The following is a 72,089-nucleotide window of genomic DNA, read 5'->3' as shown; positions in this document are numbered from 1 at the left end:
ACTCCTCTCATGCTCAGGATACTGAGTAACTCCACATTGTCTGGGTCACAGATAGTTGAGTGCTTTATTCCTCTATGGCACAGAGCTACCTGTGCACCAAGGTTTTTTGTGTTGCTGTTCTGTGTATTGATGTCTGAAATATAAATTAGATTCAGTCATTATCTCTTGATTTAACTTAAAGGACTATACCCTTTCTTGTGCCACAAATAGCATGGTTCAGAAAGCTTAAAGTACATATGGACATACCTCTCAACTCTCCAGATTTTTGCCTCATGTTTTTGGTTTTCTGACAAATCACTGAGGATTGAAGTCACTAAATAATGGCATACATTTGAGTTTCAGACTTCATATCCTTCAGAAAATGCATGCCAATACAAATATTGTTATTCTAACAAATTTCTAAGTTTCTAAGAGCAATATTTAAAATCTGGCCATATTTTTGGGCCTTTGTCCCCCCCCCATTATTTTATGCTTTGTCCAGATTTCTTGCTCTAAGTGGTTGAGAGGTATGCATATGGACCAGTTTAGCTGAGATGTATTACGAATGAGTAGGCACTATGTTCTGCTTATTGCATTTACTACATCTTCATTTTTCAGATGACCATGTGTAATGTACTTGCTACCATGTATCTTTATCTTGACTCTTGGCATTATTAGTACCCTTTATTATCATCAGTAACATATCAGAGCCACAGCACAGTTGCACATGCTTAAACATAACACTCATGCTGTGTTAATACTATAGGATTTGATCAAGGAACACCTACTTTAAATGATCAGCAGTCCTTTTTGTGACTAGAAAAGAAATAAGGCATGAACTGTAGCATGCAAACCTCTGATGAAAATACATAGGGACTTGGAAAATTCACCCGGTGCATTAAACAGAAACATAACACTTATTTACATTTGAGTTTCCATTAGTAGATTCTTTCAGAAATTTGAAACCATAGTTTACATTTCCTGTGCCATTTTTAGTCAGGTTATTTACTATATAATTATAAAAGTAAGCTGTGTTGAATTAACACTGACAAGCTAAGTGCTGAAGATTTATTCAACTTTTCATCCTAGTAGGAACACTATCCGTGCTTTAAATAGGGCCTAATAATCAGCAAAAATATCATAAAGGTTTACAATAAAACACTGATATTAATGGCAATAATAGTGTAATTAAAAATATCCTTGATGTATTATGAATTAAACAGACCTGACAAAATAAAGTTAAGTCGAGTATATTATAGTCAGTATATTATAAAGACATTTTTAAATAGTGTTGAAACATTTTTACACAGATTTCAGTATTCAAAATTGCTGAGATGGAAGAAAATGCAAGACTTTATTATGTGCTACAAGCAGACAGCATCTGATGTCCAGATTTACTTGTTAATTCATATGTAAATATTAATTATTTTTAGTACTGACATAGTAAATGATTTCTGGAGTAAAATACACTAAAATCTCTACAATAAATATGTTGCTGTTGCAGACATTATGTAACTATTGTTGTACACAGTATTCTGTAGTATACAGTACTTGTTCCCCCCCAAACTTAACCACAGCCCACTGCCCTCTCCTGTCTATTGGAAACTGCTGTGTTTCAAATAGTAGGATTGCACCAACACATTGCTTCTGTCTAAAGCATTAGAGCTTTGGTAACATTGTAATAAAGCACTGTGGTTGCAGGCTGAGGGACGGGTTACATTGTATGGAAAGGCCCCTGTATCACTTATCAGGACAGGAAACAGGGTACTACTAGGTAATTCACTACAAGCTAGGCATCTATGAATAAGGTGCAACTGTTGCTAACATAAACTAGTTACATTCGGTACCTTACTAATGGTTCAGTTTAACTGAACTGTCCTGATGTTACACTTTAATGTAACAAGGTAATCACATTGGTTATGTCCATCATAAGTTTTATTACAAGAAGGTCACTGGAATTTCTTAATTTGTCAACCACATAAGAAAATGGCAATATGTTCATATTTTCCAAAATAATGACTTGCCAGGAAATTAGTAACTTTAAATCCTGCATTTCACTAACTTCATGCTTGTAGAATTTGCTGGTTGATTTAACAGTAAGGCACAAATAGGTGTCCAATTTGAACCTCAAAAGAACTCCGAGAAGAACTCATTACAATTGAGTTTGATTTTTCACCTTTTATGATAGTGGGTATAGTGGGTATTAAAGTTTTGTAATAATCTTGAAACATAAATATTAACATAGGTGGGGATTCACAAATGTCCTACAGCACAGAAGACTAAATCTCTAACCTGTTAATGAGTTGCTTCATTTACCCAGGCTACATGGATTCATTTCTTCTGCCACCATTTTCCTACAGTGTGACTCTGAGCCAGTCACTTAACCAGACCATGCTCCTAGGTCACCCCTGAAATGGAACAGTGGTGTCTAGTGCGCTTACCTGGTCAACAAATATGTTTTAAAAAAGAACTGCTTTAAGGCAGTCCAGGTCACTCTGTGTGACTGCTGCAGTTATTTGAGCATTTTTACACTGTAATAGGCGTGATAAGCAGTTCATAAAAGTCAAAGCACTGACAGTGTTATACTGTGCACATCAGTGTAACAATATTACATAGATCTGCACAGCAGAAGCAAATGTATATTCTACAGTACCAAAATACTCCCTAGCCTGATTCACAGAGTGAGGTGCTACTAAAAAAAACACTGTCTTGTTGTACATGATGCTTTTCAGTTCCACATAAAGGCTATGAACATGGCCTGGCCACTCTTTAGTTACATGCTGACTGTTGGTAGACACTTATGTAGGCAAGGGTCCTGAGGGACTCTGGATATTGCTTTTGTGCCTGACTTCTTGTCCTAGTCAATGTTGCTGTCCAGAATTAACTGCATGCAGCCAGGTTACACCTGGTATAAACTGTCATGGCAACCCAGTGGTATGCAAATTACATGCCCGATGAGGCATATCTTTGAACAGCAGCTGGAGTGCCAAGTCACATGAGCTATTCCTTGGCACTTCAGCACTGTCATTCCCAGGGGTCTGTGTTTCAGAACAGGTGTTCCTTCACACAGATGCCTCTGAAGTACTGATTTTTTTTAACTTAAATATGCATTTTGCCCTAAAGCATTACAAGCTCATAGCATATTTTCAGAGCACTGCATAGACTTTAGCTCTGCTGAAGCACAATCCTCTTAAATCTCACCCATAGACTAATCCCTAAGGCAAATGCATTGCAGAATGTAAGCTTAGTTAGCTGACAAATAAACTGGCATTGCCCATTTGTCATTGCAGTGAATTAATATGTCTCACTGTAGTCAAGGTGCTTAATCACCATTTGTGACTGAAACAGAATCATTTTAAATCTGCTATATATTATGAGTATCTACAAAGCTGCACTCTCACTGGATGTCAGTAGATTAATGTTTCTATATCAAAACAACTGTAGCAGCTGTTATATTTTATTTTAACTTCCTCATTCTCCACTTAACACAGCACTTTTCCTCAAACTTTCAACTACACCCTCTTCTACCCACCATGAGTAAACCTAAAACTCCTTTCCAGCAATCCTGGTCATTTACCTTCACTAGAAGGAATCACTAACTCCTCAGGAAATAAGTCTTGTGGCATAATTCTTAAGAACCAGAGAGTGAGAACTCAAGGGGAGCAGTGGACAGGGTGGCAGGAGTGAACATGCAAGTAGCAGGAGCCAGCATGAAATGGCAGGAGACAGCATGCAGTAGCAGGAGCCAGAATTTAGTGGTAACAGCCAGCATGTAGTAGCAGGAGCCAGTGTTTAGTGGCAGGAGCCAGCATGCTATAGCAGGAGCCAACATGCAGTGGCAGAGGCCAGCATGTAGTGGCAGGAGCCCCCATGCTGTAGCAGGAGTCAGCATATAGTGGCAGAAACCAGCATGTAGTGGCAGAAACCAGCATGCAGTGGCAGGAGCCAATATGCAGTAGCAGGGACCAGTTTGCAATGCCAAGAGCCAGCATGCAGTGGCAGCTTGTCAACATTTCTACCCCTAGAACAGCAACATGCAACAATATCAACATACTTGGTAAATGTAATCACCGGTGCAGGACAAGATGTACTGTCACTCCTCCTAAATCATATGCTAACCTGTGAAATTCCTCTTCTCCACCAAAGGTGACACAAACAGTAATCCCTTACTCCTGAGGTAACAAGATTGGCCATTGTCTACTGCATCTTCTCCCCTCTCAGACAGCTATACCAGTGGTATAAGCCTAGTCCCATACTCAGGCCAGTAGGGGCATGGACAGACACCTTGCTGGCTACTGTAGCAGCAATTTTAATGAAGCCCTTTCAGTATGTTATATATTTAGTTTTGTTTGCATGCGCTAAATGACACTGTATAGCAAACACAGAAAGGCAGACAAAAACAAACAAGAAATACAGAAATCAAAATGATAGAAAGTATATGTTTACACACACACACACACACACACATATATATATATATATATATATATATATATATGTTGTGTCTTTCGGCTTTTCCCGGTTAGGGGTCGCCACAGAGGAACTATGGTCCACTAATGATTGGTAGTTGATTTTTACGTGCCGAGTTACCAGTCCTGGTGCACAACCTTCAACGAAGGTACGCCCATTCACGCATGTCTCCACGCAGAAGACGCTCTAGCTGAGAATCGAACCGGACAGCGTCTTACTGTGAGGCGACAACACTACCGCAGCATCACTACCACGGTTTTATATATATATATATATATATATATATATATATATATATATATATATATATATATATATATATATATATATATATATATATATATATATATATATATATATATATATATATATATATATATATATATATATCACTATACATGTATATGTAGATATAAGATAAGCTACATTAATTATTCAACAATTTTTTTCTGTTTACCTCTGTTTCAAAGATAGTGTTTATTATGGATTTTTGGCCACCAAAGTATGAAGTTAAACTTGTACTGTCAGAATACACTTTTGCCAAGAAAATGAGAACAAAGCCCTGCTCTACAGCCTGTGGTACAGTTATTTATATGTCACAGCAGAGTGTTGATGTCCGTATGATGAAGAGGGCATATTGTAGGCAGATGATTTTCAACTGTCAGTCAAAAAATAGGTGCAATAAATGCTGTCAGTGCTCAAAATGGGTTTATGAGTAAGATGTTTGTGTTTGTTCTGGAACAGGCCTTCATCGGCCAGCAGTGCATGCACCTACAATAAAATAATGGATGACACTCCTTATCTGTCAGACATGTATGTGTTTATGTATATTATTGTCTTTCAGAGTAATATGTATGGCACATAACATATTAAAATACGTTCAACTCTTAATCCCACAGCATCCACTTGCAAACTGTTTACCTATGGATGAGTCACTTAACCAAACAAAAGTCCCAGATACCCTTAAAACAAGCAACTGGATGTTGTCTAAGTAAGGACAAATACATTTAAAAAGGTAAAATATCTTTTGCAGTGTTGTCATACCACTAAACATAAGCATGTTCAGAGTAAGATGATATCTAGTTCTGTTTTTCCTGGTGTTTAGAGACTGGGAGTAGAAAAGAATGAATGCCCATTATAGTGATGTCTGACAGCACCACAACATTCAGCGTATGATAACAATTTGTGTGAAACAACACCTTAACAGTCAGCGTATGATAACTATTTGTGTGAAACAACACCTCAACAGTCAGAGTATAATAACTGTGTGAAACAACACCTCAACAGTCAGCGTATGATAACTATTTGTGTGAAACAACACCTCAACAGTCAGCGTATGATAACTATTTGTGTGAAACAACACCTCAGCAGTCAGCGCATGATAACTATTTGTGTGAAACAACACCTCAACAGTCAGCGTATGATAACTACTTGTGTGAAACAACACCTCAGCAGTCAGCGTATGATAACTATTTGTGTGAAACAACACCTCAACAGTCAGCGTATGATAACTATTTGTGTGAAACAACACCTCAACAGTCAGCGTATGATAACTATTTGTGTGAAACAACACCTCAACAGTCAGCGTATGATAACTATTTGTGTGAAACAACACCTCAACAGTCAGCGTATGATAACTATTTGTGTGAAACAACACCTCAACAGTCAACGTATGATAACTATTTGTGTGAAACAGCACCTCAACAGTCAGCATATAACTATTTGTGTGAAACACCTCAACAGTCAGCGTATGATAACTATTTGTGTGAAACAACACCTCAACAGTCAGCGTATGATAACTATTTGTGTGAAACAACACCTCAACAGTCAGCGTATGATAACTATTTGTGTGAAACAGCACCTCAACAGTCAGCATATAACTATTTGTGTGAAACAACACCTCAACAGTCAGCGTATGATAACTATTTGTGTGAAACAGCACCTCAACAGTCAGCATATAACTATTTGTGTGAAACAACACCTCAACAGTCAGCGTATGATAACTATTTGTGTGAAACAACACCTCAACAGTCAGCGTATGATAACTATTTGTGTGAAATGCAGGCATTAAAAATGAAAATGACACTGGCAGCAATCAGGCATAATGACATAATGTATCGAAAAAGGCATCTAAAATATTCCTCCTCTGTACACACATGTGAAACTCACTTCTACTTACCATCTTTATCCTTCACCCTTTAAGCTCCCCCATTGATAAGATTAGTGATACAATCTAAATAAATGAGAAGCTACTGCCCCAGCACCAACTGTGATGACCTATATTTGTTCTATGCATGCCTAAAGTCATTACTGCCCCAGCACCAGCTGTGATGGCCTATATTTGTCCTATGCATGCCTAAAGTTTTTACTGCCCCAGCACCAGCTGTAATGACCTATGTTTGTCCTATGCATGCCTAAAGTCCTTACTGCCCCAGCACCAGCTGTAATGACCTATATTTATTCTATGCATGCCTAAAGTCATTACTGCCCCAGCACCAACTGTAATGACCTATATTTATTCTATGCATGCCTAAAGTCATTACTGCCCCAGCACCAACTGTAATGACCTATGTTTGTCCTATGCATGCCTAATATCATTACTGCCCCAGCACCAGCTGTAATGACCTATATTTATTCTATGCATGCCTAAAGTCATTACTGCCCCAGCACCAGCTATGATGGCCTATATTTGTTCTATGCATGCCTAAAGTCATTACTGCCCCAGCACCAGCTGTAATGACCTATATTTATTCTATGCATGCCTAAAGTCATTACTGCCCCAGCACCAACTGTAATGACCTATGTTTGTCCTATGCATGCCTAATATCATTACTGCCCCAGCACCAGCTGTAATGACCTATATTTATTCTATGCATGCCTAAAGTCATTACTGCCCCAGCACCAACTGTGATGACCTATATTTGTTCTATGCATGCCTAAAGTCATTACTGCCCCAGCACCAACTGTGATGACCTATATTTGTTCTATGCATGCCTAAAGTCATTACTGCCCCAGCACCAGCTGTGATGGCCTATATTTGTCCTATGCATGCCTAAAGTTTTTACTGCCCCAGCACCAGCTGTAATGACCTATGTTTGTCCTATGCATGCCTAATATCATTACTGCCCCAGCACCAGCTGTAATGACCTATATTTATTCTATGCATGCCTAAAGTCATTACTGCCCCAGCACCAGCTATGATGGCCTATATTTGTTCTATGCATGCCTAAAGTCATTACTGCCCCAGCACCAGCTGTAATGACCTATATTTATTCTATGCATGCCTAAAGTCATTACTGCCCCAGCACCAACTGTAATGACCTATGTTTGTCCTATGCATGCCTAATATCATTACTGCCCCAGCACCAGCTGTAATGACCTATATTTATTCTACACATGCCTAAAGTCATTACTGACCCAGCACCAACTGTAATGACCTATGTTTGTCCTATACATGCCTAAATCATTACTGCCCCAGCACCAACTGTAATGACCTATGTTTGTCCTATGCATGCCTAAAGTCATTACTGCCCCAGCACAAATTATAATGACATCTATTTATTCTCAAGTCATTACTGCCCCAGCACAAACTATAATGACATCTATTTATTCTCAAGTCATTACTGCCCCAGCACCAACTGTAATGACCTATATTCATTCTATGCATGCCTAAAGTCATTTACTGCCCCAGCACCAACTATACTGGTATAGATTAATTTTATGCATGCCTAAAGTCATTACTACTCCAGCATCAACTGTAATAATCTACATTTGCCTATACATGCCTAAAGTCATTGGTTTTCAACTCCAAACTTCTACGGATGTCTGTTCTGTCAGTCTGTCACCTGCTCTGTGAAAAAAATACCTCCTCATGTCATTAACTTGGTCCCACCTACCTCCAAAACAATGTTACCTCTGTGCTTTCCTGTCTTTCATAGCAATATAAACAGATTGGGTGAGGTGGGAATACTGCCCCCTTATTCATACACTGAAGCATAGATAAACCACGATGGGCAGAAAGAATTAAAACAGATGCTCTTAACATTTACATTAATTCATGATCTACTTTCTATTTTAAATGAGTATGCCTTCGCGGGAAACGGTTCCTTCTTACTGTTAACTAATATATGATACAAAATGTTTAGGAGGCCTAACATGACGGATCTGGTAAGCGTACAAATACTAAACAGTTAGCAGACTTCAGTATTAAATGACTTGTGCACAGGCTTTAACAAAATCAGTGCAGTGCATGGTAAGAGTAGAATTTGCAGACCACATGTTGCACCTTACATGCTTGATATGTAAAACCACTGCATCTCACAGGTAAAAATAATAGAAATAGGCTACACTTCTTTATGCAGAACTGCATGCAGTCCTAACTTTGTAGGTTAGATAAGCAAGGGATCTGATGATCTCTGATCTCGTACAACGTATGTTTTTTTTTTTTTGCTGTGACACCTGTCAGTAAAAATTACATTAATCAATCCTGAACCCATCATGACCAATTCACATAGTGTTGATTTCAGTTAACTGTACCAAGAATCACAGCATGACTGTCTAAGGAGCAGAGCCTTCCTCCACACAAACCCACATCATTCACTCAAATATCATTGCAACTCAAAGAAAAGTATAGTTTTCAGTGTCTTCAGTTTGCATCGAAAAAATAGTTTTTATCAGAAACTGCATTCTTTCCAACTTAGGCTTACACAAATTCAGCTTCACAAAATTAGCTTTTGGCAGTCCTGTCATATCTCCTTAGTAACATTTTTTTATCATTTTCAGCACAGCATTGTTAAAGTAGTAAATGGCATGGTGCACAAATTTAAGGCTTGTAGTTACGTCAAAGCATTCAGCTCCATTATCAAGCAATGTGCACTGAGCCTTAATTACTCAGTAAACTTCTAAGCCCCACCAAAGTTTCCCTTACCATAATTTTACTTAATTTAGTGTTATTAATTCATTTCTTGATCGGGTTAGACACATTAGGCATAAATGTGTCTTTTCAAGTCAGCCAAGAGCTCTGTTCGGGTTAAGTAATTTCATGTCGCACAGTATGCAGGCAGAGGCTAAGGGAATCAAATAGAGGACTACTGGACTAGAGAATGAAGAACATAAGAAGTTCATAGCCTTAAGCCTGTTTGATATACCATCACAGTTAAAATGAACAACAGTGTCAGAATATCTATTCTTTCAAACTGACACTCTTAGTCCTTTATTTCCACTGACCTTTGAGAGCAGGGTGATTGCATTTAAGAATTCAACCACCTTTATTCTGATTTTAATCAAATATTTCAAATCTTTAAAATAACACTTATCATGCACACACATACCTCTCAACCTGGAAGCATCAAAAATCAGGACAAGGCCCATGAAAAATAGGTACAAATCTGTACACTGATTAACATAAAATTTGCAAACATAATTATGTGAAAAAACAAAATGAGGCCCCTCCAAAGAATGAAAGCTCCTGCGGCGTGGTAAAAAATAGAGATGTGCATAAAAACAAAAAGCATCCACAGGAACTAACACGGCAACTGTCCTTTCTGTAGCAGACTGTATAACAAATATCCAAGGAAATGTATATAACAAATGCTGAGTAATCAACTCCGTGGAAAATATAGTTGATTGATTTTATTCGATACAATAAATAACGGGTAAGCGCTTTCACCATACAGGATTCATCAGACCATGAAATCATACAAAAAACAGCATTTAAATAGTGATACAGATTTTCTAATTGCTTGTATAAAATTCTGATGTCATTTCCTACATACATTCATGGAAAAGCACTCACAACAAAATATCATAATCATCAGTTCAAACTGTCTATAATTAATTAAAATCTGGTATAATAATAATAAAATATACACATACAAAACATCTCAAATGTGCATATAGATTCATGTCATATGCAAAAAAACATTAAAAATGTAATTAAAAATGTGTATACCATATAAATAGCAAAAAAGCTTAAAACTAACTTAATGCATATGTTTTGTTTATTAACCTCTAAATAATGTTGTACACATAAATGTATAAAACTAAGATGGAAAGTAGCAATAAAGATGAACTATAATTCAGGTATTCAATATGCCTTTGACAATTCGTAGATATATCATGATGAACAAAATTCTTTAGGGGTAAGCGAATGGCTCTTCACTTTGTAACCTTCAATCGTCTTTTCCGAAGTATTGGTCTTAGGGGCACTTTGTCATTGAGCCCTGGTGATTTATCTGCTCTACACCTAATGATCCATCTTAGTTCACATTCCTCTGTATAATTTTTAAGGTCACCACCACTTATGTTCGGATTTATGACTTGTATTGCTGAAAATTTAAAAACATGTGCTGAACCTGCTGCAGTGTTATGTTTGGCAAGCGCATTAAAGTCATAACCTATATGTATGTGATAGACATGTTCTCTAATTCTCTCTCTACCAACTTTCAAATGCAAACTGAAGAACAGACAACCAAAATATGCAGCCATTCCAATATTCCATTATCTGTCTATTTCGCCCCATTTACCATAAACACTAATGTGTGCATACTGCTTTACTAATACAATGATTATTTGGATTTTATTTTTACATTTTACAGCCCAATGCACAAACACCAATAGACATCTGCTTAACAAAGCAACACTCACAATGAAAACAGACTTGGCATTAAAACTTCTCTGCCCTTGAAACAGCATTGAAACCCACACCACATTCAAAGAAAATGCATCTGGCCAGTGGTGGATAAAGATTACCTTTGGACTGTTTTCAAATCACTGGCCCCTTGTACACAAAACAAGAAACATACATGTTTTCTTTGATACACCTTCCCGACTTTATTAAATTATATTCCTTGTATAATACAGCACACTTGTTAAAAAGAGCGCATTTTACATTTATTATTTGAACATTTTTCCAGTAGGCTGTAGGCAATGAAACAAAATGCATGAACCAATAATGACAAAACTGCCCAATTCTGAACATTTCCATCATAAAAGTCTACTTCCACAGTGTCCACCAGCATCCCCGACAGAGCGGTCCATAGCGAATCCCAAAAGTCTGCCAGTTCATCACACTTCCAAAAATTATGTTCCCAGCTATCTCTTTCTTGCCTGTCATACCTCCAACATTTGCTAATCCACCTGAGGAAAAATTGGAGTCTACTTGGGATTTAAAAATACCTATGTAAACACTTCCAGGCAAAGATGATAAATCTTCTAGACTTTGTTGTATATTTGGGATATATACATATATCCCTCCATTGTCTCTCTGTGAATTGCTTATCCAGTCTCTCTCCCCAATCTTTTCTAAGCTCCTCTGATTCTTATAATTATCATACAATATTTTATATGCTTTACTAATTATTCATTTTTTAACTGCAGCTTCTGTTCTAGATTGTATTAAAAACTCTACCAGTGCTGGTCTTTCATCTAGGAGCCCCCTATTTCTTTCTCTTTGCCTTTAGTCTGATGAGCTATTTCTTGTTGTCTGGAGGTGCAAGGTTTGATTCCCTCAACCTTCATCGCCTAACTGTGTGACTCTGAATAAGGCACTTAACCAAACACCACTCCTAGTCTGACTGTGAAAAAAGGTCTATCAGATCACTGCTCTGCCTGGAAAATAAATAAATAAACAAATGAAATGAGCACATTGCTTCATTTTTCTTCCCAAAGGCATGACTAATGCTGTTATTCTGTAGCTAGTGACTGGGAATGTGCAGAACATAAATTAGTCATGTATTCTTAAATAATAATGTGTTACAAGTAAACAGTCATGATTACTTACCATTCCCAATGACATAACTATAAAAAATAAAGCATATGCATAATATGGTTGCTGCATAGTTGTCACAGAGACAGACTTAAGGTCTTTGTCACAGTTTCAAATTGTGAGCAACTGCACTTACAAAACCATCAACTGATATCTACTTCTGTTATCCATTACCTATTTACAGTACATTGTTCCTCATGTTTAACAAGCCTGCTCTTTTTAAGAGATGGTGGAATGCCATCTAGAAGTTTGTTCTGAAGTTCATCAACCCTGTTTTATTCTCTGACAAGAACACCCATGACAGTAAGCAAATCAACCATTCTTTCCCTAAAAGGCAATGCACTCTCTCATGCCATCCTATGAAGGAGGCAAAACACATAATAAGTCCACTTACATTCCAAAAATGTACTGGAAATATAAAGGGAAGCATTGTTTTAATTGCACCTCTTGTATTGGCCTTTTGAGGTTTACCAAACAGGTAATGCCTTGGATGAAAACTGTCCTGCAAAATCTTTACATATAGACAATACCACTTCAACTTGAAGAAATGCTAAAAAGCAAGAATCTTTCACATGTACATTTGGAAATAAGTATTGGAACCATAAAGCAAAGACAGTCCCAGACACACAAGTTTCTGCCAAATGTTTTGGGCAAAATGGAAGTAACACCCTTTGTTTTCTAGAAAACTTATATTTTTCTAGATACTTTTTATAGCAGCTGGCTCGAAGTTGCATAAAATGAATTTGATGTCTGGGCTGAGTGAATACTTGTTAAAAAGATCACACACACACACACACACACACACACACACACACACACACACACACACACACACACACACACACACACACTTTCAGAAATATTTTCCTTACTTCTCTGTTTCAGCATTTGAACAGCCAGACAAGCGAGCGTTCTCTGTTTCAGCATGAACGAGCCTTCTAAAATACATCCACAATCCGTTCTTGTTGTTTAAATAAATCCACAAAGCAAATCTTTCTGTTCTCCATACATCCACAATCAGTTCTCAACAAGAAGTTGAACAAGCCTCCACAATCCATTCTCGCTGTTCTAAATAAATCCACAAAGCAAATCCTGCCGTTCTCGCCATTCCCACTCGCAAAGCATTTGAAACCAGAGCTGGAAATACGTGTGTGAGCTCAGTTCCGACAGGGTGATAGCCCTGACAGAGCTGACATTATCTCGCATCGATGATGTCAGCACAAAAAGTGAAAAAAATAAATAAATAAAAAACAAAGGAAAAAAATGAAGGGGTGCCACTTGGGAATCGTGGCACCCCATTATTTGGACCCCAAAACTCGGTAAAAACCGAGTAATTTGGGACAGTTGGGAGGTATGGCAGAAGATGATCTCATTCATTATGGTAGATTGTACAACTGCCATGCTAGTCTTTTACTACACTGATTCACTGCTGATACAGCTTTTGGCACATGTAGTGGAGTTGTCTTTAATGACACCCTTTAATTATGAGATATCACGTACTGTGGTTTACACATGAAAGCCTGCAATTAAGAAATCTTTCTGTCTGAGATAGCAGTAACCATTCCTTGACAGGTACTTTAAATCTATTATATCTGTTCATACCATTTTACCTTTCTTATTTAGCATTTTTTTCACTACCTATTTCTTCATAAAACACAGAACTTGTCAGAGATGCCACATTTGCATGACTTGAATTAGCACAAATGCTCTTTTGGAAAGTAACATTTATACTACGACTAAAACTTGACACTTAAATCTATCAATGTTTTGAAAGGAATATAAAGTATAAGCAGATGTTCCTAGAAAGATGAGAAGGAAGTAAGGAAAAGTTATTTCTTTAACTAGCTGAACTAAAACTGAAAGTGCTGTGTTCTTCAAGTACTGGGATAAAGCCCTAACCATCACATAGACAGCCCTGGTTTAAATAGAAAGCTGGAAGTGGGGCAAACATCTGATGAGGAATAGGGTGAATAGCCACAGTGGATAACTGTCCATCTTTGGGGGGCATGGTAGCTGGCTACGCCCTCTACAGGGAAGGCCTGGAAGTGTAGCACTCTATGTGCAAAAGGTCCTAACAGTGTGAACCTAACCAATGACTGCTTACAATCTAGCTGAGCACCACCTGTGTGAAGAATCATACACCTGTCCTAGGTTTGCGATTGTGGACACTGTACAGTGCTTGCTGGGCAAACAGAGAGAGAGGATTGTTGAGGTAGCCAAATCCTAACAGCCGACAAAGATGTCCCTGCACTGAAACTACCTAGACTTCCCTGCCTGGTAAATTGCACATGACATCTTCATTGTGGAACTGTTCTACCCTAGGTCAACCCTTTTCTGAGGGGAGGGAGTGGTGCAAGTTGGAGCTGTAGGACAAACAAAAGTAAGGGTCACTAGGCACAACTTATGGTTAGCGTCACACAGTATCCATCACAGTATAAAAGCAGTGAGAAACTTACTTCATATTGATATATATATATATATATATATATATATATATATATATATATATATATATATATATTAGTGATATAAATGCAAGGCATCTTAGTGCAGAAAAACTGAATCATGTATACAGTCATTCATTCATTTTACAAAACCACCAACTCAAAGGGAAACCACATCATCAATACTCCAATGAGCAGAAAAATAAATAAATTTTGAGGTGCAAGCTGTAAATTGCTGTTGGGTGTATCTTAAAAAACTTGTTTAAACAAAAAATTAATATATATGGGCCCTTTACTACAATCTTACTTATGAAAGATTTTGCTACATTCTTATACAATAGTTTTCTTTATTTCATAATGCTATATAATCATAAGGTGTATGAATGTGTGAAATTTCCCATGTATTCAATATATTAATTTACAATTACACAAACAAACAAAAGGCACGATGCAAACAGACTAAGGTTTTTGTTTACTTAGTTAATTTACAACTATTTTTAAAGTTTCCAAAACCTTCTGAATGCTTTTAAAATCACAGATTCAAAACATTTTGTTGTTTGGAAAAAAAAACTCAGGTTGTCTATTTTAAAAACTATGCCTAAAAGTATTTGTATTGCTGCATTATTATATCTTTAGGAATTTCAAATGCTTAATGTTATTTTTTTCTTTAAAAAAAACAATAAAATCTAATTAAAGATTATACATTTTTCATCACGACAAGGGCATATTTGACAGATGATCTTCAACTGTCAGTCAAAAAACAGCTGCAATACAAAATGTTAATACTCCTGATGGAGCTTGAAATTTGCTGAAGGTGAGTACTTTGTTCTACAAAAGGACTCCATAGGCCGGCAATGCAGACTTCTATAATAAAATCACGGCTAACACCCCCTTATCTGTCATACATTTGTGTTTATTTATATTATGGTCTTCTACAGTAAAAAGCACAGCACATAATCTATTACAAGCTTTCATCTCTCTGTCTTATGCCAGATGCCCACAGCATGCATTTCAAAACTGTGCAACTTGCAACAAGTCACATAACTAGACAAAAACACACAGATACCCTTCAAAATAGGTACTGGATGCTGTCAAATCAAAAGCAAATACATTTGTAAAAGGAAAATAACTTCTACATTGGTAAATGATACCACCGAGAACATGTTTGCTGGTAGTAAAATGCTAAGCACCCCCATTTTCCTGGTTGCTTCAGACTATTGAGTAGGAAATAATAACTGCAACTATTATGGTGATGTCCTGACAATACCCCCTCCACAAAAAGAACATTAAACAGTTAATTATAAAATGCAGTAACTAAAAATGAAGAGGGCATTTGGAAGTGATGCTGTATTGAAACAGAGCATCTAAAATATTTCTCCTGTCCATATGCATTATTCCATTTACCATTTCCTCTGTCTATCATATTTTAAGCCCTCTCCACACGGTATCACAGTTCATATCTGCAAATAAGATTGATGATATTAGCCATGGATTCTAACTAAACAACAAACTATCATCCCCTGATCCATATTTGTTTTCTTAAATTCATATTCCTAAAACTCCCCATCAGGTGAATGCCTACATTTTATCTGTGATCTGCACCAGGACATCAAAAGCACAGCATGTGCCCCAGGATGGACAGGCACACACACACAAACACACACAAACACGCACTAATGCTCATGTGCACACACACACACACACACACACACACACACACACACACACACACACACACACACACACACACACACACACACACAGGCTCATCCTTCTCATTCTTTTTACTGCCCTGCTGGTTTCCCCAGCATCCACACCACTAACCAAACCATAAGTTGTTGAGACCCCAATCAAGCCCATACACCCAATTATAAAACAATACAGCAGTACTTCTGACATGTTATAATCATTTTATTTAATTAAAATGTAGGAGTATATGTTTTTGGAATAATACTACTTGTGTTGCAAACAAAACTGTCTCATCCTACAACTAATCAAGTTAAATTAGTTACACCTTCTACTTTGTTTTTTCTACCTGTCTACCTGTACACTTCTTCATTTTTGACATAGAACTGACTTGAAATCATTCTCATGCTTTTATACCTCTATCAGCTGCTACTGGCTTCTTCTATATCAAATTATATGAACAACAGCAGTCTGTTTGTTCATTTTATTCCTCTAACACATTTTTGAAAGAGTCCCTGTGACTGTCAATGTTTTTCCCCTTATGTAATTCATACAAGCATGACAGGAAGCGATATCCATACCTTGTGAACACTGAGTGCTGAGAGAGGTTACTGCTCCCCTTGGACCTTGTACTGGATTAACAGGATTATCAGCAAATGATCAAATAACCAAGAACTGTATAACAGAACCAAATCTAAGCAAACAATACACAAGATAAAAAATAAATTCACATTGTCTAATTCAAATTGGTTGCTATCATATACTCCAAACTTCAAATGATCTGCTTGAAGCCAAGTGCATGTATTACAGAAATAGCGTGGTTCTGTTAAATTCCAGGTCAATATACGTTTCTGACAACTATCTAGCTGCTGGAAATTGTACTGTTGTTGCAGTGTTTCTTGCTGATTAAAACCAGACCAAGCTTAGTTAGTTTAAATAGCGCTAATACCAAGAAATTAGCACAGTGTTATTGTACAGATTTTTTTTTGTTTATATTCGGTGATTGTATTTTTTCTCATACATGCACATTTTAGCGGCTTTTGTATATTTCTTTTGTGACTCTATAGTCTGTTAGAAAAACTCACTCAGGAAACATCTTCAGACAGGTTCCTATAATTAACTAACCTGGCAACGAATTATCTAAGTAATTAGAAAATCATTTGTACACATTGTAGGGGACAAGGACAACGAAGAAAAGTAATCAAACACATTATAAAAACCTTTTATTAAAACAGTTCTTTAACCTGGCAAGAGCTGACAGTTCATTGAAATTATGTTACTTTGTAACACTTAAAAAAAAAAAAAAAAAAACTCTACACGGACTTTCATAAAAGGAAGAAAAGGACTTAAAATGTTGCCAAGAAAAGAAAATTATGCTCAGTATTTGATGCCTTTGTTACTCCACTGTTCTGTATAAAGAACTCAAGGCTGCATTGCGAATGGGTGTCCAAAACACACTTACTCAACACACAAGTAAATTCAGATAAAATGTTATTCAATTTAATAATTTTAATTTACATTGTTGGTATACGTACAAGAGAGCATTTTTAAAATACACAAATTAACACACAAAACACTGTCTGATACTGAAGAAGCAGAAACACTCTTGTCATGAAATAAAATAAACAAGGCACTCTCCTTTTAACAGTTCAGATATTCCTGAATTCAGCTGTACATACCATGTACATATAGACAGACTGATGTTTTGGGGTGGTGACATGGTCCTGTTTATATCCTTCATCCCCATATCGCACTAAGATTTACAGGGCAGTAAAAAAGGCAGTGGGAAAGCATACAAACCCAAGAACCTTTTTGATGTGCATCACCCAGTGGTAGCACATGGCATCAGTGCCATTAATGTATAATATACAGCAGTGTCTGGTGTACTGCTGCGTCTGTGGCAGCTAGAAGTGTCGTGATACACTAACACTGGCATAACCTGCATCATGAGCTTCATCTGAACATGAAGCTTCTTATCGGCTGATGCCAAAAAAAGTCCCACACAGTACAGGGACAGCACTTGCACCATTGGTAGTTGACCACTTTAATAGCATGTTCGTGCTACATTGCCTCTGTCATGAAAAGTAGTTAAAATCTTTCAACTCTGTAGACAAGGCAGCACAACTACTCAAACCAGAAGACGTCTGTTCAAAGGTCAAACCTAAGACTAGCATGTGGGAACTAACAGTAGTATTTTTCCAGGACAGTGTCAAAAGAATCTGCTATGAGAAGAGTTTTAAGAAGCACACACAATTAGCTTTCCTTTGGAAATTCTTTGGTCCATACACTATAAAAATACAGGCTCTGGTGCAGCTGAGTAATTAACCCTTTCAGTGCTGTTAGGCAACTATAATGACTTCTAATGCATATTGGAGTGTCCACTATCCAGTTAGCACCAAAGTATCATATAATACCATCACACGGTAACCAAGAAAGAGCATACATCAGTTTGTGCATTAAGTTGTATTATCGTATTGTACTAGTTGTACAAACTAGCCACCTGCTAGTGCAATACATAGCTGTTCAACTTGACTTTGATATGCATATTACTTAAAAAGGAGAATACATTTATGTCACATAATTGACAAATGACTTCGGTATCACTGTGTAACCATACGATGCAAATGAGGCAGGCATGTCTCTCTGGTTTTCCACATCCATTTTATAAACATTATAATGTCATTACTAAAACCTGACATACTTTGGTTTCTGGATAGTCAAAACATGCAGAAGTCCAAAGTTTTGAAAAATGTAGTTACAAACATTTATTTCAGGACTGAGTAGCAACATTATTTCTATAATACTACAGTGATGCCTCTATAACTTTTGTGTACTTGCGATAATTATGCAAAATTAACACATCAGTTGTACATAACTGCATGTTTTATCAGTTTGCTTACATTACCTCTATAAAATGAAACAGAATATGGTATATACTGTCAAAGATGGAACCTGTGGAATATTTCAGTAGTATAAAACTAGATTTTTATACACAATTAATGATTTTTATTTGTGTACCGGTTAAATCAGACTTGCACCTGATTTTATGTAAAGAACTTGCAGCTCTGTAAATTTTGGAGGTCATGTTAAAATTAAGCTCTGAAAAGCATCACTTTCCGAAGTACTTTACACTACATAAAATAAGTTTGTTTTTACAAACCATCTCAGACTGCTTCTGTACCCAAAATGTTAACAACTATTTTTATTTTACTGCAATAACATGAACACATTTGAAGCAAAGTTGCAATATCTCATTGAAACAAGAAATAAAATGTGTCCTCCAAAATAGAAAGCACTTTGATTGCTGTGTGAAAGATAACTTTTAAAAAGTGATCTTTTGAATACTAATGTACGATGACAGAATTCACTATGGCTTACCAGACGTAGAATGTTTGACCCTGAAGCTAGCTGGAGGAATGCTTTCTACAAACAGTGGCCTAAAATGCCTAACCTTTGAAACAAAAACAAAGCACTTTTACTCTTGAAAAGCAAACTCTTTAACTGCATGCTATACCAGTTTTGCAATAATTACTTTGATAGCTAAGATAACATTTCTGTTACACTGATCTCTTAATAAAACCTGAAAGAAATCAGACTATGATATCTGTTTAATCAATTAAAAAAATGTTACTGATTTGAAGGTACCAAATTAGGACAGAAACTATGGTTGTTAGCTGCTGTTAGTCTCTATTTATTATTATTATGTTTGTAGGTAGAGTTAAATATCAGCTTTTACAAAAAAAAAAGTGGCTTTTTGACAGCAGCAGTCTGCAGGTGAAATGTCACTATTAGCATTCTTCATTCCAAGTCCTTATTTATCTTTTCTGTGTAGACCAATGAAATAACAAAACTAAGACTGCAGAAAGAATACCTAAACATAAGAAAAATTATGTTGTACCTTGGCAGGCTATGCAATATAGATGATATCACAAATGCCATTTGTAGCAGTTAAACCATGTGCTCGACGTTTATTTCTATACACAGCTTAATCTCCATGAAAACAGCATATGTCTTTTAGAAAACAATGACTGAGCAAGGTTCCTCCATGTAAAATAAAATAAAAAAAAACTGGTGACAACAGCTTGGCATTTGTTATTACTGTTTAACAATACACACAATTAAAGAAGGCATAAACTAGTGCAGTGCATAAGATATAAAGTTGACATTTGTTTCCTGAAAATTCTACCTAGCCTTTGAATTTAGAATAACATGAGTCAAGGTACATTTCCAAAGTGCTGAACAGTACTGCCCTCAATGTCACGGGAAAAATGTCTACACATCAGTTAAGATTTGTTTTCCTTTAAAAGCACTGCACCAGATGCAAGATTGTAATCAAAAGGCTTCCTAAAAATGATGTACAGTTTCTGCTTTCCTAGCTGGTGTCAGTTTCAACACCACATTAAGTTACTTCATGTAACACGGCTCCCAGGAGCTGGCAGTCGTTTGCAATAAATACAGGCAAAGCCATTACAATATACCATGCATACAAACTTTTTATACAAATAGAGACACTATGCAACAAATTATCTCATATTAATAAATGGCATTAACAGTATAAACATACAAAAGAGAGAAAGAGAGAGAGAGAGTACAAACACGGAATGTTTAAATGCAGCCCATCATGTTCTTTCAAGCACCTACATTTATATACGATTTTGTAAGACTTGGAAGTCTTGCAAAATTGTCTTTGTCAAAGTTTACGTCAATGAATATTTGCCTTCACAGTCCCTTCACCTCAGAACTTCTATAATACAATTACTTCTTTAATGTTTAATTCCTTATCAAAAGGAATAAGTGCTCACTGAATTTACAAAGTGTCCCCGTGTCTTTCTCTCACATTTTTGTCAGTCACTTCGGCGTTTCAAGTCAGGGTAACTTTGTCCTTATAATTAGTGCGAGTCATTTTTTTTTCTAAAAAAAATTATTTTTCTGTCTTTATACCTTAGTATTAAAATAAATTAGAGTTTGAAAAAAAGGCTTAATAAGGTTGCACTTAAAAAAATTGCACTTGAACATTGGAGCTAACAGCCACTGTCACGTTAATAAATCTTACTGGTTAAACTCAATTCATTTAATGCATTCTATAAAATGAAAAATATGTAACTTTTTCATTAAAGTTTTAGAAATCTTTGAATGCACTCTTAAAAAACAGGACATATGCCCAAGGCATTGAAAATCGAGCACAGAAAGCATACTATCCTTCAAACATTTTCTAGAAGAAAACAAACACAGCTTCTAAGCATTTCAACCCAGTGCATTCTGGGATGTCATACTACAAGTGAAGACCATCAGAAATGACTTTTTCTGCCTGGACAGCTTCGTTTAAAAGTGTCACATTAGCACTGAAAAAAAGGAAAAGAACAACAACACAAAAACAAAAAGTAGCAAGAGAAGAGTTTTGGACTGAAGATCCTGCAAAGAAAGTGCCAGGAAAGGAGTCCTCAAGATGTGGTCTTAGCTGCTTTCTTCTCCTAAAAGCGGGCATTCAATGTAATTTGCAGAGTGCTTGTTTGCCCTCTGTGTGTAATTGCCACAAGTCGAGTAATGTCTGCATTAGTACGGAAGGGTATCCAGAAATAGTTTCTCAATGACAGGTGGAGGTGGTACCAAGTCTTCCAATTTCAGGTAGAAGATGCGCCGTAGTCCTTGTTGGTACAGAGCACGCAACTCTGCCAGAATGCCCAGTACTTTGGTCACCTGCTGCTGCTGCTGTCCATTTCCTGCACTGGGACTGATGAAAGCAAGGTGATCTTTTAAGGAGCTGTGGATTTTGTTACGCAGCTCTTCAGCTTTCTTTGGTTCTTTTAAATTATGTCGCTCTGTGAATACAGTTAAAAAAGGGCAAAAGCTAAGTCACTATTATCTTTTTTATGCTAGAACTCTTATACAGATTTTGCCATTAAACAAAAAAACATCAGGTCTAAAGAACCAACAGGCCATCCAGCCAATGACTGTATCACAGAGAATTAAGTCAAGAAGGCCTGAATTCTTGATCTGCAGTTAATTTCAGGCATTAAAGTCAGCCTTATAAGTCGTGCAGAACATTTAGAATATCAAAGAATCAAAATCAAAAACAAAATTTACTGACATCAAAGTCATGAAAACAGATTGATTGACCTTATTTTTCAGCAACCTACTATGAAACTTCACTTCTCCCTCAATCAAGATGTGAAACATTACCACTGAATTGTCTAAAACAAACAAAAAAGCCATATTAACAAAACTGCTGAAAAACAGAGCAAAACAGCAGAAAATATATATGTTTTATTGCAGGAGAGCTGCATCCCCTAAATATTGTGAGATGGGGACTCTGACTCCACAAGCCTGCTCTTTATATATAATACCAACCTTTGAGAAAGCACAAACTCTAAGAAAATGGAAATTTGTAAAAATGTGAATTTCAACTTTTTCCCTCTTCTATGAGCCACATGACCTTACAACAAAGCAAAGCATGTGGGGCAAAGCAAAGTCCAATGTAATAAGATATCAACAATATCTAATTGTGTGATATTTCAGAATCCAATAGAGTATTATTTGGGTAGTGGTGTCATTTTCAGAATTAAGGTTTTAAGTCTGAATGCATGCTATTAGGAGACTAATGACTTATAAATTACAGCATGACAGATTCCAAAAGCACAAATGAAAATAAAACATATTAGAAAAGCAGGAAACCACCTTGTTTTACAACTGCAGTGTCACCTCTCCTGCAAAATGGAATGAATGATTAAGAAGGGTATTGATGGCAGTGAGGGAGTGAGCACAAATTCTTTTACGTTTTTTTGTTGAGATGAAACTTAAAATCAAACTTTTATATTACAATTCAACCTGTTTTGTTTGCATTCTTAATTCTTCCACATCTAGTGTTGATTATTAAACAGTTTTCTGTCATATCCATTATGGAAGGTGTTCTGGAATTCCCTAAGCTTCCCTGCCAGTTGTTAGCACTCAAAACTATGGCAACCATTATTAATTCAGTGAATTCAAGTGGAGATCAATATCCCTCGTTATGCAGTCCAACTGCCAGCCCTGTCAGTGCCGTGCCCACAATTCCACAAGGAGCTCAGAAACACTGACAAGAAAGTAAAGGCCCCCTCAACTGCCTTCTGTCATTTGGATTACCTGCCGCTCTTAAAGCTTATTTATCTTAACAGCAGGGGGCTTTTACTGGGAGGAAGCCTGGAAATGAATAACTTCCACAACTGATTCCCCAGCATCAAAAACGATAAATTCAGATCCACTAGTATTAAAGAAGTTAAAAAACAAAATTCCATAAAATACCAACTCTAGTTTTCTAGCCTTTAACTACTAGTAAAATCACTGCTTACACTGAAAGCCAGAATGTGTCACATATAAATGAACCCTTGAAATTAAAAAAGAAATGGGTTATGTAGCATGCCGGGTGACTAGTCACCCGTGACTAGGATCAGCTGTGACCAACTGTGTCACTGTCCTAGTCTGATGAAGTAAGCATTCACTGTGCCATAACCATTGTGGCAAGAAACAAGGAATTTATAATTCAAAGTTGTAATGTCTTCACTAGGGTAACTAGAAGCTGTAATTTGTTCCCTGGGGTAATTAGAAGTTGTAATTTGTTCATTGGGGTGGAGCACTCATCCAATCCAACCTATTTCAGCTCAGGATGGAGCTGCATTGAGAAGAATGTTTACGTTTATGACTGCAGTCTGAAGAAGATATACATACCACACTGTTATTATACACATAGTTCAGAATGTCAGACTTACTTACGTTTAGCCATTACAATTAAAATACATAGAATCATACATCGGCACACCATTATGCAGACTGGTATTGGCAATGTCTTTAGATTACAGACATTTAGCAGTGGCAACACACAGAAAGATAGTTACATATACGTAACAGTGTTTGCACACAACTGTCAGTACACAGTGAGATCAGTTTAAAGCATACTTATGAATATGGAAGAAGGCAAAACAGAATGCAATACATGTTATGTTGCTGGTAAAATCAGAGCTATTTAGTAGAGAGATAGTTGATTTAAGGAAAATATATAATGGGACTATAGATTAGGTAATTGTGGTTAAGGGACTGGGGTTAATGCTGGTATGAACATAGGAAGTTAACAGTTTATTGTGGAAAGAAGGTGTGAATATAGATTTGTCTAAAGATAGTTTCATTGTAGTGATTAAACCTTACAGTACTTTGGCTAACCAAGCAGGGTGGGTTGTATGAGATTCATGGCCTGGGGTTCACTGTGAAGCAATGACATTTCTATTTTCAAACAGAAGTTTCTTGCACCCTGACCTGAGTGTGTGAGAGTTCACATTTTTAGGAAAGTGAGTAGATATTCACAGAAAACAGGAGCTTGAACAGAAAAGCTGTGATCACAACAATGTAACTTGTTTTGTGGTGTTTGCAAGGCTAGTTCATAGGTGATCAGAGTGATCTGAAACTGTAGGCTGGGCTCCCTGCTGGTAAGGTACCTTGTTAGGAATGGAAGAATGCTAATTTAAACATTTAAAAAGTAGAAATCCTAAAAGAAGGTCTTCATTTCACAAGGAGACAGCTTTTAATAGTACTGAACAGTTACATGATGTGGGGAGGGGAAGGTTCAGATAGTGTCCTGAAACAGCAGGTCCTGTTTGCTGTGGGTTTTGAGGATGAAAATATCTTCTTCGTGATACAAGCAAATATGAATAAGTTGAATCCAAGCTGTGCAAGTAAAATAATCCTGCCAACAGCTGTTCTCCCTTAAGGTGAAATTAAATGTTATTTTTTTTTTCTATTCAGAACACCATCTTTTTAAACACAGCTTCTGTCTGGTCTATCTGGTAATGGGAGTTATGTTTTTTGTCTAGCCACAGATGTAGATATCTGATGGTTTTGGTAATTTGCAGTTTTTGATTTGTTTAAAAGTTGAATGGACCAGTTTGGTGGACCTGATTTGGGTTTTTAATCTGCTCCAGACATCATTGACTTTTATTGATCTGGCGATTTTAAAAATACCCTATGTGTAGCCAGCCTGTTACTGCATGAAATTATTGTTTTCTAGCTCATTGTTATAGTTGTGTGTGAGGGGCTGGATCTGTTTATCACCATGCAGTTTATTTTCTAAAATGTGAGAACAGAAGGGGTAACATGAAGCTTTGCAGGCTGTCTTTTGTTATTTGAGAGTAAATTGAGTGTGACGAGCCTATCTTTAAAGTTCTTTCAGTGGTAAAGCTTTTCTACCACTGAGCTGTGTTATAGCTTTCTCCAGCTGCTTGTAGGGAATCCAGGAAATGGGTGTGGTGTATGGGACAGATAACAGAATTTAAAAAGTAGACTTTTTATGTTTTTGTGGCAAAATGATTTTCACGTTTTGTTGGCCTTGGCATGCTACATGACAAGTTGTGATGGAAACAGGGTATTGAATTTGACTTGACCAAGCATACTGTTAATTACCATCAACATCCACAAAATGCCCTGTCCAGACTTTGTGATCAGCTTTATAGGAACTTAATCGAAGATAGTAAATGTAAGAATCTACTGCTGCTAATAAGGCATGGTTTAATAAACAACTTCTCATTTTTTTTCCCTGTTGCTAAGATGACTGAACAATCTATTTTAATGTCAGATTATTTCAATATGTTGCTGCATATTTATTAAAGTGACATATTCACTGTGAAGACAGTGTTATCCTTTGATGGTGTTCTAAGTTAAAAGACCATTGCAGCATTCACATCACAATATACAGTCAAATTCTGCTATATTATCATCTTTGTCACAAATGTAGAAAGCACTGGTACTTGTATATCCTACCCTTCTCAGCATGCACAAAGCCATTCCTTTATAATCTTTCTTTTGTCTAAGCAGCTGACCTCTGTGGCCACCACTATACTTCCGATATGGCTTCACACAGCATGGGACAGTGTGTAATGCTGACCTATCTCGTCACTCTGTCACGACCGATGATTCTCAGTTTCCATTTTAAGCCATTATTCTTCTTAGCCCTCTCTGCATTCTGCATCATTTAAGCTCTCAGGACCGCCCCCATTTACTACAGAAGGCACAGACATTGTACTCACCACATGCATCATCCGTTGGCAACATCTATGTGCTCTTATGGCTTGTCAGTCTCAGTGGCTTTGTGAGCTAGTCTCAGCTACACACTGTTGCTTCATCGAAGGAAGACTAGACCATGCTTCTAGCTCTTTCTAAGCCAAAAGAATAAAGAGCCATCTAAAGTTATTAAGGCCTATGTTCTGTCAGGTGATAACTTTGAGCAAAAATAGTCATATTGATACCTGAGCTTAACCTTTAACACATCAACCCCCTCCCCATTTCTCTACTTATGTAACAAACATACTGAAAGTACAAAGCCACTGCGCTTTGTAAAGTTAGTATAACTTTTCATACTAGACACATGCCTTCAGCTATCTGTCAATACCATGTTAGTTTATGGCATTCAGCAGACAAATGGGTCAGCCCAGATGTTTCGCCCATCTGCTTTCTACGGAAATCTTCACACATGATCTCTCTCTCTCTCTCTACATCTGTTCCCATACATGCTTGCTGTACCTTCAGACCATAAAACAATACTGCATATTTGCAAAAAAAATCCTTCCATCCTGCCTCTCCTTAATTCTTACTCTTTCAAAAAACACATGTAGCCCTCGGGGGGTCTTCTGCATGCTCATGTCAGACCTGCTGTTACTGCACTGCTCATCTTCCACAACATTTTGCTATTCAGATTTTGACCCTTCGCAATCAGCATCAAAACCCATCTGACTAACTTCTTGTCTTGATTCATATAAACCTCTGTTTATCTCTTTAGTGTTGCATAGTAATCCTAATTACTTTTCCATGTTTCAGTCTACAGCTGTGTCTAGAAGGGCTGTTTCTGCTTACATTTTCTTTGTTCACCATCCCCCAACCATACATTTCATTCCAGATCTTCTTCTTAATGTTGTAACTTTCAGCTTTTCCTGGTTAGGGGTCGCCACAGCGGAACTCTGGTCCGCTAATGATTGGCAGTAGATTTTTATATACCGAGTTGCCAGCCCTGACGCACAACCTTCAACGAAGGTACGCCCATTCATGCATGTCTCCACATAGAAAATGCTTTAGCTGAGAATCGAACAGGACAATGTCTTACTGTGAGGCGACAACGCTACCACAGCACAGTTGATTGTTTTGTGATTCTGTTTGTGCTGCACTTCTAAAGTGCATGTTTTCTATTTTCTATTTTAGACATAATTTCATACATTCTGCAGGAATCCCACCTGTAGCATGCATGCACAACATACAACTGTCATGATCAGCCATGCCATTTAAGGGGCATACATTACTTATCTGACTACAACTTTATTTTGTTTTTATATATATATATATATATATATATATATATATATATATATATATATATATATTTGTATGTCTGTATTTTTTGTTAGGGTGGCTCCATATGGTATTTATGTAGAGAATGGAAATTTGGGTAAGGCAGTGGCAGAACTGCACTATTCTATTTGCCTTTTGAAATACAAGCTATGTGGATTCTTTAATAACTTTCAAAAATTCACAAAAACAAAACAAAAAACAAAACAAACTGCTCCACACCAACTTTATTCTTTTGCTTTAATCGGATCTGCTACCTCAACCATTGCTCTTCATAGGATCTGAAGTACATTAAGAAACACCTTTTTATACAAATGCACACACCAATAAATTCATTAAAAAATTAAGCAATTATTCAATCAATGCGTTAGTTTTTAAAGTATACCAAACACATTTATACACTCAAGTATATAATTTCGACTATTATACAATACTTAAAAATAAACATTTACTTCTTGATTAAGAACTTGAAAAGCCTAGTTGCTGAGCATTTTATAAATAAAACAGGGGGAACAGATGCAATTGTTATCTCTTTTGTGTGTTAGCAAAACTTTATCTCCCCTCAGGGTGGCGATTATTTAAATAAATGACTTGAACTAGAAACCAAATTAATATTAAATTATAAAACATTGTTTCCTAAAGATCTTAATCAAGAAATAAATGTTTGTTTTTAAGTAATGTATAATAATTAAAATTATAAATTCGAGTGTATAAATGTATTTGGTGTACTTTAGAAACTAACATATTGATTGAATAATTGCTTAATTGTTAATGAATTTATTATGTTTTGCATTTGTATAAAAAGGTGTTTTTTTTTTAAATGTACTTCAGATCCTAGGAAGGCGCATGGCCGGGGCACCAGATCAAATTAAATCAAAACAATAAAGTTGGTGTGGAGCAGTTTGTTTTCTTTTTAGCTTTGTTTTTGAGATTATTTAATAAGCCTACCCCTCTGCTATTCATCAACTGCCACGAAATGTTTAACATCCACCAAATGATAGCTAATTTAAGCAGACAGAAGTGCAGTTTAACATATCACCTCAAGTGTTGATCCTCAAAAGTGTGGCATCCCTTTAAGTTATACTACAGTCTCAAGAATTGGAGCCACGTATCCAAAGTGGGAATAGAACTCACAGTCTCAAAGCATCAGATATTGATATCAATATTACAATGAATGACACTGATTCACAGTTACAAGCAGCATCCTATGGCCCTGACATCAGAGTAAATTATACTATGTGTATTATATGCAAAATAAATTACTAGTGGCTGGCTGTGAGTTATGATATGAAAATTATAGCATTAATAAAGTCTGGTGCTAATTGAATCAGATGTCATGCAATCTCAGAAATGGACCTTCAAAGCATGCAATTCCCAGCCTCTCTGATAAACCATAATATATTCTGCAACTGAGATCAGGTTTTCAATTCTGTATACATAAGGAAATAGTCACAGAAGAAACAATTACGTTTTCTTATCAGCTAAAGATCATTTCACTATAACATGGCAACACCCACTTAAGAGCGCTAGGCCATACGTATAATGTTTGGACATAAATGTCTGAGGGTTGCAACCATATCACTGAAATTCTCCCAATATCTTCACTCCATTCTGTAACAGAACACTATACTGGGTATCTGTAGATTATAAAAGCACAAGTGCTATAGACAGTGAACAGAAAATAAATTATACTGAATATTTTCACTATCATTCAAATATCAGAAAAATATAAAAAGCATGTAGTGTAAACAAGGTACGTATTAAAAGAAAACAAAAAAAAACAAAGTGCCCTTAATGTGGATAATCACTTGGAAATAAAAATTAACTAATTAATTAATTCATTCATTCATTAAAATAATCTACATTTTTCAATTAATTTAAACGCAGTGACATTCAAGTATTTAGCAATTGACAGCTGACACCAGGAACTCAGGTCTATGTGAGTTTGTTGACTACTTATGATCAAGCAGCCAAATATAAACATGAAAATATCAAAATCCACAACACTAAAGCAGAAAAGTGAATAGATAATCTATTATGCCAAATTGTGGAACAGTGGATATTGGGGAATTGTCACTTTCCTCACTGTAGTGTGATCTCGGAGTTGGTATACATAATTATATTTTTTAATGGAATAACTACAGCAACAGAGTTATCTGAAGCAAATTTAAATTATTAGATGCAAAACAGGAAAGAAGGTTACTTAAAATATCCTAAAAAGAATGCTGCTGTCTTGCATTTTTTTTAAATGGAAAGCTGTGCATGCCAGCTGTACCTTCATTCTAATGCCCTTCAGTCGATGATACCATATCATACTGAACTTCAGTTTAACTGACACCATGCCCCTACTGCAAAGAAAAGATGTCTTTGTTTGGGTTTTCTTATTTTGTTGTTGTGCATGCTGACATTTTCAACCTGATGTTTAGCCAGTCGATGTTATAGACATTATTAGACGCAGCCAGATAGACCCAATGTAAGCTCTGGTGTACAAATGATTTCAGAAGAACAGTATTTTATCCTACTCAAAGGTTCACATCTCATCTGTACAATATAATTGATATTGCTTATCTCTCCAGATAATATACAGCTAAATTCTATAATTCATACACTTTATTAAAAGCAATCTATATTTGTTGAAGACAGCTATATTATATACTTTAAATAAAATAAAATAATAAATGGAAATTAAGTAAAGGTGTGGAAGTGTGTCAGCAAAAGTAACTTCATTGTTATATGAGTAGCTGTCTAGACTTACAGCTTTAATATGCACACTGCCTTTATTTATATATATATATATATATATATATATATATATATATATATATATATATATATATATATATATATATATATATATACATACACACACACACACACACACACACACATATATATATATATATATATATATATATATATATATATATACACACACACACACACACACACACACACATATAGACAGATATATAAGGCCTGATTCCAACTGAATTGCTATTGGTTTAAAAGTGACTTAATGCAGTGTAAGTCTAGCCTAATTCCAAAAGACTTGCTCCCATTGTAAGTGATTTACATGGACATAAACCTCCTTTATAGATAAGCCTTATGCTGGAGTAAGTCACTAAGTGTGCATGTGAGTGTGTGTATGTGTTCATGAGTGTGTCTTTGCATGTGTTTGTGCCTTTGTGGAGGTTAAAGGGGCAGCAGCACAAATGCATGCTGCTACAAATCTGAGTGAAATTTCAAGCTGCATCACTCCTTACAAATTTATCTCAACTAAGTATACCAGATATACTTCTCAGAAAACAGCATCACTTGCTTATATTGAAAAAAAAAACAGATGCATGTATTTTAGAATTATTCCAGTAAAATAGTGTTAGCAAATCAATTTTGCTGCACATTTTCTGTGCTAATGGCATTATTGTATGTTAAAGGGGTATTTATTTCTGCATAAAAAAGACATCACGGCTGCATTAGTCAAAAACCTTATAAACTTTTTTAATAGAATAATTACAGCAACAAAAATATTGGAAGTAAATGTAAACAGAAGCAAAACATGGAAAAATGTTACTTAAAATATTTTGAAAATAATGCTGCAGTCTACATTTTTTAATACGGAAAGCTCTAAGAAAAAATAAAACTTTGGTTTAACTGGCACTTGACATGTGAATCTGTTCTGCCTGCACAAGAACATATAAACTACTGAGTAAGTGAACCGAATAACTATAGGGAGTCACTGATGTATATACTAAGTAGTCCGAGTGGAGGAGAAGCAGTCAGGCAGTTATCATCTGCTGGAGAGATTGCTTCCACCCTTTAAGGAACTGTGACTGAACAGCTGGCCATAAACTGGCTTGTTTACCTTGAAGCACAAAGATGTGCAATCTGCTGATGAATATTCAATACTGTTCCAAGCAAATCCCTGCAAGATGTAATTAGCTACGAATAACAGAACAGTGCAGACACGCAAAATGCAGAGATTTAAGCTATTAGTAGCTATAGAAGCAGAAAGGTTACCTGTTCCACCCACACTGAGAAAAACGAAGACAAATGGGGCACTTACCCGTGATCAAAATTAGAGTAGATAAGCAAGCTAAAGTTGTGATGTCAAGGTTAAGGCTCTGCAGGTTTAATGAGAAATTGACAATGGAGTCCAACCACTCCCCAAATCCACGAAGGCACTGAAGTCTGTGTAAAACAATTCCATTACAGAACACAAGCTTATCTTCTGAAAGAATAGATCTGTAAAAAGAAACACTCATTTTACTGCTACACTCTACTTTGCATGCTACAATCCTGCAAAAGCATGTTTACAATTAAAGTAATTATGAATCCTGCAAAGGTCTGTATATATAATATTACACAAATAGGAAAATTAATTTAACTTTCTTACTAATTGTACTTTAGCAACATATCACTCACTGAGCAACTTTATTAAAGAGAAATAAAGCGATGTCAGAAGGAGCATCTGATGTGGAGTCGCCAATGTAATTTGTAAGCACATGAAAAGCTATTGAAGACAGATATCTTTTTACACCGTGGCAAATAAGACAGACTAATGAAAAAGACTTCATAGTACAGACAGAATGCTGTCATTTTTAGGTCCCCATCATCCCTGGGATGGTGAGGATGTACCATCTATAATACAAACAATTGGCTTAGCATTCACTAATGTCACAATACTGGACAATCATCACCAACACCATGCGTGCACAGCTTCCTGGTGATGTTACATGCATATTTATTAAAACCAGTATCTCCCCTCCCTTAAATCAGCATATGTCCAGTCATACTTCTGTAGTAAATGGTCAAGTTTGATACAGGGACATTTCACTATACAGTGAGTTCCACAAACAGTACTGTCAGACACATGGCCTTACTGCAACAGTATCACAAGAAGAGGCCATTGTGTCATCCCTCATGGAAGAGTGAGACAGAGACACTGTGTGTGAATCAAAAAACTGTGTTCCAGTTGGTTCTTTTGCTACTTTGCTAGTTAGACGATACAGTTCTTAAAACAGATTAAAATAGTATTCTCTTACTGTCAGACATTATATAACTGCTTGATTTCTTTCTTGGGGACAGGAAAAAAAAAAAGCAAACATCTGCCTTGAACTGTTGTCTTCCCTAAGGCATTGCAGGCATGTGTTAAAACAGTTAAAGCATGTGGTGAGGTAGAGTAGTCAAACAACATTGATGGGTTAGCGTCTTGGTTCACAGACAAAACAAAGCAAAACATCCCGACAAGACACTATCCATTATTGCTTGTTTTGGCCCTTTTATTTGTCTTAAATTCACTTGCAATGCTGGCAAATCACAGTCAGGAGTACTTCACTGATGAGTAGTCTGTGTATAATAAATGCTGTTTATACATTGCAAGTCTCAACTTAAGTGATTTAGGTTAGCTCAGTGGCAAGATATTAAAATGTATTTCCTTAAAAATAATGTTGATCACAAAAACTGTGTTTTCAAAATATTAATTCTAAGGTCACTTCACCTTAGGGTAAGAGCAAAAGTTGACAGTGATGACCTCATTTCAGCAGCATGTATTGTTGAAATAAAAAATATGGTCACATCAAAGTAAAGTACTCGCTACAAATACCATTTTAATTAGTGAAGACCCAATTAAAACTCATGTTCCATGCCCAACAGTTGTAATGTTATGTGACGCTGAAGACTAGTCCTCCAAGCTGAAAGAATTACTGTTATTCTTATGCTTATAACACCTGTGTAATCACTATTTCCCTCCAAGTAAGTGGATTATTGTCAAAAATGTTATGTAGGTGCACGAGTGTGTCCATTAACAAAAAAAAAAAAAACACAAGAGAATCTTAACACAGCTATGAAAATGTAGAAATTTGTCTTTTACATTCAGCTGTGTTTTCTTTTCACAGTACTGATATGACATGAAAGTAGACCTATTAAAAATAACTGGCGCTTGCATGCTCAAACTGCAAGTGACTGCATGTTTAAATGTTGACACGTGAGTAGCTTGAGTTCAGACTTTTAAGTGTTTAAAGGTAAAGGGCTACTGATTACATATTTTAAAAAGAAAAAAGACATGGGCATTTAGAACTACCATACACCAGATGTCCTTAAAGGGTCATTTGCATATAGCCCATGTGCCTCTAATCATACCTCTCAGCCTCTTAGAAGAAGAAATCTGGACAAAGCCATAAATAAAAGTGTGGCAAAGCAGTAAAAATAGGGACAAGTTTTAAATATTGCTCTCACAAACTTAGAAAGTTGACAGAATAAACAGGTTTTGCATTAGCATTATTTTTCTGAAGGATATGAATTCTGAAACTCAAATACCTGTCATTTTTTCTAACTTCATTCTTTAATGATTTGCCGCTAATTTGCCAAAAAAAAAAATAAAACACAATTTTATGAAAAATGGGCCAAAAACATGAGACACAAATATGGACATTCTGTGAAAATCTGTACAGTTGAGAGGTATGATTATAATACAAGATGTTTAAGGACTCACAGAGTGGAAACTCTAGCTTGGCTAGATTTTTCTTTTAGTTTTTACTGTCTGGTTTGTCCGTGTGACCTTTTTACTCATTGTTTTATATTTTAAAAGTTAGATAGAAATTCACTTCCTTCACACTTTTTTACCCTGACAAGTCCCCTTAGATGGTTATTAAAACGCAATCCATAATTAGCAAGTGCATATTAGTGTAGAATTAGTGTGGAGCTTAAATGACTGTGGGAACTCATCCAGCTATATACACAGGAAATACCTGCAAAATGAGGTAAATTACAGACTGAAGAGGATATGAAGAAATATTTCAAAATATTACAAATATGCAAAATGATATGGTTATAATCTACAAATAAATGCATACTTACAAGGCATTATCAACATTTCACTACATTGTTTTTATGAACATTGCATCGTCTCCATTCATTCCACAAGTTTGTACCTTAACTTTTTGCCTAATCATAATATTTGTAACATACTACAATTTCTCTGTATCCTACATGTATTGCTATCTCTTACATTAGTATCCATGTCATATAATGGCATTATTCAGGCTTTTTTTCCTTTCTGCTATTTGTGTAATCTCCCACACCTTTTAAAATGGTCCATGTGGATCAGTGCTCTACCCCCTCTACCTTGGTTAACAAAGATTAAATAAAATAAGTAAATAAAATAAATAGGTGGTGGTGCTGTGGTAGCGTTGTCGCCTCACACTTAGACGTTGCCCGTTCGATTCTCAGTTAGAGCGTCTTCTGTGTGGCGACATGCGTGAATGGGCGTTCCTTCGTTGAAGATTGTGCGTTAGGCCCGGCAAGCCAGCACGTAAAAATCTACTGTCAATCATTAGCAGACCGGAGTTCCGCTGTGGCGACCCCTAACCGGGAAAAGCCGAAAGACACAAACAAACAAAGTAAATAAAATAAATAAATAAATAAAATAGGTAATTAATTCCTTACTCAGGAGGAAAGTTTACAAAAAAGAAAATAAAAAGCATTTGATAAAAACAGCTTGCATGAAGCTCAAAAATAATAGCTATCACATTCATAAAGACATCTAAAAGTCTTTCAAAAAGAAAACTGTTTTAGCAATAGTTAAAACTGTGAAATCTATTAAAAGTTGCATACTCGTGGGAAGGGGACAGAAAGACTGAAGTAATGTTGTCTAACACGTGTCTCTACCAACACATCATCAGAGGGATAGCTGATGCCTTATTTTCTCTGTGTCATAGCAATCTGACTGTTTGTACAACAGCTGCTATCATGTAAGAGTCTGCATTGCAAAACAGTTGCTTCATTTACAGAAATTCCATTATACATAGCAAGACCTGCTGCACATTCTACAACCATTAGTTTCTTTTTTTACTATCACTATCTATTTTTAGTCTGAGACAATATTTTCCTAATCAGTTTGGCCAAATGCTAGAACTCCATTATATTAAACAGTACCATTCTGCAGCTACATAATCAACAAACCTTGCCCCTTGTACAAATGGACAAAGAAGTATGCTTCCTTTTGCTTCTTTTTTTTTTTTGTTTCCAACATTTTGCCCCTGCTGCCTGCCCAATATCAGACACTCGCTCTCTCTCACTCTCTGCTAGTCTGTCCATTCATTCCCTATTGGTTGAGAGCCGACCAAGAAGGGTTGCCATTCAAACAGGGGTGTAACAAGCAAATTCCATTTTGTACTTAAGCTCTTGTTACCCCCCCTTAGACACCTATCACTTAAAAATTGACACATCTCTCAAAATGCTGCCCCCCCAAGCACTTAATACATGTAAGTAACATTTTCAGCTGTTTCCCCCTAAAATTATTAAAAATATTGTTTTTATATTAACAATATTGCACCTGTTGTTAAAGGCCTGAAAAAAGACACGTTGATATGATGCTCAGAAAAAATGTACTACACTCTGGCATCTAGGCATCTATCATGTGTGGTTTAAATGTTGTTCCGTTTTCTCCCCATCCCTAACCTGTTGGACACACAGTGAGGTGCTGGGGAGGGGTCTTCAATTTGCTGTCTGTGTAGGACATCCCCTCACTTCTGCAATGGGCTTTCCCTCCAAGAAAACCTATACCTCCCTCCATGGCATAAACAGTGGTCTCTCCAGTCTCCACCAGGGGGACTACACTGCCCTGTGTAATTCTGAAGGCATACATCTAGTGGAAGAAGTGAGTGGGCAACTCCCCTTCATCTTGCCCCTCCCTGCAAGGCTCTTCCAGTGCTGGGCCACTAATCAAACCATGGTCATCTGAGTCACAGCCCCTTCGTACCATGGTGCCAGGCTGACCTGTTGCTGTATAGTAGGAAGATGGGTATACCATATTAAAGATGTGACAAAAGCAGTGATCTTTTATAAACTTTAATTCTGAAATTATCTTTTTTTAAAATGTTTATCTTCTGCGCATACAGTAGCTAGATTCATGAAGCTGACCTGTTGGTTTCACAGAGGCTTGCTCTGGGACTGTGTATAATAATGACAACAAAGCAGAAGATGTCAAGGTGAGCCACCCCAAACATGTAGAATCTGTCACTGGGCAGTATGTGGTTGGTGTTGTATGCTAACCTGACCACCGTCACTGATGATGCAAGTTGTAGTTGTTAAACGATTCTTATAAACCTTATCAGCATGTGCCTTGGGCATCAGCATCTGGGCAAAGTAGTGTCCCACTAAGAAATGTGGGTCATGAAAGGAAGAGTTACAAGGTCCAGTGACATGCGGGGTAGAGCTCAGTTGGTAAGGAATTAATCACTGGCCTGAAAGCTAAAGAATGGAAAGGCTGAATGCTGTATTGTCACTGCAGAGATCACACATGGTAGCAAAACTAGTGCTTAGTAATGCAACTAGTTGGCTGTGCAGTGGATGGAGGGCATTAATCACAGTTACAACATATGGGAGGGTGCTGAAAGCCAAACATCACAAGGACATGGATGGAGGCTGTTGGCTCTGATCATTACCAGGCTGCGAGTACGATGTGCAAAAACATTTCCAGATGGGATCTTGGAGTCTGAAGAGAAAATCTAATTGCTAAGAGAATACATAAGGATACATTGGTTGCTTTGGCTTCTGACAGGAATTATTAGTGAGATGTTGGAGGTGGTCTCTGCTCTCAGGCAAGCTGTGAAGAGGGCCATGCTGTTCTCAGCTGAAAGTCCATACCTCCAACTACTTTTTTTTTCAGTGTACACCAGTGATCACAGAATGAGCAATCCACGTTAGGGGATGGGCTACCTCACAGCATGGACTTTCTAATTCACAGGACGGGTGTCTTACCTCACAGCACAGGCATTTTACCTCACAGCATGGGCACTCTGTCTCTTAAAATTAATCACAAACAGCTGCTGCATACATATAAATGTACCTTACACGTGGTTACTGCAGCATTAACTGTCACCTATGAAAACTAAGGTAGGGGATATTCACATAACTTTCTGTCCTGAGCAATATATCTCGCACAAGGCCACTGCAAGAATGGTCAAGAACCATCACCTCTTTGTAACAAATGTGGTATGTTGAGGGAGAGTACTGATAGAGTAACAGTAAAATGAATTGACAAGGAAGTTAGGGGTGCTATAAAAGACAGAGATGGATCAGATGAAAGCAAATAAAAAAAACGAAGACAATTTTCTCTCTTCCCATACCGGTCTTCTGCAAGGAGCTTTAAATGACAGATAAGGCACTCAATACGTAGTCAGGGAAGAAGACTGTGTTGTAGAAAGGACTATCATAGAAGATGAGGATTTAACTGAAGAAAACACTCTGGTACTCTGATGCAGGAGGTTGGGTAGCAACAGTGTATTGTGCTGGGGAAATGAAATAATACAAGGTGCACAACAACAGGAGAAACAGACAGCCTTTTTATTTTCAATATTACATTATTGCTTATATTTTTTACTTTATAGAAAAGGGTGAAGGTTGATGGTCAAAAAAACAGGACAGATTGAATGCAGGCATGTCTTAAACAGTGATTAAGCAATCTAAATTATTTCTGGAAAAGAGAAACCACTGGGCTTTTCAACATGCATGGTACATTGCATTCAAATAGCTGAAGTAGAAACCACCACACTAGCAGCGTCATATTACATTACTTTGTCTTTCAATGCTACATGATATGTCAGGGGACCGCAACAATGGAGGGCTGCATAGACTTGGTAGTCTGACAACTTTCACTTGTTATCTTTTTTTACATTTACAATAGCACTTTGTTACCAAGGTAACAAAACAAAGGGGGGGGGGCTTAATTCCCGGGATCTAATCCACAATGGCTGCATGTCCATAAGCTGCAACACAAGTCTATGTTTGTGGATCAACCTGCTAGTCATAGTACTCAATGAATCGGGGACTAATTCAACAATAATCAGGGACAATCAGAAACACTTTTAAAATATTAGTACTAATAACTTGATATTGACAGAATAAGAGAACATGAATTAAAATAGATTTTCTGAAGTAAAAGAAGTCTATACTCTAATTATTGTTATTACTTACTTAAAGCAATTCACCATCTTTATAAAAACTCACCAGTTTTAGGAGGGATTAAAAGGGACAGAGCTAAAATTTGAGTCAAACTCACAGAGAGTTGAGAGGCATTGCAGCTAGTCCAGTGGTGGGGTATTGTGGCCAGTTCTGTAGGACATAGGGATAAAGTCTTGACTGTCCCTCAGGGAACCCAGAGATGATCAGCAGGTCCAGGAATTGGAGGAAGTGGCTAAAAGGGAGAGACAGAGACCCCACAGTAGGTGCTAACAGCTGTTGTGAAAAGGGACCATTTTTGCAACTGTAGAAAATGCAGTTCAAGTCATATTAACCACAATAGGGACAGAACTCCTTATCAGCTGATATTCATATCTATGAATCTCATGGTGTTATCACTAATGCTAATTAGCGCATTTTTGTGATAATCATCTCTGGTATCCCATGCATCGCACTCACACTGACACCCCCCTTATTTATTGTCATTCACACACACACACACACACACACACACACACACACACACACACACACACACACACACACACACTTACTGACTTACCTCTTACCTGTCCCTTAGAGGACAGAAAGTCCCTGACGTATCTTCTTATTTTTGCCCCTGACCTCATAAATCACAGATCTTACAGTCAGTTAATAATGGCAGACATTAGATTGGCATTCTTCTTATTGTTCATAAAAGTGATCCTAGTAGTCTTCCTCTATTAACGTTTTAAGTAACTCCAGATAATTGTTTAAAAACTCTTCCTGGTGTCATCTAGTCTTCCTATTCTTATCAGATATTTCCAGGGGGACAGCAAATTTCTAATTAGCAAACACCACTACCCCAGAATGTCTCATTAGCATGTAGCTCAGATGAAAAGATGGCACACTGCAATGATCGAAGGATCACTGCAGTGGGCCTGTCTCTGAATCAGAAGCAACAGCTCATTTTGGGGCTTACTGCTAATGGCGGCCCTTTCTGAATAAGTCTCAAAATCTTTCACTTTCTGTGAAAGCTAGCAAGTTCTTCTTTTGGAAAACTATGACTTTAGCAATTTTTGTTATCATTTAGCACAGTTCAATGAACTGTGTTTTGTCAAACTGCACCACACCAATTTATCAGCAAAACTAAGTCCGTTTACATGACTGCTTTTAATAACTTATAGCATCAAAGCATTTTCAAAAATACAGTGATGATTAAAATGCCATGTTCCACAACAAAATCTTATAGACACACCGCGTACATTTCATTTTTTAGGTCTTTTTGGAATTAATAAATTGACAAGAAATTGCAAACTAAACAGCAACAATTTTGTTTAACAGCATATATGCAGAGTGTACATGGGGCTGTTTTCATTAACAGAATTAGTCTGGTATGCTCTGCCTTGTGTTCCATTTTTCTGCACTGTCAAGTTCCAGTTTAGCAGTTTTAAGTACTAAATATTAAGAAACTAAATGGCATCTATATGTACTTACTCCACTCATGGAAGAATATTCCCCAACTAACTACAAAATGTTTTACATTGCACTAAACACAGTCTCATGATGTATTTGTCTCAACTTGGATAACTGAAGAAGAGTTGAAAGTTGATCATTTCATACAAGTACTAACCCTGCAGGTCCTAGGCCTTCAGAATGCCAAAACCATAAATACCAGACAAATATCACAATAAACAAACAATCAGCTTTTCATACAGCTCCAGCCATATGGAGCTGTTCTATGGATTTTCACTGTACAGAGTACAGCCTTACATGTTAAGCATGCCCAGAATCCCCTGCCACTTAGATTTTGTGATCCTGCTTTTCAGAATGGTTGGTGAACCAGGGCACAGGAATGCCAAGAGGAGAATTCCATCTATTTCTCTTGTTCTGTGCCCTAGGACATGTAATAACATGTGCATGCATTTCCCATGCTATGCTTGCAACCCCATGGCTTACTGACCACTAACCACAAACAACCTCCCAAAGAAGCTAAGGAGCTGCACATGTGTTGTGGTATGCATTCATCTTTTTTTGGTCAATAAGTCAGTAGCATGTCTTCTTCTTGATAAACTCACTCAGTGAACAACCTTAGTCAGTATCTATAAATGCCTAACTACTCATTTAAGCCAACCTTCAGAGTAATACAATGTTTACTAAACGTTTAATCTGTTTGTGTATATGTTGTAGGTTATTAAGCTATATCATTTAGAACTGCTTTATATTCCAGAATTAATTCTAATTTCAGATTAATGTTCATCTGATTTTGCTTACCTTTCCTTAACGTTATTGTCATTGTAGTACTAAATACTCAATAATTAAATTATCTCAGCAAACATTGGATTAAAACTTATTACCACATTAAATAATGGAAAAACCTATTTATAAGACATCCACAGTTTATTTATCTCTTTGTTTGTCTTTTACAAGTGGGTGGGTTGGTCCAAGGGCCCTTTTTCAGCAACAATGTAGACAAAGAGGCAGTAAATTGTTAAAAATATCCATTACATATAAACCTTCAATACACATAAAAACAAATTCCTGAATATTTATAGAAGTACTAAATAGGTTTTAAAATCAATTGCTATGAACAAAACATACTAAGCAACTCAAAACTTACAGCATTAACTTTTGCTTGCATATCAGTGTGGTGTGTGTATGTGAGAAATGTAATTGGTAGCAATGAAAAAATTAATACCAATATATGAAAATATATATTTCAGTATAATAAAAAATATACAAAGTTGGTGTGAAGAATCAAATTAAGAAAACTAGGAAAACAAAATCAATGTTGCTGATAAATGGAACATAAAAAAGTTCCAAGATTTGCTAAATACATTGTTTTAAAGGCATTTAAGCAAATTGCATAAATGAAGAGGAAAAATAGAGCTATATATCCTTATAGTTATGGATAATGATCTATAACTATCAAAAATCTCTAAAAAAAAAAAAAGAACAGACAAACTTGCATTTCCTTCTTAAACTGGAGCAGTCTGTTCCTCACCATGTAAATGGCTGTAGTTTGCTAATGTAGGTTTTCTAAATATCTTGTTGGTAACATAAAAGGTGTTCTACGCAGTGACAAGGATTCTTCTACCTTCAACATTTAGCTTATGTCTTAGAGAATGACATGTTATACAATATTTATATATTAATTCATTTAAAATACTTACTGAGGGAATAAAATAATTAACCAGACTACAGACAGCATTTGCCACTGGCAAGGTCCAGTTTATGAGTAATCAAACTTTTCTCATTGTTGTGTATTTTACTTTAACCAGCCCTTACCTGCTAGAAAGTCGAAATATAAACAGTGCCAAAAAAGCAGATTCTATTAAAAGAGTCTGATCTTCTTTTGGGAAGTCATTAAATTCTGGCAGCTTACTCGTCCAGTTCCGGGTGACTTCTAGTGAGGAGGTAAGCAGACCGTAGAACTGCTGCACGTGTTCTGCATCTGTGAGTTCGACAGCAGGTTGATCTGCGCCACAAAACTGCAATGAATACAACATACAAAATGTCTGCTATAAGATGTTAGGCAAAGTTGCTCTACATGAGCATTTTAATTAAAATACTCTCTCAGTAAATTCTGAGCAGAACTGGGAATGTGTCATGTTACAATCTGGGGTTTATGAATAAATAAAATTAAACTTAATGCACTTAAAAACATACTATGTACTTTGGATGAGAATCAGAGGACATTGCAACTTCCCATTTTAGAGTCCTTATAAAATGAAAACATAGAGCATTTCTGCAATGGAAGATGTGTGAAGCCAGAGAAGGCATACGCAGGTCATATCCTCTCCATAATTACTGTGATAATACGTTTTGCTGTTGCCATTGCAGACTTTGGGTTTCTTTAGACTGCCTCTTGGATCATTTATTGAAATATTACCCTTGCCTCGCCATAAAATAAATTCAGGTAAAAAAAACACAAGTGTTGATAGAAGAATCATTCAGAGTTAACAAGCAACAAAGACTGAATCTATAAAGATAGCACTTCTGGCTACTAAATGTATAATTGTTTGATCACATCATTGTTCTTTCTTTAATGAGACACTACGAATGAAGCATAATTATATACATCGTCTCTTCAGCAAATGCATGAATATCTATTAAAACATAACAATGCAGATATCACATACATTTCCATCATGCACTCTGCTGTTGTGTAACACCCTCATAAAAGACATGCTGTATTTCATGTTGTTAAATCCTAGTAAACAATTTTAGTAACTTTTTTATTGTCACTTGGGTTGAAGAACAGTTCTGTACAGTAAATAACACTGCCAAACAGAAAAGCGTAAGCAGGTTCCTAGTATATGTTCCATGAGCCACATTTTCTCTGATAACAGAAACATTACAATGCAGTAACCTTATTTTGCAGCAGTGAATGGCAACTGGGACAAAACATTTCAAATTTCATGTCAAGGGATGATAAACTATATTTTAACTCCCAACTGTCAGCACAAAGCTTAAGCAGTGTGAAGTTAAGTAATATGAAGGGTAGGATTTCTGGATTACTATGGTTCTCTATAGTTTTCAAAAAGTATCCTAACACAAGTGCAGCTGGAGACTGAAGCATGAATTCTTCTCACAATATAAAATATTTCATGTGAGGATTTTTCCTTTCTATTCCCTTACTAAAGGCTAAAGCAATGAAAGTTGTAGTCAACAGACCTTGGCTTCACCCTCACAATGTGCAGATCCATATTACATGACCATAAACATGTCCCTGGTCTATGTGCTGTCTCTGGGTCCATATGATAATATTTATTTCTAGGCACAGTTACTTACCAAAATATTTTTACGCTAGTAGCAGTTAGTGCTACACTGAACTAACTACAAATTGTAGCACTTTTGAGTACTTTATGTGACAAAATACACTTTAGTGCATTAAGAAGTTACCAAGCTTTTTTATACAAATGTGATGATAGCAGTGGATCATGTTTATACACCTGAGAGATACACATGAAGCAGTTAGCTCTGCATGTGAGATTGTTTCCTTGAATGGAAAAGTCATGCTGAGTAGTTATTTCTATACGTGCTTTTCCTTTTTCTACAACAAATGCAAATAATTCTTTAAGGCACTAAATGCCACTCAACTAGTTATATGTTAAACAAAAGATAACCTAAGTTTGCTAATTCAGCACACAAATTATACCAAATAATGAAAAATATAGATAAATGAAAATAGCAGCTGATATTTTGAATTAATCTTGCTACCTTCTCCTGCTCTATTTATGTTAATCTAATAGGCTGACTAACCCATTAGTAGACCTTTTGCAGCCATAACCTAAAGCAGAGGAATATATATATATATATATATATATATATATATATATATATATATATATATATATGTATATATATATATATATATATATGTATATATATATATATATATATATATGTATATATGGGAACACTTTATAATCAATTCTGAAATATCGAATTTCAGAATCCTGAGATTATAAAGCCGAAAGCTCAAAATTCTGAAACCCCAGAAGCGCGAATTTCAAAATCCCAAAGTTCGGAGATGGTGAAGTTGCTCTTCTGGTGTTCAAGTAAGCATTTATGTTTAAGGGTTTTGGTTAGGGGATTTAGTGTGTGTCAGTATGTTTTGTGACTGTGATGTGTGTGTGCGAGGGGAATGTAGCTTGTATGGTGGTGTTTTCGTGTGTTTGTCTGTGTTGTGCGACCTTGGAGTTAGTATATTTAAGTAGGGGGAGTGTGGGGGGCGCAGGAGGGCATGCCTCCCTGCTTGTATGTAGTGTAGGTTTGTGTGTGGGGGTAGGTGTGTGCATGTGTGTGTGGTGTATGGTTAGTGTAGGCTTCGCAATTTTGAAATTTGTGCTTCTGAGGTTTCGGGATTTTAAGGTTTCGGCTTTATGATCTCGAGATTCTGAAATTCGATATTTCAGGATTTTGGGATTATAAAGTGAACCTATACATATATATATATATATATATATATATATATATATATATATATATATAAACACACACATACAAATACTCTAAACTACTATTATACATAGTCTGCTATAGCTTTAGCCTTTACAATATGTACTTCAGTCAGCAAATAGCACATCTAATTACAGTGAAAGCTTTTTGCATTTCTGTCCCATCTTTCCTCACAGGATGTAATTACTGACATAATTTTAGTTTCAAAATCCAAGGAGAAACTGTAGAGAAATGGTTAACATTTCAACACCTGTTCAACAAGGAAATGCTTTTTTTATAGGTAAAGTATTACAGAGCACAAAATCTACAATGTTTTGTATAAATAAAGAACAAAGCAATAACCTGCTGACAAATGAATATGAAAAGACCCTCGGTACCTACCCTAGAATAATTGAGGTCACTGGATATGGAGTCTGTGAATGCTCGTACCAGGGCACTGATGAGACTAACAGGAGGAGAGGGCGGGGAGACATGAGAAGGCTCCTGCTGCAAAGGGCTCCTTGGTTTGGAAGGCAATCGACCTCGTCTTCCTTTTAAACTATCAGTACGGACCACTATCAGATTAAAAAAATAAGGAAGAAAGGTAAGAATGAGAAGCCCGGATTGTAAACAGATGCAAGTAATAACACTGGGGGTTATTAATAAATAGATTGATCATTGTGATTAACAAAAAAAAGTCTAACAGGAAAAATAAATTAAAAGAATGCATATACAACACACCAAATTAACAGCTCTACTTTAAAGGACTGTTAGTGATTCTAGTAAGAAATTATGTTTTTTTGCGTGTCCCGTATACCAATTTTTATGCACATAATATAACATTTCCATCCAAGACAAAACTTCTGAAATCCATACATTGCACTATTGATTCAGGGTAGCACGTGCTTCCAAGTCTTAATACAGATAGAAAGATAAATAAATAAGACAGATACCATTTTTGCATTTATCTGTAGTAAAGTCCAACACCCTCATAAATCCATATCATCTTCATTCATATGTTAAGTGCTTATGTCTTACATTATACTGTTGGTCCCAAACGTAAGCTTCAATATTATAAAGGCAGTTGGCTAGCTCTGAAACTCAGACAAAGCTAAGATGCTTTTTAAAACTGTCATAGGTCTAAGAAATAACAGGCTGCAAATGTAAAAATCTCAGGTACTAGTTCCTGGTAACCACATTTAAGAAATGTAAATCAAAGAATTAACAATTAAGGAGTAAATCAAACACTGCAGTGTTAATGATCATTAAAACTAATGGCAAATATTACATTTTAGTGTACATATAAAGTAATTTGTTTCATTTATCTCTCTCTCGTTTTTTAGATGAATCAAACATGAATCAGCTACATACAAAAATAAAAAAGTTGCTACATACACTTATGAAATAGAATTTATTTGATTGTTTGAAACCAACAGTTAAGTACTTTCTTTCATAAAAGAACTTCATAAGAACTAAGCCACTATATAACTGGTGAATTTTAAGTTCAAAAAGAAAGACAGTTCATATTAAAGCATAAGAATTATATCAGGGTCTCTGTTCTGAACTATGAAAAATATAAACCCAGTTTATTTTTAGATAAACTGAAATCTTGGTAATAATTCTTCAAAGTATACAAACACACAACCATAAGTAGCCCTTATTTCTGCTGTATGAGACTCAGAATATCCTAGAAAAGCAATGTATGTACTTCTTAATAAAGATATTTATTAACTATAATATCAACGCAGAATATTTTTCGGTCACACTTTTCAACATACACTACAAGTGAACAGAAATGTTACCATAAGAGAAATGAACCACAAAACAAATTATTTTAATCAATTTTTGAGTATATGAAACTATGACTTACCTTCCTTAACCATGCCAACACTTAAACACTTCTGAAATCTGCAATATTGGCAACGATTGCGTCGGCGCTTGTCCACAGGGCAGTTTTTATTTGCCAAACAGACATACTTTGCATTTTTCTGAACAGTTCTCTAAAAAACAGAAACACAGCAGTGTAAGATATTACTTCTCAAAAATGAATTAGGACCTGACAAGACACATTTTAATTACAATGTGAAAGATGACAGTTCAATTCGTATAATTAGATAAAATTAATTTCCTAACATGCTAGCCTGCAGGAAAAACAATTTTATTAGTGTTAGCTGCTGACAATGAATATAATCTAGGATCATTCTGAAGCTAGTCCCTGGAGACAGTGAGCTTTGAATGATAAAATTATTTTTGAAATTACCAGGTCATAATGTTATACCTTTGGGGATTACATATCTGTCTTTTAATATCCCTTTGGGAGCAATTTTCTATTTGGTTCATTCCCTGGATGATTACTGACCTTATTAAAATAAAATCAAAACAATCTAGGGGTCCACGTCTCCAACGATTTCTACTTTTAGACAAATATCATAACATCTCCTACTGACTGTTGACAGAAGACAAGAAAAAAATGCACAGGGCGGCTTTGTTGAAGGTTGTGGAAGTCATATGCACTCCATAACACAGTAAAGATAAAAGACACTTACGAAATGCAGTTGTTTAGATACAAAGCAATGCCTTTCCAAGACAGGCAAATATTTTTGATACCACAACTGTTTATGTCCGTCAGCTTGTCGTCTTGTCTGACAGAGTCAGCAGCAGTAGTAACAGACTGTAATCCATAAAAGCTGTATGTATCCTGCGCTTGCTGTGTGCATCCATGTTGTTCTAAGCAATTTCTGTTATACAATAACTCCCGCTTTCATAAGTGAATCTATCAGGAAGTAACTACGATACAAGTCTAAATTTACTGGACTTTTTTGTAAAATGTTAACAAATAACACAATAACATAATAATAGAGAAGTTTGACAGATGTTTTAACATACAGAAAGACACAAAATAGAGAAGTTTGACAGGTGGTTTTAACATACAGAAACATACAAAATAATTCTACAGAAGAATGTATTTAGTGCATTGATGTTAAGTGCTGCTAATATTTTCTCCTGCAAATAAATTCTAAGTTAAGATTCTCCTTTCCCTACTTTTGTTTTTCTAGCAGAACAATTGGAAATAACTTAAAGAAACAATGCTGAACTACACCAAATCTCTTAACATGATAAGCATTTCTAACTAATTACTTGTGATGAAATAAGCAGTAAAAATATGCTAGTGGTGTCAGCTCAAACAAAACTTTTATAACTTTAGATATTTCAGATATGGTATATGAAGTCAAGTAAATTAAAGTTATACTATAAAATCATATTTAAGGGCATGAAAAAAAAAAAGAGTCAAAAGTCAATTATATTGCAATAGAACAAACAACTGTCCTTTATGAGGTGAAGGGGTTAAATTCTGTTGTATAATATATTATTACAGTATTTTGCAACTTATTTGTCTAGCAATCACCCCTACATATATGTGCGCTTGGGTATATACACACACACACACACAGGATCCATACAAATAATGTCATACATTGTTTAGCATTCTAACAGTTATCTAAATAAAATAAGATGGATGAGCAGAATATAATAAAAATACAAGTTTTACATCAAGCTAAAGTACATATAAGCAGGTGTCCCTGTTTTTATCGGAATTTAAAGAGCGAGCACTAAAGTATGAATAACATCAAGACACCGAGTCTTCTACCTTTATATTTACTTGCTCATATTAAAAAAAGCACCATGCCTCACATCTAGGCTACCCCTTTTTTGTATTTTTCAGATATGTTCTTCCGCCAGGCTACAGGACCTCCATTACATCATAGTACACAAGGGATTTCCCATAAAAGCAAGCTGAACTGCTACTTTGAGACACAAGTTTCAGCTCCAAGATTTGTCTGAGAGAGAAAACATCAATAAAACATCTAGTTTGAGTTACAGGTGTCAACCATGATGCTTATTTCAAACAATAATTAGTAGTAAAGTGTACAATGAAAAAGAAATGTAAGTAAATATAACTACTTATAATTATCATTCTTCAATGGACTGCACAAATACTCATTTTTTGTTCTGATAGCAGTTCTCTTATAAGCAAAAAGTCCACATGCAGCAATTTTGCTCTGCTGTCACATTTCCCCCAAAAAAGAACTGAGTTAGATTGTCCAAAGGTGTATATCAATTATGGGTAGTAAGTATAAGTAACACAAGTCAGCCTTGACAGGAATTACACACACACACACACACACACACACACACACACACACATAATACATACATATGCACACATATTCATATATAGTTATGTATGGCACTGAAAGTCACAAGAAGTGAAAATTTTGAAAAAAAAATGAATGTCAAGACAAACACACACACACACACACACACACACTGAATGTCAGACAAACACACATCCACATACACACACACACTACACACACACACACACACACACACACACACACACACACACACACAGTCAGACAAACACACACACGCGCATACACTGAATGTCAGACACACACACTCACTGAATGTCAGACAACACACACACACACACAATGTCAAACACACACACATACACACACACAGAATGTCAGACACACACACTAAATGTCAGACACATACACTAAATGTCAAACACACACACATACACACACACACAGAATGTCAGACACACACACTGAATGTCAAATACACAAACTGAATATCAAACACACACACACACACACACACACACACACACACACACACACACACACACACACACACACACACACACATACTGAATGTCAGACAAACACACACACACACTGAATGTCAGACAAACACATACACTGCATGTCAGACAAACACACACATACACTGCATGTCAGACAAACACACACACACACATACACTGTATGTCAGACAAACACACACCCACTGAATTTCAGACAAACACACACCCACACACACTGAATGTCAGACAAACAAACACTGAATGTCAAACACACACACACAAAGAATGTCAAACACACAAACACAGAATGTCAAACACACACACACAGAATGTCAAACACACACACACAGAATGTCAAACACACACACACTGAATGTCAGACAACACACACACACACAATGTCAGACAACACACACACACACAATGTCAGACAACACACACACACACACACACACACACACACACACACACTGAATGTCAGACAACACACACACACACAATGTCAGACAACACACACAAACACACACACACACAATGTCAGACACACACTGAATGTCAAACACACACATTGAATGTCAAACACACACATACTGAATGTCAGACAAACACATACTGAATGTCAAACAAACACACACACACTGAATGTCAGACAAACACACACACATACACTGCATGTCAGACAAACACACACCCACACACACTGAATGTCAGACAAACACGCACACACAATGAATATTGGACACAAACATACACACTCTGTATGCCAGACACAAATACACGCATTGCATATGCTACATACATGCACTCACATTCACTCTCTGAATGCTAGACACACACACACACACACACACACACACACACACACACACACACACACACACCAAATACCTGCCTGCCAGACAGACAGACAGGCACACACACAAAATTACGCACAAAAACAAAAAAATAAGCACATACACACCAAATGCCACACACACACACACACACACACACACACACACACACACACACACACACACCAAATCCAGCCAGCCAGGCACACACAGACACACCACACTTTATGCCTGATAAACACACACACACACACACACACACACACACACACACATAAAGATAGATTCATATAAATGCTCACTTGCATGAGCGCGCACACACACATATTTACTGAACATCCCCTCACAGATCTATTCTATATCTTCTTATTTGTACATTGATTTTACTGCCTTGTACACACACACAGAATTGCTAAATTCTACAAACACACACACACGCACACACACATACAGTTTGATCCAAGCAGATGTTCACAACCATATACAAGTATAAACAATATATACACTCATATGTGTATACAAATATGTATGTAAATATAAGTTATGCCAGTACTTCAGTTTCTACATTTATTGATGTACTTTGGCTTTACCTTTAGTAAATAAGTGTTCAGATGTATGAATAACAGAGTCTGGGTAGTTGGCCTTAGCAAAAGTAACAGACATTAGAGGTTATCAACCCAAGTTGTCCAGCCCCCGTGCCATGCAGCATTCGTATTAATTTACAAGGTACAGCTGTGAGTGTGAGACACTAGACACACACACATACATGCATATGTGCACTTGCACATGCACACACACACACACACACACACACACATGCACACCTGTATTGGTGGTGTACTGTTTATGCACTGTTACACTGTCAGCATTGTGAAGGTTCCTGTCCAGTTTTATATCCAAATGAAATTTAACATAACTGTCAGAGATAATAACAATAATAAAAATAATAACAATAATAATAACAATAACAATAATAATAATAACAATAATAACAATAATAATAATAACAGTATTTTAGTTTGATATGCTGTTATCACTTACTAAACTACTTATGTACAAATTAAAAAGCTTGGTATTTGCTAACCACTCTTACTTATGTAGGACTCCAAGTACATTACTCTTCTGTCTGTGATAAAAAGGAAAAGCTAGCATCATACTCAAAACACTGGATGAAAAATTGCTAGACTGAAAACATAGACTCAAAAAATGTACTTCCTCAAACCTATCAGCAAGCAATGATAAGAGCAATCCTCTCTTACAGTGCTCTTAAAATATTTGTAGTTGAAAATGTCAGAGCCTCCACTGCATAGGCAGTGACAGCTGTAAATTCCATGATGGAAATTCAGTTGGGTAAGTGAGAAATTAAATTAGTTATTTCCAAGAACATAATCATCTGTTGCTTGTAGAAACTCACTCCCAAATACACACTAAAAATCAGACAAGGGATGAGAAAATACCAGGGAGTTTGATCGTGTAAGTGTCACTCAATAATTCATAAACAAAAACAAAATGTATTAAAAATCCTTATAAATGTAAATTCTACATCACATGCACAAGATAAAAAGTGTGAGGCTAGAAATGTTTTACAAAAAAAAATTTACGTTTACTAGAGTTTGTGTTTTCATTACATATACCATAAATATACCATATAATGCATACCAAAACCATGAAAGTAAAAGTTAAAACACCACAAACCACCTTACATTGCATGTAATTAATAGTCGTTTCATATGCAGATGTTATTTCATAGAGATGCATGTGCACAATATTGGCATGTCTGGATAGTACGCTGGAGTGCATGTGTCTGTGTTTAACTACTGACACCAATGTAGCCTGGAATATACAAGTTCACTAAGCCAGGTGTTCTTTATCCAAGGTGAAGCCCACCCATAAAAAAAACAAAAAAAAAAAACAAAACAAAACAATCAATCAATCAATCAGTCAATCAAATCAATCCATGAGGAAGGGTTCTTACACAGTACAATCTAAGATGACACAGCAAACTGCAAGCTGACCTTTGAGTAAGCTTGCTTCAGTACCACAGGCTTCAACATCCCAGTGTTGTCTAACTGTTAACCAGAAAGAATGTTGGGACTTCCGAATAACTGTAACCAGTAGCAAGAATACAATAATGTATTTTTAACAAAAGTAATAAACTAAACAGATGTAGGTTGGAAATGAGAAGGAAGACATACACTAGTGTTATATAATTCTGTTTAGATAGATTTCAAAAGAGACACAGACAGACCTAGAATAAACTGGGAAATCTGGAAAAGAACAGGTTTGCCAGATCTGTTTAGTTACTGAATTATATATTTTATCTTTATACAGTGGCAGAAAATGATAGCAGAGATGCAAATCCAAAGACTATCTGCTCAGTGCTCCAAATTAAGCTATATGAATATGCATATACATACTTTTCAATACCATACTATTCTAACGATCACAATGGAATTCTGTTTAAATGGTTTTAAAACCGTATCTGATTCCAAAAACACTTTAGTAAGCTCATATGTGCTTAACATACTGACTGCTCCAAATGAGGCCTGTAGACACTCATATGGGTATTTAAACACTAGGCACATCTGGGCCTTTCATTATTAATGCACTTACTAGACAATGTAGGTCAAGTAATAAACTGTTAGTCAGCAGGAATTCCCTCAGAAATCACTGCAACAGATTTTGCAATTGCTACCCCCATGCTCTGTAACTCTTTCCCAGCTAGAACTTGCCTACTTATTTTATTCATTTCTTTACTGATTAAGTAAATTTGGTCACTTAGCCTTTTCAGAACATGACCCCAAACTTAAATAAAGATAAGAAAATATTTAACTTCAAAAATAAAGGGACAAGACAGGCATATATAAACACATAATAAGAAAAAAAAATATTTAACTGGTAATAAACATTTATTTTACTGTATTTTATATTTGTTGACTGGGAAAGTCCGACTGGACACAGATCCATTTTCAGCGGAGGCCCGGGGAGAAAAGCTCCAAAAAAACTTAATTCAAGAAATGTGCTATACCTAAATGGCTATAATCATGTCATAATCATACAGTAATGAACAAAAGCTCCAAAAAACTTACATTCAAGAAATATTCTATATCTAAACAACAGCTATAATCATCCCTTAATCATACAGTAATGAACAAAATACAATATTCTGTACCCACATAGTTGTAGATATCAAGTAACAATAAAATAATGAACAATATACATGAATTATTCAGCATAACATGAACAGTTATAACAGCTATATATATATATATATATATATATATATATATATATATATATATATATATATATATATATATATATATATATATATATATATATATATAGCTACATATATATATATATATATATATATATATATATATATGTATATATTTATTTATTTATTTTTAGAGGGAACAGTGAATGTTTATTTATGGTGATGGTAGGAGTTAGTATATTTTCTAGTGTAATTATGTTGGGATATAAACTTTTCCAAGCTATGGAACCTAATTTAAATTATTGCAACAGAGTGGGGGCAAGAATTAACCTGGGGTGTAGCATGGGCACAGCCAGTTGTCTAGGTAGTAGATTTTCGAATCATAATATAATATATCATAATATTTCATATCATAATATCATAATATAACATATTGTAATACACAAAAAAGTAGAAAGTAGACTACTAATAAAAAATGGAAAATAAAGATAAAACAACTTGATAACTAAGCAATAAAGACAAACATTAAACTTATAAGCAATTGTTCTTACATATTTTGACCAGAAATGGTAAATCTGCAAAGTGGAAGAAATGTGATTAGAAACGTTCCTCAATATTGAAAAGGGAGGAAAATGCCATCTCTCAAGTTTTATTTTTTTATTCCATTTCTCGTGTGCACATATCCTTACATGTAAATAGCCTCTGTAATTACTCGATTACTTTCTTACTTAAATACATCTGTTTTAAGTGTTTACTTTCTTACTTAAATACATCTGTTTTTAAGTGCTCTACATTTGTTTCTCATGTATTTTTCTGGAGTCTGTGATTTTTTTTATGATAAATCAGTTTTACTTTAACCTTTTCATAAATGCATTTTTCTATACTGCACACTTGATCTTTTCAATTGTTGATAATTGTGTGTATATTAATGTACGGCAACAGCCTAAGACTCAGTAGGTTTCAGTGAGTCAGCAAACTCAATTGTATAACTACCTCACATCACAGAAGTCAAGAAAATCTGACAGAAATAATGGGCCGAAAACATTGTCATGATTCACAGGTACTTGTCAAAACACACACACACAAACACAATAAATAGAAGACTTTTCGCAACCATTTTTCCATGAAACAATAAAAAGAGATATATGACTTTTCACAGTAAAAATAAAAATTCAAAACTAGCACACTCCAAAACTTAACACATCAAAAAATCCAACTATTCCAGTAGGTTTCACAGAAAAATACTGAACAAAAGCAGCATTTCAGTCCAGTGAATAAACCTACTTAAAAATAACAACATATTTCAGACCACATTTCATCAATCATAAATCAAAACATTAGTTTTCCTCAGTCACAAATCACATATCAAAGTCCAAGTTATGGCACAATTTCATTCATAACATTAGTTATTCAATAAAATTATAATACATAATTAGCTGTAAATCCGTGAAATAAATTACACACTCTGCTACATTTATACTGCTCAATGTACAGTTAATTAAGTGACTAACAAACAATGTTCTTAATTGGGGAACCACCTAAAATGAATTCTAGATCCTTTTCTACTGCATGACTAACACCAACACTGGTTCATGAGGGGATCTATCAAAATTCCCACCCCTAAAGATTTTTATTAATACTTATTAACCTTTAACTGCCTGGTAATTGCCAAATTGAATATATAAATAAATAAACAAATAGCTGTAAATGCCTAAACAAAACCATAAACATTAGGAGTGTCAGTGATGGTGGAGGGTAGTAATTGTGAAATTTTTCATTAGTATCATCTCAGAAGCTGAATGATACGTAATGTAAGCCTCGAAAGGTGTCATGATATTAGTTTCAAGTAATTCCTAAAGCCGGTGTGAAAGTGTGAGTGCTATGACAGTGCTAAATCGGGACTTGAGAACTGAGAATCCTAAATGCCCCAGACTTAGAATTCATATCATTACACATGAAGTTTATTTTACAACTATTAAATAATCTGAATGTTGTAGAAGAAAATAAATGAAAAAATATGCTTCTGCTGTAGTATGCAACTGTTTAGTAATGAGCACTAACCAACAACGTAAAAGGATTTTTAACTCCTAAGTACCTATGGGTAGGTATTACCCAGAATGCAAAGGACCAGAAAACAACAAAGGAAGAAATACATCCTTCTGTAACACTGCATGTACAGTTTTGACACAGAATGGCTTACACTTTGAACAGATTATGTGCTGCAATTTTTCTGGCACTATCCTTTCAGCTTGTAAGACTAATCTACATAATTAATGTGGTGATGTCAAAAAGGTCAACACTAGTAACACCGGATCTTTCTATCAATATCTAAACATGAGTGCTTTTCTTCAGAAAAAATACAGCAATACCCATTTTATAACTTAGTTGACTAACACAGTCATAAATACAAATGGCACAAAGATATGAGGTCACTGTTTCCTTCTGCAAACTACTCAAGCGCCATGTGACTAATTAAAATTAAGTCAAAATTGTGGAATTGCACTAACAATTTGATACAGCTACATCAGCTGGATGGACTAATATCAAACGGCGGTGGCATAAAAACAAAGAACCAGCACTTTGGTATCAATATGATGCCATGTGTCAGTCTTCTTCCAATAAATTCTAACCAACAAATTAAAAAAGGGATCATGAAATGTGATTCTTTAGATATTATGATTGTCAATACACAAACATACATGCTGCTTACCTTAAAGAAGCCTTTGCAGCCCTCACATGTCCTGACCCCATAGTGCTGACAAGCTGCATTGTCTCCACATACTGCGCATGTACCCTCCCCAGATGATGAGCTTCTGCTAGGAGGAGATGGAAGATTACTGTCCCCTAACAAGCTAGAGTTCTGGCTAAGTGTCAGTGGGGAGAAAGACAAGCCTGGCCCTTTTGTCATCTGCAAAGTATATGGATGGTTGTCCAGTGATGAAGGTCCTGAGGTTCGCTCACTTCCCATACCAATGTTAAGAGTGGGTTCATAGCATATCTGACTACCAGACACTGGAGTGTGAGGTGGAGACTGCTTGAAAGGAAACAGATGAAACCTTGAAGGAACAGTCTTAACTGGGGCGGCGTCCATCAAGTGACTGGTACTCATACACGTTGGAGTTGGTGGCAATGGTGGAGACTCATCCCACATGTATGGCTGACTAGGAAATACAGGTGTTGTTGGAGTGGAGGGTGGAGACTGCTTGAAGTACATTGCAGGGTTTGGTATAACATTGTCAGTCTGATGGTGTTGTGATGAGTGGTAACTGGGCACATTCTCCAGCTTCACTTGTGACCGGTGGGTGTGCATCTGGTGCACACAGGAGGGCTTGAGTTCATAGCTTCCAGAATAGCCATCCATGAAAGTGCTAAAGCTAGGTAGTGACGTTGTGGCAGTGGCTGTGATTTCTGCACTACCTAGGTTCATACTCAGCTTTGTATAGTCTGGGTTCATTATATCAGAGCTGTAGTCCCCTGCGAAAGACTGTGTTGCATAACAAGAACCTGGTGGCGAAGAACCATACTGAGCCTGCACGCAGGGCATATCTGAAACCAAAACAAGAAAAACATTCATTTAGCAACTGGCTTCACTACATAGCTACACTATATCTACACAACTTTTCCAGTGTTAAAAGAATAACTCATACAGGTGAAGAAGAAATGTGGCTTTCAAGAACCATCAGATAATGGCCTGATTATTTGTAATGCAATACATGCATACAAAACATATTCTACCTCACTGGGTAAAGAATAATAAAAAATCAATGCAGGTATGTGGGATTAAAATAAAATTAACTTTTTTCATATATACTAACATAAACTGTAAGGAATTACCTTATGGTAAAATTCTCAAAATACATCTAAACTGTCCCTCCCCAAGCCCATCAAACAATATCCATTCCTTATGAAATATCTTTAAAAGCATTCAAGCTCTCAGTCTATAGCCCAGCAATAAAAAAAATTACTATTTGAAAAGTACCCCTCTGAACTCCAGGAACAGCACTACTTTCATGAACCATCTTCTGTACTCGGAATGTGCTTAGAATAATGAATAACGAATACATGTTTTAGAAATATTCCTGACAACCACTCTGATGATAGATATATTAAATGTATTTTCTATCATCAAAATAGCTCCAGAAAAAAATGTTGTTTTTCTTCATAAGAAACAAAAATCACAAATATACTATGTTAATTTGATGGAAAGTGCTGTTAGTATCTACCTGCTCTACTTCAAGGGATCATTTAAAATAATCAATTCTATTTTATTTGGTTATTTTATGAAAGTTTGAAATCTATAAATATTATTTTTCTGTGGTTCTTATGTAAATGACACTGATAACATTATAAATGCATAGCTTTTAGCACATTTTTCTATCTGACAGAAAAGCTGTTTAACTTATAACGTCAGTAAAAATGTATTTGTTTGATTCACTGTTATACAGAAGCAAAGTAAAACCAGCCTATATGAATCACTTACCACAGTCTAATTCTGTTAAAAGAACTATGACAGTAATGTCTTACATTCGGTTTAAATGGCGAACTCCACCCAGTAATCTGCTTGATAAGAATTCAATCACAAAAAAATAGAAATACTGTTATGTAACTGAATAAATAATGTATGTTTTGGGTGTTTGTAGCTTCTTGCAGGTTATTTATGCACATACTGATAATGTTTAAATGCAAGACCTACAAAACATATCTATTTACCACTATGAAGTTCACTTAAAGGTGCCACAGTAACTTAACATAAAGAAGGCACAACCTTTTCCCAGAAGATTTCATGAGATGTTTTCCCCCATAAATTAGTGAATGTTAATTGATGCCTTAAAAAATTTACAAGCCAACAGACTGCACTGCTGCATCATTTAAAACAAAATATATGAATGGATCTGGAGCTATGCGGAAGAGCACTTACAAGAAACCGGTTACATGCGTTGTTGGGGCAGGCAGCTTATACAAGAATTTGAAGAAATAAAAATGAAAAGAACCTCGGGGGTGCTTCCAAACTACAGGGGTGCTTCCAAACTACACTAACATGCTAAACCTACACGACTGAAATGTAAGTCAGGAAACAGGCATCGAAAAGGGTAGAACAGAACGTGCACAATATTACATTTTCTTTTTAAGACTATATGCAGTAATTTCTACACACAGCCATGCACTAATATTCATCACTTGTGATGATTATTACTGAAAATAGAGCTACATGAGTAGTTACAAGCATGGACTTCTCTAAAATATTAAAAAAATGACCACACACACACATATACGAATATAGCCTGGTATATATTTTAGAGTTTAATGTACATATTACAACAATGCATGTGCCTATTTATAAGCTCACCTTTGTAATCTTCTCTAAATTCTCTAATGTTACAATATTTTCTATTTGATATATCATTGTACTTCTTCTGTACTTATTACATTTTTAATGCCTTACTGCTTCAGCATTGCATCATCTCTTTCTTATTGTGCTATTGGGCAATGCCTGAAAATGGCCCATAGAGATAAATGTTCAATATCAATTAAAAATTAAAATAAAAGTATACGTATAAATCTGACTGCAAAATGATGTGCTCCTTAATATGTTATTTACTCCAAGACATAACATTCCAGATTTTATTATGGTCTGAGTTCATATTCTATCTCCCAGTGAATACCACATGTATAGCATCTCCAAATTCGCACAGATTTAATAGCACATACTTTGAAAACTAGTAAAATATGACTATGACAAAAAATGGGTAACCATGCATGGAGTAGTGAGATAAAAACAGTTTTTTTGCAGATGAAGTAATGACTTTCTTTCTTGTTGAAAACCATAGTTATACAGTTTAGAACTAATATCTGCTGAAGGGGTGACTAATTAAAATGATTATGTTCCCCTTGAGAGCACATTCACAACTCTTTGTCTAACTGAATACAAAGTATAACTGCCTCATAATTTTTGAGCTTATAAAGTAATCACAGAAGAGGAAAAGCATGACAGACCCACAGATGTTCTCATTACAAAATCAACTCCAACATGCACTATTTCTTTTATGCACCTAACAGATTAACTATTAGATACCACTGCATTCAAGTAAAAAATAATTTCTAGTGTTCAGGAAATGCTTATAGAGTCAGCACAGCTTAATTTTATGACCCATTAGACATTGATTGATTCTGATTAAAATTGTGTTATAGAACAATCTATTTCTCTTAAATTTATTCTCCTTTAGATATATGCTTATGCTTGTCGGAAAATCATGTCACCATGATATAGCTAATTAGAAGACAGATATGTGCAGAGAGCTATACTGACTTGGTAGGAAAAACATTAAAATGGTGTGTAAGGTAATGTGGCTAGCGCCATTACTAAAATATTGAGCACTGAACAAGAGAAAGATAAAAAATAAATAAAATAGTGTTCTAAAATGTTTAAATGGCACTCTTTACCTATAACATTGCATAAATAAATCAAGTAATATATTTAATGCTAAGATATTCAGCATTGCTACGTTTTAAAATTAAGTCAATATTTTAAAGGCATTGGTCTAGTCTACTCAGTTTCAACAATATGTCCTTTTCGTTATTTATGTACTTTAATAAATATTGGAGTAGTTGTTAGCAATGTAAGAAATTTCAAACTGCATAAATATCAATCTCTTAAAAGCCTGCACATGATTTTTCAGAAGTTATGTCAGGAATGACTCACTGTTTCTGATGCTGTAGCGTTTTTGCTCAGTGTACCAATCTTCCTCATTATATCTAAAGCAGTTACTATTTACCACAGACCCACAGAGTGGAAACAGTGGGTAGCACATAATGCCACACCCCTGCCCTCAGAAACTCCACTAGAGGAAGAGGTCTGGACAGGAACTGGTCCGGTCACTGCTACGTCACATACCTTTAAGATATTGTGTTATACCCAGTGGTAAGTTAATACTGCAAGCCAAACTGCTGAGTACATAAGCTGTGTTACAGGAAGTGCTGCAGTGTAATAATGGAACATCCATATGCATTGACAGCACACCTTTTTATACCCATCTCATGAAAAATGCCAAAGGAAAAGGGGATAACTTTAGGGGGGTAGAGCAATTGCATTTTAAGTAAACTGTCACTTCAATTTAGTAGGACTATAAACTTCTCTGTATTCTATAGTGATGGTGATGAAATGCAGCACTGGGATAAATAAAAACCACTGTGATGGTTACATATAGCATCCCCCTACTGTAATCTGCATCCCACGGAAACCTGCATTTGAGCATGGCCTTCAGGGACCGTGCAAGGCTGTATGAGCTCTTCAGATTCATGTTCTGTTGTTTGAGATATGTGATAAATATCTGAGATGAAGCACAGCAATCAGAAAAGACAGATAGTAGGCAAGGGTGGCTTGAGCTAGGAAAATGAGCAGTAGATCAGCAGGATTGTTCCATAAAGCAGTGGAGGTGGCTGGGTGACAGGATGATTAGCACAAAAGTAAAAAGCTTAGACAATAGTTTGGCTGTGATGTAGCTGAAGTGAACAAGAGAACATAACAGCCTAAAGGAGTTATAAGGGTGAGTTACATTATGGCAGGGGATTCAATAAGGCAGCAAGAACAACGTTTCCACTAAGGTATATAATGTACAGAAGGGTTATGGGCCCTCTTACCTGGGTGATATTTTACTTGCTGAATGGTGCTTGATTTGTCTGTTGCAACTGCCAGAGAAGAACAGGTGGGCTTCGGAGCCACGATAGCTACTGCTGGACTGCTGCACTGTGAGCCTGGGCTTACCACAGGCTGCTCTTCTGAACCAGATTCTGATGAGGCAAGAGCAAAAACATCCCAGTACTGTAACAGTAATAGGTATATGTTTACAGATGCAAACAAGATTCATGTGAGCACCCCTGCCACAGCTACAAACAGAATTGTAAAGGAGCATTAGCCCCTTCCATAAAAAAAGGTGCAGGTGTGCCCAACAAACAGCTGTGTGCTGAACTTCAGTTTCAGCAATACTGCATTTTACCTCTAAAATATACTCCCCTTCTAATCAAAAGCACTCACATCACTAGAAATACAAGCTATCCCCAAATCAAGCAAAATGACCTTAGAAAAACATACCATGAGTCAAGTATCAGCCTGAACTGATTAAATATGTTCCATACTTAAGGAGTTTAGTCCAGACTTTTCTCCACAAACTGGGTTTGAAGTACAAAAGTATGATAGCATAATGGTACAGTGGGCACGTTTCACTGACTGCTAAGATTCAGACTTGACAGAAATCAGTCTGATATCCCCAACAAGAAAAAGTTTTCAATGTTCAAAGAAGGGTTTGAAATTTTAGCTTAAGATCACTTGTGTAAACTGATTAGTTTGAAATGACAACAATCATTTGAATGGAAAGCCTGAGGATCTTTACTTTGAGCTCTTTAATGACCAACATAGGAATATTTAAAATACATTTAGTAGCCTGGAATCAGATTTACTAAAAGATGTTTCAACTACCTCAGGATCAAACAGCAAAATATAAATTCAGCAGTATCTCTGGATTTAATACTGAATGTATGTTTGGAGTGGTACCATAAATCTAAAGTATTACCAAGCCAGTACTGTGTCAGGACTTATACAGGTTTAAAGAAAATCAGTTAAACCAAGCAAGTAATTATTAGCACAAGTGAACTGTAAGGACAAGCACAGTTGTGTGCTGCACTAGGTATACTGGCAATGTTTTGAATAAATGTACAGAAAAAGTTCTTGCTGCAAATCTTTTAAAAGCTAGGGGTAGGTGCAAGTGTCAGCTCCTAAATGTTCAATTTGTACAGGTCTTGTCAGGTACTGCGTTTATAAGGGGGTGCAACCTATTAACGTTTTAAGCTCGAACTTCAGCTCCAGCAGACAAGTAAGACTGTTCTTCCCTATTTGCCAGCAGTGCATACAATGGATATTGGCTATCTTAGGTGGGCAACGGCTGTTTTTAGGAGTCATAGGTTCATATTCTATGTCTACTTCACAGGGCACAGGAAACAGAAAACACAAATACCAATAGCTTTAAAAGATTAGCCCAAACTTCAAAGACATAAGTACAACGACAGATAACAGCAGTAACAAAAAAACTGCAGCAAATGCACGTAAACAGTTTCATAGCATGCTACTTAATTTCTTCAGCTTTCACACATCTCATGGTTAAAAGACAAATCAGTTTTTTTTGAAATTATAAGGTATTCATCTGCAACACATGAATTCAGTTTACTGCTAACTCTGAATGCCCTGAGTACTTTAAACTGTAAAGAAGAAGGGATATAAATCCCTTTAAGCTGTAGTGTCTTCGGTCCAGTAGCATCCTAAATTATCAACACACAGTGATGACCTTTCTCCAGTGAAAATGTTTTGTTTTTGTCTTAAAACAAGCACCTTAGTGCTAAATGACTATAAATCAGCCAGGTGTGAACTCATGTTTCAGTGCACATGGTTAGACTACACCCAGAGCAACCCAGCAGTCAAGTTTCGTAACAACCAACCTAACCAGACTACTTTCTTCAGGGAATCCTCACTTCCGCTTATGCTTTCCTTGCCTTGGGTTCCTATGCAGCTAACAAGGGGACACTTTTCTTTCCTTCCTTTTTTTTCGCTGCCTATCCACTTTAGCCAGTCCCCTCCTCTATGATCTCTCCCCATGTTTAGAGGGCTCCTCGGCTTCACTGAGTAAATCAAGTGGTTACCTAGAGACCAACATACGGGCTACAAAACATGCACCTTATTACTCCAGCAGCCCCGAACTCAAAGCCCCCTCCTTCAGACTGCAAACAGCTAAAGGGTTGTAAATCACCAAAGAGACAAACAGTTTGCCAGAACTTTTCTTTTTTCTTTGGGATTTTACTTTCCCTCTCTAATATATGAAGATTACATATTTTCCCACCCGATGGTCGCCGAAGTCCCCGACGTGAGTGTGTGTTAACCACAACATGGGTAGTGGAAAGGGCTGACATAAAGGAGACATACATAGGACGGAAAATTGGTGGGGGCGGCAGATAGATATACTCACTCGGGCACACACACAGTGAGTGCATCTTTGTGCCTTTTTAATAAGACCGATTTTATTTGACGATCTTCAGAATACGCTAAAACACCCTATGCAATACATTACATAAAAGGAGAGCGCTGAAGTTTTATGCATTCATCATAGTGCAAAATACAATTACACACCTAATGTGAATTTAAAAACGTCAGTTCTACACGATATTGAGTAAAATGACCAGATTTAACCGAAATAAAGATTTCAACTATTCATACGCGTCTGCTCATCATTTGCACTGGCTACTTTCGAATACCTGCTACACACACAGTGTAAGACTCGCCTAAATAAACTTAAAACAACCGGACGAATTTAACTAAAATTAATAATAATATACAACTACTTGGTTATATTATTGTTCACGTGAATGCTGTTGTCATTTTTCATACAGCGTTTGTGTACGTGTTGCTGTAGTACCTTTACAGTTCCTACCCCCCCCCCCCCCCTCCCCACAAAAGAAAATCTCACTCGAATACACCAGAAGCATAAATGCGGACACAAAAAGTATCTTCTGTGCATGTTAATTACCGATGATGACTGTGGAATATACCCTTGAGTCGGGGACAGCACATGCCCTATAAACCATTGCAAAGGATCCCTCCACAAAATGGTATACAAAAAGACATCTGCCAAGGACCTCTAAAAGAAAACTTTACTTGTGGCTGCCGAGTGTGACACAATTTGAAAAAGAAGCGCACGCTTTCTGAAAATAAACGACACGGGTTTGTGTGTGTTGGGGTGGGGGGTCATTCCAAATGCCGTAGCTTAGAATTTCCACAATCAGAAGATTGGAATCTGACAATCACTCCTTTCACCTAAGATGTTCCATCGCCCCCAACATCACAAGGCTACAGTACAGGCAGGCTGGAACCACCGAATGACCTAACAGCTTGCTGACCAGCTGAGCTAGGGACCCACAGAACATCGATATAAGCATGGATTGGCATTGCGTGACTGAATCCTCACGGGCAGCCAATTGCCACGTCAGGTGTTCTGAAGGCACAACAAGCAGTACACCTTGCAACTGTCCACAATGGGAATCAAACAACTGTATTAAGTGCTGCAGACCGAGTATAATCACGTTTTTATCTACAATTAACTACAGCACATTCTGGACCCCAAGTTCGAAAATTATAGAAGTTATAACAAGCTAAAAGTTACAACCACACACAAAAAAGACGAAAGCAACAAATTGTAATCACGTTGCTAATAAGTGCAGCTACACAGCAACAACTTCTTACAAACTTCCATCTACAGCTGAAGAGTGAATGCGCATGAAAATGTCTAAAGACACAAGCTATACATTTTAACTAAATCAGAAACACATATTGCGAAGCTATAGAATTACACCCGAAAACATATTGTGTGCATTACTGAAGTGTTTTTTTTTCGTAAAGCACACGCTTTCCCTGGTGCCAGCTGAAAGCAGACCCTCAGAAGTCAGAACCCTCTTCAGCCTGCTGTAGCATCATTTCCATGACAACAAGTACCTCTGCTCACAGAAGCAGCGGTCCCGGCTTTTCTCCCTTCTGCTGCTGTTGTACAGCCTAGTTCCACTTGTAGAGTAAACACAAAAAATCAAATTACAAGCTGGAGCACAAAAGGAGCAGGGGCAGAGTGGGTCACAAACCACTAAAACTTGTACACCAATCCCAAACACAGGGTGACACAACACAATCACAAGTCCATTGCTCCCACCCTCCCTCCTTTCCCCTAGCAATGTCTGTGGTATCCCCATCGTCGCTAGTCTACGACAGCGACCATCTCATTCCTGTGCAGCCAGTCCATCCCTAGCCACTCCACCAGATTAAAAACCCACTTGCCAATGGCGACCGAATTCCAGTTCTCACACATACTTGCTTGCTGTGAAGGTTCCGTCTTTACATGAGAAGTACCCTTTTCTCCGCTCCGCGTAATAATAGTAGTAGTAGTAGTAGGTGTCCAAGGCAAGCCAAGGGCGACCACCGTAGCTGGGGTATTAGTCCGAATGGCACAAGAGTGTGGCTCTGCACGCTGCTGCATGCATGAGAAATGATGGCACAGAACAGTTTCAGCTCGCAGAATTCGCTGCTGTTGCTCCCGCTGTCGACTATGGGCTCCCAATGTGCCTTTGTTTATGTGCAGAATGATAGAAAGCGGCGGCGAACGAGGACTCCTTTTGCTACACTGTGCACGTCATTTATGAGAGGTGCCTTAGCACTCTCTCCATAGAGGGCAGGAATGCGAGACGTCAATGGTGACGCCATGGGAGGCTGACGTCACGCCCTTACTCAAAGTAACTCACTGCCTTACTCCTGCCCAGCCCCTTTTTCTATATTTCTCACACACACACACACACACACACACACACACACACACACACACACACACACACACCCTGGGCGCGCGCCATAATTTTTGTGCTCGCACCCGGGAATAACAGCTACGATTAAATTGTTTGTTTGACTTACCGAGACCTTGGTGAAATTGTTTAAGGGAGGGAGGTTAAATATATTATATAGTGTTTAAGGGAAAAGGAGGCGCATCTATACTAAAGATTTCGTACAAAATGAATAAAGCAAACGAGATATGATAGATACAATCTTAATCTCAACCAATGACCGTACCAGAAATGTGTTTATATATATATATATATATATATATATATATATATATATATATATATATATATATATATATGTATATATATATATATATATATATTGTTACTACGAAGCCTCAAGGAGAGGAGCACATTAAAAAAGCGTGGCTTTTGTAAGTAGTGTATATGCAATCTGATTCTGGGTTGACAGCTCCAAGCTGGCCTTGATACATTCTGACTGGAACTGCTGGAATTGAAGTCAGTTTGTGACAGTTACAAAGACTGAAGTGCAACCAAGGCTTCATGCCCAAATCGTGTCCTAGTTTTCCAAATATCTGGAAATAAATACCGGTTATAGATGACTTTGTGTATTTGGGTCCAGTTAGTTCATCGAGGAAAGGTAGACTGCCACTACCCAGAAATTTTAATGTAACACTATGCATAACTTTGTCTGATTGCCCATCACACCCATGCATCACAAACGCTACCCCACACAAGAAGCAAGGGTATAGCCAGGCATACTCTTTGTATTCTACTGAGTACATTTTTTTTCAGACCGTCACATTAATATTGCTTTTTTGGGGTCATATTGTGTCTAAATGAATACCTCAAACAACAGGTGCAATAATGCTAATCTAAAACAATATTTCTAACAGTTTTGGGAGGAACAACCGAAAGTGTGACTTACATTTAAGTGTTTTGGGGGCAACATCTAGAGAGATATGACCAGTTTTAAGTTACAGGTTTCCAAGGAGGGTAGCACTAACAGCTTGTGAGTACAAAAGGGAAATTGCTTGCTACACCCCTGACAAGAAGAAATTATGAGTACTTTCAGCTGTTTCATACAACCATAAAATAGATTGTTGCTAAATGAGCATGTTTGTATAAGTCTAGTCTGTACAGATCAATGCCAAAGGCATTAGCTCGGACAGTTACAGACATCTTTTGACTCTAGTAAACCATACTAATTGCAATTGTTTAAAATAAAGTCATTTGAATTTGTTGAGTATGTCTGTCCACACCTTTGATGGAAATTATTCGATCTTAATCATATTTCGTCCAGATCTTACTGCACTCTTTCATTGTTTGGCCCTAGTCTGAATGCAAACATATCAACTAAGTTCACACAATGACCGATTCATTATTGTTCAATATTGATTTAGGTATTTTGTGTTCAGGTCAAGTTTTGCCTGGTGAGACTGGATGAAGGATTACTCTCAATGCATTAACTCCATTGTGCACTGTTAGCCACAAAGTAAATAAAAATGTGTTGGTCCTCCATATAACCTGTCAAAGTATTGTGCTGGTACATTTTCAAATGTCTCTACCCAGTATGGTTACATTATTTGCATTAGAGATCTTGCTCCGCTCTCTTCATCAAAGCTAAAATGAGTAAATGAAGTACAACATATGCAAAGAAAACAAAAGAGGCTTCTTTCTATAATGCACATTTGGTTTTCAGTATGCATTGCAAATCTATATAGCTTTGATATCACATGCAATAAATCCAAGGCAAACTGTAAATCAGTACTTCTGAAATTAGCTTAATTCCTGCAGTCTTACTTTGTGTGACTGTTCAAGACACTTTTCTCTATTTGTCAACTAGTTAAGCCACATTAGACACAAGTGTCTCATTACACGACAAAACAGCAACAATATTCTGGTTAAGTGTTTTTCTTGGAATAACACATTCTGCATTTGGGACTTAGATTTAGCTTAACATGTTAAAGCATGTTTTTTCTCCTTGCTTAACTCTCTAAACCACGCACCAGAACTAATTTAGCTACACAATGATTCTGAGTTACTATGAAAATAGCAGTTGCACTTAGTAGGCCTTAGCTGCCCACCAAACAAAAGAACTAGTGCTGTTTCAAAACCTATTACATTAAAGAATATCACAGCAGTCTAGAGAAATTAACTGTCAAAGATAAGTCACTTGACTGCATACAGACTTTTCAAACACAAGGTTAATGCAGTTCTCGCTATGATGAAACTAACAAATACTCAGCCTTTTTGCAAAAAAACATTTAGAATACTCTACATGAAATGTTCTTACAGTTCCAATATGCAAACCTTTGACCTCCGTTCTTACTATATCCTTCAGCAAACACACATATTGTACTACTGTGACCTTTTATCAAACATCAGAGTTGTGCCAGCAGCTATAAGGGCCCACCTGGAAAATACGATGCAGCCAGGACCTGAATTCATTGATTGTGAAGATTATCAGGCATTCACAAGTGTTTTCATATAACTTATATTTCAGCACATAATAGATGTTTTCTGTTAACTTTATTTTTTCTTAACATACTGGATGTTGCAGAAGTTTCATTCCCCTTTTTAATTCATTTAAACATATGTTTTGTCCTATAATGCAAAGGGAAAATAGTGAATAATTAACATACCTCTCAAATGCCCCTTTTTTCAAGGATGCCCCTGATTTTTATTCAAATTTTAGCTCTGTCCCTCTTAATCCCTCCTAAAACTGGTGATTTTTGGAAAAATGGTAGTGAATTACATTTAACATATAATGACAATAATTAGAGTTATAGACTTCTTTTACTCCAGAAAATGAATATTAACTCACATCTCTTTATTCTGTCAGCATTTCAATAATTCTGCAATATTATTCTGACTATATAACATCATTGATTAAGGGATGTATTAACTTTAAGAATAGCTGAAGGGTGAGGGAACAAAAATCTGTTATGCTGTAGGCAGCAGTATAGACTGTGATTTATGACAGATGCACCACCGTTTTAAGGCATATATCACATTTGAAAAATAATTTTATAAGTACACAAAGCCATGCAGTTATAAAAGATAGGATGTGTTGCTTGCTGGTATTTATCACACACTTGTGAGACGCACTAGCTATAGAGTTGTCTATGCCTGGCAAGACAAATCTTGATGGGGGTGGGACTAGCATAATGGTTAACTTCTTTACCTCACAGATACAAGGTACAAAGTTGGAGTGTGACCCTTAGTTATTAATTAGGTTTATAATCATCTGCAGACTGATAAACTACTATTTACCTATGAACCTACAAAATAAAAATGAGGGGTTATCATAATGGTTAAGGTCTTCACCTCATAGACACAAAGTGTAGGGTTTGATTCTAACCTCAAGTTATTAACTAAGCTTAAAATAACCACACAGAGCAACTAATCTAGCATTCACTTATGAAACAATATCAAAACACATTCATCCTTACTAAAACATTCCACAACAAAATAGACTTAATATTAAAAATTTTACAAGCCATAATTAATTTCTTCACAGATAAAGAAACATTAACTAGATTCACAGCGGTGGAGAGGAGAAGAGAACACCATCATTATGCACTTTACTCCTCTTTGGTTTCTGATCTGGAGCACATGAGCAATGCTGCAGCTGATCCCTCAACTAGGAGCCCTCCATTTCCACAACATTACAATCAGGGTGGTAGATCTTGAATGTAGCTTGAGGGTGCCTGCAAGCCTGGGCATTACTAACAATATTGAGTGCCATGGTGTGGACTTAGAAGGACCAGCTAATGTGATGCTCTTGAATGAACTGACATTTAGAACACATATACATAAAATAAATGCCATAGGGATATTTAAAAGATCTTTATTTTTCAGGCATTAAATGAAGGAACCTTCCACTTGTGCTTCACAGGCATCTAGAAAGAACTGGAGAGATGCCTCATTTTACACAGGTGTCCTGTGTAAATACTCAGCTACTGAGAGGGAACCTGAAAGAGAACTCTCAGTTCTAATCCATTCCTAATGGACTTTCAGAAAGTAAGATCTTACTGCTCTTCCTATATCCTACACGATTGTTTCCATATGCATTGATTTGTATTACCTCACTGATGCTTCGCACATATGCATGCATATACTTTATAATCCACATTGATGATAGCAATTGGTCTGCAAACTTCAGCTATACTTATGTCTTTTCCTTCTTATAGTAGTACTGAAATCATGAAATATTAGACTGATGTGGGGGCCTTTCATCAATTCCCTGAGTACTGAAACACTTTTATTGTAACTAGTGTTATAGATTTGCTTAAAATCATTTATAAAATCAAACATAATTATAATGAATAATAATAATAATAATAATAATAATAATAATAATAATAATAATAATAATAATAATTAACAAAACTAATCAACAGAGATAAGAAGTCATATTATTCCCAGCTTCAATTCCAGCATAAAATCAACCCCAGTAAATTTTGGCACTCCATGTCTTCACTACTTAACCCTGGAAGAAATGGAGAGCACACCCTATCACCTGATACCCCTCCATGACAAATAGCTGAAAACTTTAACAAGCACTTCATAAAATCAATTTCAGACCTACTAACTAACACCCCTAATGCTGGTCCTCCCACCCTTCAACCTAATCAGACACCAACCCCGGCCATCAACTATTTCTAACCCTGTCATTACTAACCCCCATATTCAACAAAATGTCATACAAACCCCATTATCATTTCAGCCCATACCCACTGACACTGTTAAGAAACTGCTACAAAAACTAAAGCCTTGCTCTACCTCAGCTGACAATCTCCCCCTATACCACCTCAAACTGGCTGCTAACTCAGTCGCCTACCCAATCAGTATCCTTATAAATAGGTCTTTATCTGAATCAGAAGTACCTACCTTATGGAAACATTTTCACATCACCCCATCCACAAAGGAGGCAACTCTTTTGATCCATCCAGTTTCCATCCTATATCCATCTTGTCACCCATCTCCAAAATTCTCGAGAGAGGTATCCATCAGCAGGTAAAGCAGTATCTATTGCAAAACAATCTTTTAACCAAAACCCAACATGTCTTCCGACCTAGCCACAGCACAGCTACAGCCCTATTACCTTTTACAGACACCATGAACAAGGCCAGAGATGCAAGATGCTATACAGCCTCAGTATTCCTTAATCTCTCCAAGACCTTTGGCACAGTGTCTCACCCCTTACTTTTGAACACACTGTCTAACTTAGGCTTCTCACATAACACAGTAAAATGGTTTCAGAGCTACCTCTAGGATCGTAAACAAGCAGTGAAATGGCCCAACAAATTCTCACCCTTTCTCACAACCCTACGGGAGTCCCCCAAGTCTCCTCCTAGGCCCCTTACTCTTCAACATTTTCACAAACAACCTTTACACTGCCTCTCACCCTGGGACCCTCATTCAATATGCTGATGATTCCACCATAATCTGCACTGCTCAATCACTGCTAGAACTACTCTCAAAAACTCAACACGTTCCAGTCCTGGAAATGGCCTCTCTGTCTCTCCACTGCATCACTAAAATAAGCACAAGTACTCTCAAGATGTTAAAAGTATTCTCTAAAAGACCAGCCACAATGAAAGGTATAACATATTTAATAATAAATAATAAAATAGAAAACATGAAAATACCAAATATCTAAGTACAATAAACAACAGAGTTTCAATCACAGGAGAAATAAAAATAACACAGGTGAACAGATTCAAATATATGCATAAAAACAATACTTAACTAACCTCACTGTATTTCCTGACTCTCCAAAGAATAACTGTTCCCTAGCTAACTGAATTAATACAACAAGGCAAGATAGGATGCTGAGATGCTTACTTCCACAAGGCAAAGTGACAAGCCTCAAACTAAACTGAACTGAACTAACCAATTAACTGACCTGAACTGTAATAACTGTCACAAATCTTATATCAGGTTCCAAAGAAAACAAAACAAACTGCTGCAAAAGTTCCATCCTCTCAGTGCTGGTTATAGAATAACTTCTCATTTGATCACCTGACTCTGGTACAATACACACTCAGAGCTTTGCTAAGATCTGTTGCAGTATCTGAAAGATATAGAACAATGTCAAAAACTTATACTCTTCCTTTCCAGAATTCTTTGTTTAAACATAAACATTTAATCAGTTATAATAACACTGCTGAAGCATTTTTTAACACAAGCATCTGTACACGTTAGTACAATAGTCAAACAACACAAACATATTTACGAACCTCCAGCTAACTATGCTGGCATATGTTACACATGCACTGCCCCACTCTCCCTGGTACAGATGACAGCCTCACATCATCACATCATGTTTACATTTATTGTGTTACCTAATATTCTACATTTTTGTCTCAGGTTTAATCCAACAGTTTGTTTATTATGCGTAGACACT

At 36.4% G+C, this 72,089-nt stretch overlaps 1 protein-coding gene across 3 annotated transcripts; it reads right to left on the bottom strand.

Moving 5' to 3' along the window:
* Nucleotides 1-17,822: 17,822 nt before the first annotated feature.
* NR4A3 (nuclear receptor subfamily 4 group A member 3) lies at nucleotides 17,823-65,614 on the bottom strand. Of its 3 annotated transcripts, XM_044064935.1 has the most exons (8): nucleotides 65,190-65,613; nucleotides 60,932-61,081; nucleotides 56,004-56,839; nucleotides 46,451-46,580; nucleotides 44,983-45,155; nucleotides 41,926-42,128; nucleotides 31,763-31,941; nucleotides 17,823-22,163 (listed from the first exon to the last, which is right to left on the bottom strand). In XM_044064935.1, the coding sequence occupies exons 1-8, from the start codon at nucleotides 65,353-65,355 to the stop codon at nucleotides 21,898-21,900; spliced, it is 2,103 nt and encodes a 700-aa protein (XP_043920870.1). In that variant the 5' UTR covers nucleotides 65,356-65,613; the 3' UTR covers nucleotides 17,823-21,897. The 3 variants fall into 3 exon arrangements, 2 of the variants coding, with proteins under 2 accessions (XP_043920870.1, XP_043920871.1); XM_044064936.1 differs by lacking the exon at nucleotides 60,932-61,081 and having other exon boundaries at nucleotides 65,190-65,614; XR_006363977.1 differs by lacking the exon at nucleotides 17,823-22,163 and having other exon boundaries at nucleotides 31,814-31,941; nucleotides 41,926-42,115; nucleotides 65,190-65,614.
* Between the last annotated feature and the right edge of the window lie 6,475 nt (nucleotides 65,615-72,089).

Source organism: Protopterus annectens, chromosome 3.part0 (genome assembly GCF_019279795.1).
Source record: "Protopterus annectens isolate FY-2018-M chromosome 3.part0, PAN1.0, whole genome shotgun sequence".
In the NCBI taxonomy this organism is placed as follows: Eukaryota; Metazoa; Chordata; order Ceratodontiformes; family Protopteridae; genus Protopterus; species Protopterus annectens.
This window is presented reverse-complemented; position numbering and strand designations above follow the sequence as displayed.

Bases quoted from the DNA above. Each gene is read 5' to 3' on its own strand.
- NR4A3 (XM_044064935.1), bottom strand. From the start codon at position 65,355: ATGCAGCAGCGTGCAGAGCCACACTCTTGTGCCATTCGGACTAATACC. The intron at 61,082-65,189 runs GTATGTGTGAGA...TTGCCTCATCAG, and splicing joins GGAACCTTCACAGCAAGCAA to AATCTGGTTCAGAAGAGCAG. The intron at 42,129-44,982 runs GTAGGTACCGAG...TATTCATTGCAG, and splicing joins GTGACCTCAATTATTCTAGG to TTTTGTGGCGCAGATCAACC.